A 72,089-nucleotide genomic window follows, 5' to 3' on the forward strand; every position below is an offset into this window, starting at 1 on the left:
ATTTCCAATTTCTGGTGAGTTCCGTTGATTGATGCCCATTCAGAAAAGGTATTTTGTATAGTTATTGGACGCCTATATGATGCTCGATGAAATTCATGAATGTGATGGTTGTGGACTGCGATTCAAATCTAACTGTATTTAGGGAAAACTGCGTTACTTATTTACTTTTAAACATCTTGGAATCTTGATAGTAATTGTCTTAAGGAATTAGTTTTCTTTATGTTTATCATTAGGGTTTTGCGAGTTCATAATATGGTTTAGAAATTTTCACTGGACCTGTGGATTTTTTATTTAATCGTAATTTTGTATGATTAGATTATGCTTACTTTTATATGCTTTACTTACCGTGCGGATTGAATCTCGTCACCTTCGTAACAAAGCTTGGTTCAGTTAGTTCAATTTCAACGACACAGTTCGACATTATACCATGGATCCACGTTACACTGGAGAAATATTGAAGTAAGTCTATTTATATTTGTTTTGAATTTTATAAAATATAGAAATCTGTTTTGAGTTACATTTATTTTTTTGTTTTTATGTGTGCAGGCATTTGGAGAAGCAGAATGAGCTTCTTACTGAGGTCCACGGATCAATGTCTCATGAATTGCATGAACTTCAGGTTCTTTTTTAGTACTCTGTTCTTGAGTTTTGATAAGCCTTGTCATTTGATGGCTGCTAAACTGAAGCAGTCTTAATGCAAACAAATATAGATAGCTGTGGTTGAGCTTCTAATTTTTTAGACTGATTTTCCATCTTCATTTTTTGGTCTTTATGTGGAAAAATAATTATGTTAGAAGAGAATTTTTGAGGCTCCACTCCAATTACAAATTTAAAGAGACAATTACATTGCACCATAATTTTATGCAATCAAAGGCTGCACTAAAATTTCATGTTTAATGATTTGCAGGTTGAGGAAGAGATGTTGATGCGTAAATTTTATGAGCTTATGACTGCACAGGGTCTAAATAAAAAGGTATGTTTATCTCCTGAAATGTGTCACTATGAAGGATTTGTTGTGTGTGTATCTGATTATTGTTTCCAGTTTTACTGGAAGAGCTTCTTATTGCTATATGCAACTGTGGCACTTGAAATAGAGATAGGAAGTGTGTCTTTTATTTTATTTTAATTTGCAGTTTTTTGTTATTTATATATGTGGCAGGCAGTTTTTTTCCCCTCTTAATTCGTCATTAGGGATAATGAGTAAAATTACTGTACCGACTACTTAGAGTAGAAATAATGGAAGGGCTTAATGGCTAAAAATAGCACATGAAAATAATTTATACAGTGATTCTGAGCACTAAAACTTTTAACTGATATTAATAGAAGCGTCTCTATTGAGTTTTTGATGGTGGACAAAGGTTGCGTTTTGGTTTTATGAACTCAATTTTTTATCGCTGGGCTTGTATTCAGTTGGATTAGGATCATATCTTGCCAATCCAAAAGAAAAAAGAAGTAACAGAGAGAAGTTGATTTTTTTTTGCATATAATTGACTTTGGAAGGTTAAATTGTTTCTGCAGTTTATAATCTAAGGTTTTTTGCAATTTGATTTAAGTCTTGGTGGTTTCTTTTTTGTTTATTTCTATTTGTCTAATATAGTTTTTTTCCCTGTTTTTTGACTCAGAAAGAAGCCACTGTTAATGTTTCAGATGATGGTGAAGAGGGAAACTCCACTGCTTTAGTTTGTTTAACTAGCAATGATCAACAGTGAGGATGTCAAGTTTGTTCAGTTTTAATCTATTGTTTCAAATTTTGTTAATATGAGTTTTTTCTGCTTCAATTTGGGCTTCAGCAGTGAAAGAGTTTCAGGATTCTTTATTCGCTTATAAGCACATATTAATTGTATAGGAGCTTTAGTTTCATTTTTCAACAGAGAGAAAATGTTTGTTACAAGGAATGGCTTGTTAAATTGAGGATGTAAATATGCATTTTTGAGTATCCCTGTGGTCAGCTCTCCATTGGGTTTTGCTTCTCTCGGTGATCTTCTAGTCTACTTTTGTCACTCATCTCATATTTAATTTTACTATAAAATCTGTAGTTAGAAGAAAAAAAATGCAGCCCTCGCCCAAGTGCTTATATGCTGATATATACTTTGGTAAAGAATTTTAATTTGTGTAGCCGTATGATAGAATGTGGGTATCAAGAGTAAGAGATCTCATGACCATCTAAAGAGGGTACTGCTTTTCCTTCGTTTGTGTGTATAGCCTCCTGAGTATGACCTCTTTTAAGCTTAATGTTTGAGAAAATCGGGCACTTTGTATGTGGTTGTCTGTGTTGCCCGGCTAACATGCTGGATTTTGAGAAAATCGGGAAAGGGAGGGCTGCAGATGGGCGCCAAAAAAGTGGCAAGAAACGTTGGCAGCGACTGCAGCCAAGAAGTTGAGAGAAAAAATCTCTCCGAGTGTGATTCAGCTGGAATCACATCCGGCCAGGTGCGATCTTGCTTAAATCGCACTTGGCCAAGTGCAATTCCGGTTTAATTGCACTGGGCCGGTTGTGATTTCAGCCAATTTGGGGGGGGAGGAAGAATTTTTGGGCGGTAGGGTGGGAAGAAAGTAAAAGGGTTTAGGGTTTAAGGTGTTTTTTTCTAAGTTTATATAAGAGATAAAATGATATAATTATCCTTTAACTGTTTTTTAATTTACTATTTTATCATTCAATTAAACAGACGTTGGGGGGGGGGGGGGGGGGGGGGTGTGGAGGGGGAGGGGAATGTGTTTTTTTTGTTATTATTTTCCGAATTATATGTGATATTATTTTCAATTGTTTTTTGATTTAATTTAATTTGAAGAAGAATGAACACGTGTTATGTTGGTAAATTTGTTCTTGTGATAAAGGTACTGCAAATTACAAATTTTCTTGTGATAAATGCACTGCAAAATTTGTAACTTGAGTTGTAACGAGAAGTTGCAAATATTGATTTGCAAATATATTATATATTACTTAAAAATATTAGCCGAAGTTACAGTACATGAATAAGTTTAATTAAACAAAAAATTAATTAATTAATTAATTATTTTATTTTATTTGTATTTAATATATTCACTAAGTATTAGATAGTTTATCAAAAGATTCAAAACTATAAACTTTCCTTCAACAAATGGGAATTAATTTGTTAATTAATTAATTATTTTATTGGATTTATTTATTATAATTAAATTGCACGTATTTAAAATCCCACATGTGTTCTTTAATCTCTATTTCCGCCTTTATGGTCGGATTTATTCATTATTATTAAACTCCGTCTCCATGGTCAGATTTACTTATTACTGCTAAATTCCGCCTCCATGGTCGATTTTATTTATTACTGCTAAATTTCGCCTTCATGATCAGATTTACTTATTACTGTTAAATTATGTCTCCATGGTCGGATTTATTTATTACTGTTAAATTTTATCTCTGTGATCGAATCTATTTATTATTGCTAAATACCGCCTTCATAGACGAATCTATTTATAATTGTCATTTTATTTATCGATTCTTTACAATTATCACATCTTATATTTCATTTGTTAGTTTTGGATGTCTGAATGCATCCCATGACATGCATCCAGAAGATGCGAAACTAATTACATTACTCTTATTAATGAATAGTTCTTGGAAATGTCGAACCTTGTGAAGCTCCAATATGAGGCATTAAAACTAGATGGAAAAAACTATGATGAATGGACCCTACACACTACTTTCCATCTGGAATCTATGAAACTGGGTGAAGTCATTAAGGAAGGAAACATGACGTCCCTACAGGACAAATCAAAGGCAACTATTTTCCTTCGGCATCATATCCAAGAAGGGCTACAGGCTAAGTATAAGGATATAAAAGATCCACTCCAATTGTGGACTAATTTGAAGGAGAGATTTGAACATAACAAATCAGTAATACTCCCAATTGCTCAATATGATTGGACTCATTTACGTCTACAGGACTATAAATCTGTCAATGAATATAATTTTGCTTTATTTGGGATTATCTCTAAATTAAGAACATGTGGAGAGAAAATAATTGAAGAAAATATTTTGGAAAAAACATTCTCCACTTTCCACCTCTGTTTTAAAAACCGGACTGGTTCGACCAGGATCCGACATCTTCTCCGGTCCGGTTCAAGTCTTAGGGGGTTTTTGTAATATTTCAAAATTATAAGGGTTAATTTATAATTTTATAGGGGTGTTTTGGAGATATGTCAAAAGTTTAGGGATTAATTGGTATTTTTTGGGGTATTTTTTAAATAAATACAAAATTTAGGGACTAATTTAAACTTTTTTAGGAAAATTTTTGTAATATATTAAAATTTAAGGGATTAATATGTAATTTTTTAAATAATAAAATTGTCGCTGACATTATCAGTCCAACTGGTTGGACCGATTGACCCGTGACCCAGGCTGCAAAACAGGTCACCCTCCGGTCCGAGTTTTAAAGCAATGATTTCCACCCCTCCAATATGCTCCGGCAGCAATAATATATGGAGTGTAACTTTAAGAAATATTCTGAATTAATTTCTTCTTTACTTGTGGTTGAACAAAATAATGAATTGTTGCTAAGAAACCACCAAACTCGCCCCACTGGCTCCCAACCATTCCCCGAAGTGAAAGCAACGACTAGCAGTAATAATCGTGGGCATGGGCGGGGTCCAAGTCGAGGTCATGGGCAAAAAAACTATCGACTTAAAGGTGGTCATAACAAGAAATTTCAGTCGCACCAACCGAAGTAGGCAAGATTGAATCAAAAAATGAAAGAAGCCTTTCACATAACAAGAATAATGAAAACAACTGCTATAGATGTGGAGAAAAGGGCCATTGGTCACGTACCTACCGTACGCCTAAGCACTTGGTGGAATTGTATCAAGCATCGATTAAGAACAAAAAGATAGAGACAAATCTAACTGATGCCCCTGAGTCAAATCATATTGATAATTCTGATCCGACTGGCCTTAATGTCTCAGATTTCTTTGGAGATGCCGATATGGAATATTAGAGTAGTTATGAAAATGCTTGTGATTTCCAGGATTTATGTAACTTTTGTCATGTTTTTGAACTATGTATTTTTTATGAATATTTTTGTCTTGTTTATACCCCCTAAGTTATAATGAAAACATCCTGACTAATGTAAAAAAAAAAAAAATTCTTTAAAGGATGAAATTCAAAAATGAAACATCGATATCCAGTAATGATAGAGACATTTGTATAGTAGACAGTGCAATGACGCACACCATCCTTCGGGATAGAAAATATTTTTCGAATTTGATATTTACTGAAGCTAAAGTAAATACCATATCAGGGTCTGTAAACATAATTGAGGGCTCTGAAAGAGCAACACTCTTGTTACCAAGCGGAACTAAATTAAGTATCCATGATACTTTATATTCTAGGAAATCTAGAAGAAATTTGCTTAGTTTCAAAGATATACGACTCAATGGATACCACATTGAAACTTAAAGTGAAAAGGATGGAGAGTTTCTATGCATCATTGCTAATGTTTCATGGCAGAAGCACGTACTGGAGAAACTCTCTGCTTTCTCATCCAGCTTATATTACACATTCCTTAAGAATGTTGAAGTCTATGCAGTTATGAACCAGAAGTTCACTGATCCTGAACTTTTTAAGATTTGGCACGACCGTCTTGGTCACCCAAGATCCAATATGATGTGTAGAATCATAGAAAACTATTATGGTCACCTATTAAAGAACTTGAAGATTCTATCACCTAAGCCATCCATCACTAAAGTTGGTCTAGAACCCCCATCATTTTTACAAAGAATTCATGGGGACATATGTGGACCTATTCATCCATCAAATGGACCTTTTCGCTACTTTATGGTACTGATTGACACATCGGCACGATGGTCACATGTTTGTCTACTATCAACCTGTAATGCTGCCTTTGCTAGATTGTTGGCACAAATTATCAGATTACAAGCATACTTTCCAGATTACCCAATTAAAGCAATACGTATGGACAATGCTGGTGAGTTTACTTCAAAGACATTTGATGACTATTGTACAGCAATAAGAATTGATGTTGAGCACCTAGTACCACATGTACATACCTAGAATGGTATGGCAGTGTTGGGTTCATGCATTTTGGACATGGAAATGGAGAGAAAATGATGATCAAGATGATGGATGCAAGGTAGAACACAAACATAACACATAAGCCCAAAAAATTTCAAGGTAAGGATGGAATATTACCTACTCCTTTGCCATTCAACACTTGAATCTTCTTTCTTGGAATCTTAGTTCTTCAAGTGAAGTTGAAGAACCTCAAAATGTGATCCACACAATTCAAGGAAGAGAGAACCGTGAGAGTGAGAGAGAAATGAGAGAGAGATTTTTCTTTTTTGATTCAATTCAATTAAAATGGCATAAAACTTAATTTATATACCATGGCCACAAAGTGTAATTTTAAATTATTTTGGGAAGGCCTCAAACAATTTAAAATTAACTTGAGAATAAACATTTATGTCAAGTCCTTGGTTTTATGGTTAATTTATAATTGGACCAAATTTTAATTCCATTAAATATTCTAACCCTTTAGAATAAAACCAATGCACTTTTGCCCCCATTATTGAATTCGATTCAATAATAATATTTAATAAATCTTTATTATCCTTGGTTAGTGCTAGCTATTCATGGATAATTATTTCTCACCAATACATTAATTCGAATGCAACTGCTTATGTCCGAACATCATTAATCTAATTAATGATATGTATTACTCTCTCTCCTTGAGCTTGGTTTTATGTGTGACCATTTTGGTTCACTGTGATCCAGTCGTGGGCTCAATATCAGATTTTGATATGCTTCGTTATAATTCTTTATAATCGAAACTCCCACTGATTATGGTAGACGTCTAGCAATGTTTCATAACCCCTAAACCACAATGAAGTGTAAACTCCAATGAACCTATTCTGATCGTACGTACTGTGTAGTCAAATCCCTCCGTTATCTAATCCCGATTAAGAATGGTTCATGGTATGTCAAAACCTTTACCTTAATCTTAAATAGAATTGACAATCGATACAATGGAACTCGTCAACATAAAACTACTTTTCATTTGACATTCATTATACGCTGACCAGAGATTTCCCTTTTCCAATGTTTATTGACATTCATCTGGGAACTCAAGATTGGACTATTTTGAGTTAACGGATCCCATCTTGACCATCACTTGTCCTCGCACATGAATAACATATGACCAAACTGGCTTATTACACAAGACATGACTAGTCTCGTGCTTATACACCATATGAACTATATGCATCCTATGTTGAATCCAACCGTGATGTCTCAGGTCTAAGGATCAATGGTATAATAGCACGATCCTACGATGAATCATTGACCATATCCATGTGATTCATAGTAATCGGTCGTATTCGAAAAACAGTTCACTAACCGTTTATCCATACTAATGCTTTAGTGACATACCTCTTATAATCACCCACACTAATACCATCACATGATATTCAATGGAGACATTCAGCATGCCTACTATGCAATGTTATTGCCCAATTAACATTACTTACGTAGAGAATTCTTTGATGATTTGATCTTCTGAAGATCCGTGTCATCCGGACATTTCACATGCAATATTAAATATAATATAATATAAATGAAGCAGAAAATCAACATGTGAAATAAGAACACTTTCTTTTATTCATAATACATTTACAAGATATAATGTCCTGAAATTGAAAACACGATTGGTTCCTAGGGCATACATTAACAGGCAAAGTCATTTATAAGCTTTTCCAATTAATTGCAAGAACTTTGCTACTACGTACGCAATTACTGACTTCTACCTAGGCTCATGCTGTTTTACATGCTGCAGCGTTAATTCGCCTAAGACCCACTACATATTATCAATACTCTCTAATACAACTTGTATTTGGACACCAGCCTAATATCCAATTTAAGAACTTTTGGGTATGCTATGCAAGTTCCAATTGCGCCCCCTCAACACACCAAAATGGGACCCCAACGTCGTTTGGGAATATATATTGGCTATGACTCACCATCTATCATCAGATATGTTGAGCCCTTGATGGGTGATGTGTTTATCGCACGTTTTGTGGATTACCATTTTGATGAGACAATATTTCCTCCTTTAGGGGGGAAAGGTAAAGCCTTCTGAAGTAAGGTTTGAAATTTCTTGGAAAGTAAATTCTATGTCTCATTTAGATCCTCGCACATCTTAATCTGAAATTAAAGTACAAAGAATAACACATTTGCAAAATATTGCCAACCAAATGCCTGATGCATTTACGGATGTAGCAAAAATAACGAGATCATACATTCCTATTGTCAATACACTAGCAAAGATTGATGTTACCAATGAACAATCCATACGGGCAACGATTAATTCATCTATTACACGCCAGAAGCGTGGTATGCCTGTTGGAGCCAAGGATACTGTTCCTAGAAAACGAAAGGCACAGAATCAAATAGGTACCAATATTGACTAAACTAACTCTAAAAGATTAACAGTCCCTGAACGAATAGAAACCCCTGAAGAGGAACAAACCCCTAAAGGAATGCAAGAACATAGAAATGAAGAAATTTATATAAACTATGCTCATAGTAAAGAAATGTGGGACGTGAAAGAACTATTGTCGATAACATATTTTCATACGAAGTAGCTACTGAAATTATGAATGATGAATTTGAGTCACGTTCTGTTGGTGAATGTTGACAAAGACATGATTAGCCAAAATAGGAAAAGGCAATTAAAGCAAAATTAACCTCCTTAGCAAAACGTAATGTATTTGGACCTGTAATCCAAACGCTTGAAAACATGAAACCCGTAGGATATAAGTGGGTATTCACAAGGAAACGAAATGGGAAAAATGAGATTGCTAGGTATAAGGCCAGACTAGTGGCTCAAGGTTTCCTGCAAAGAGTCGGAATTGACTTTGATGAGACGTATTCACTAGTGATGGACGCTATCACATTTCGATACTTGATCAGTTTATCAGTCTTAAAAGGACTCAATATGCATCTCATGGACGTTGTCATTGCGTATTTGTACGGTACATTGGATACTGATATCTATATGAAAATCCCTAAAGGATTCAAAGTGCCAGAAGCAAATAAAAGAAATATGTATTCAATAAAATTGCAAAGATTGTTATATGGGTTGAAATAATCAGGACGAATGTGATATAATCATCTCAGTGAATATCTTATTAAAGAAAGATACATCAATGATCTTATATGCTCGTGTGTCTTTATAAAAAAGTCAGAATCAGGATTTGCAATTGTGGCAGTATATGTCGATGACATGAACCTAATAGGGACTCCTGAAGAAGTCACAAAAGCTGCTAAGTACTTAAAAAAAGAATTTGAAATGAAGGATCTGGGGAAAACAAAGTATTGTCTCGGCTTGCAGATCGAGCATTGTTCAGATGGAATTTTGCTCCATCAATCAAATTATACTACAAAGATCCTTAAGCAATTTAATATGGATAAATCTCACCCCTTAAGTACCCCAATGGTAGTTCGGTCTCTTGATCCTAAAAATGATCCATTTTGTAGTAAAAAAGACGACGAAAAGATACTTGGTCCTGAAGTACCATATCTAAATGCAATAGACGCATTATTATATTTGGCACAATGTATGAGACCAGACATAGCATTTGCAATAAATCTGTTGACAAGATTTAATTCTGCACCGACTCGCCAACATTAGAATGGGATCAAACATGTCTTTCGTTACCTCAATGGAACAAAAGACTTTGGATTATTTTATCCAAGATAGTTTGATAATGATCCTAAATTAGTTGGCTATACAGATGTCGGGTACCTTTCTGATCCTCACAAAGCCCGCTCGCAAACGGGATATGTTTTCACTTATAATGGTACTGCAATATCATGGCGCTCAATAAAACAATCATTGGTTGTCACTTCCTTCAACCACTCCGAGATTCTTGCGCTTCACGAAGCCAACCGAGAATGCATATGGTTAAGATTTGGCATCCATCATATTGAAAGTACATGCAAATTGCCATGTACCTTAGATTCCCCCCCAATTATAAATGAAGACAATGCATCATGTATTGCTCAAGTCAGTGGAGGATATATCAAAGGAAAGAGAATCAAGCATATTTCATCGAAGTTCTTCTACACACACGAACTCCAGCAAAATTGAGAGATTAATGTCAAACAAATACGCTTCAGTGATAATCTTGCAGATTTATTCACTGAGGCCTTATCGACATCAACATTTGAAAAGTTAGTGTATAACATCGGTACGCGACGGCTCAATAACTTAGACATATGTGCACTATACTCTTTTTTCCTTGACCAGATTTTGTCCCACTAAGTTTTTCTGACAAGATTTTTAACAAGGCAGTATGAAGTATGTCCATCTTCATGTTAAAATTTCATTATAGAGTTGTATTTCTTTACTTAGGTTTTTTTCCCACTGGGTTTTCTTGAGTAAGGTTAAATACAGTCATTTGTAAATGGTGGATGTCCCAGGAAGAATATTATATCATTTACTTAGTGGAGGAAACCTTATGACGGTTAATGAAATAAAACACCCCCCACTCCCCCTTTTCATTTTTACTGATCTAGGATTTTATGAAAGAATCCTATATCACTCACATCTCTCAGTCCTCTCACTTTCATCCCTTCTACTTTACTTGTTTACTTTTATCTTTCCTGAATCATTACTAAATAACACCACTAAATTATAACAGTTCCTTCTCGTCTTATTTTTACATGTAATATATTGTTTTTAACTGACCAAGAAACCTCACTCCCGAAATCCTAATTATAAGTATTGAATGAAATGCCATTTTTATATTATTTGCTAGAATTTTTACCTAAATTAAGATGTTATTGTTTTGCGAAATATATATCTTCTCAATTTGGATAGCGGCTGAAGCACTGTCCTTTCATTTCAGGAATTATAGCCCTTACCTTATCAACGTCACCGATGGGAGGAAGACAAGTGAGACATGAACAGCCAATTCAGAAATCCTCCTTTTCTAAATAATAGAAAGCAATTCTGATATGTTCTTATATATACTGTACAGGGTTTCAGTTGGATCAATTTAAGAAGTTTTTCATACTATAAGCATAAAAATCTACTTCATGTATCTCAGGCTTAGACAGCCACAACCATAACATGTTCGGATGATCAAATCTCCATTTCTAAATTATTCAATAATGCTACTGATGACAGATTCATTGTTTCCTTCAGATAAGAAACTCTCCAAATTCAATGAGCTCCATCTCTATTGACCCATTAGTTCAGAGCAAGAATAAAATTCTGATGCTAAACCAGTCCTGGCATCTGTAAAGAAAATTTTGTTGCTGAGCTAGTTTCTCCTATGATGTTGAAGTTGGAAGACAATTTTCTCAGTCTTAAACTCAATGTGATCAGCTCAATATACATTTTCTTAGAGTTCTGTCATATAGAAATCATTTTCTTTCTATAGGATTTCTTAGTTAACCCTTCTGGTTCTAATCTTCTTGATGATCCTTTATCTGTAGTATAAATGATAAAGTATACATTGTTTTGGTTCGCAATTGACGATTTTCTGTATCTGTAGTATAAATGATAAAGTATACATTGTTTTGGTTCGCAATTGACGATTTTCTGTAGAATGATGAAAAGTTGTTTAAACATAATGTGAGTCGGCAATCTGATGTTAATTTCACTAATTAAGTCTCCTTCAAATACACACAATATTTTTCACCACCGAGCAACAGAGTCATATCAATTGTTGACAGATAACATGCAAATCCAAAAATCGAAAAGAAGATAAAGAAAAGCAAGATCTATTCAAACAAAGCAAAATAAGTGTCTATATTATATAGCATAGCGGTCAAAAGCACTTCCACTTTGTGCATAGAATACCCCATAAGTACATTAGTCATAAAGAAGCAAATCTCCAAAAGCTACAGATTCTTACATGCAATATTATACTAAACTATGGTAATCAGCCTAGATAAAGGGAAAAGCAGTCAAATTGGATATAGTATTAGACCCACTAATCCTATTCTGTACCAATACAATCCCAACATTCTCCATAACCACTTGCTTTACTGTCTTCAGCTGAGAACAAACCGACAGTGAAGATAACCTGAAAGCCCAAGTTCTCAAAGGATTACCACTAATTCTAGCACACAGTCACTAATATATTAATTCAACTCATAAGTAGATTGAACAATAATTGAAAGAGAACTCAATATTTCAACAAATATATCATTTACTAAAGAAAAGAAAGCTTACTTGGATCAGCATTGATAATCATAGCAGTCCCTCCAAAGCTACAAGTTCCTCCATTTCTCTTGGTCTTCTGCCAATAACTATTGAAAGCATAAGAAGCGTGAGCTACAACAGTATCAGGATAGAAACAGTTTCCATTAGGCATGATCTCCTCACAATCAGCACCACCATCACCACAAGCATAGTCCATGGCCTCCTGCAGAGTCTCAGCTGGCACACTAGGCTTAGCTACACACCATAAACTCTGTACCACCCCTGTAGGCTCAGGTGACGGGGCCACAGTGTTATCAATTGGATTACAAGGAGGCAAAGAGAACCCATAAGGCGGTGAGGCTGGAAAAGTCTCAGGTGGCGTTTCTGGCGCCTTATAGAAAGGCGTTGGTGGCGGAGAGTCTGAAGGAAAAGTCAATGGTGGTGGAGAATCTGAAGGAAAGGTCAAAGGAGGTGGAGAATCTGAAGGGAAATTAAATGGAGGTGGAGAATCTGAAGGGAAATTAAATGGAGGTGGAGCAGCGAAAGGGAAAGATAATGGTGGTGGAGAAGTAGAGTGTGATAGTGGGGGTTGTGGAGATTTGGTCACGTGGGCTGGAATGGAGTAGCCTATAGAGGAGTGAATTGGGGAGATTTCTGGTAATGGTGTTGGTCTTGCTGGGTATGGGTTTATAACCTTGGAGTCAGAATCTGAGAGCTTTCTGCTTCTTGGTTTTGCTTCTTTGGGAATGTAGACTAAAACATTGATATTGTTGGGTGTTAAAAGTCCAAGGTTTTTTATGGACTCCAAGTGAGAAGACACAAAGGTGTTATTTTTAGTTTTATCTGATAAAGGATATAACATTGGAGGAGGGTTTAAGGAGAAAGTGGAGTTTGCAGTGAGGAGAAACTTCAACAAAGGTCTCATAAATTTCTCAGCTAGATGGGGCTGCAAGCAGTTGGAAGAGAAGGCTGGAGAGACTTTGATTTCTCCCTCCAAACCCCACCTTGTCAGAGAGTGATAAATGTTCTTGAGAGATGGTAGAATAAGAGCCAAGTTGTCCTCTTGGTCCTTCTGGCAAACAACATTGTTACCCACAACAATGGTGGTGATTTTGGAGGCAGGGTAGTAAGCCAGAACATAAGTCCTGAGCCAACTCTCAGCCATTAAGACACTGCCAGAGATTTCATTCAGGTTATTAACACTCACAGAAACTGCTATAGGCAGACCAGAGTGAGACGAAGCTTGAACAGATCCTGGAGAACTAGTGTCATAGAGATTAAGAAGTTGAAAATTTTCTTGACCTGTAACTGCAATAATAAGAGAAAACATGAAAGAGCCTCTTTGTAAAACAAAAGAAGAAGAAACACAAGACATGTTCAGTGATAAAGAAAGTGTATGAAGCATTACCTGTAAGACCCAGTAAACAAAGAAGGAAGAGCTGAAAGAACGCCTTCACCTTCAACATTTCAGTAGTAGTGATCTTCGCATTACCTGTAAGACCTAGTAAACAAAGATGGAAAAGCTGAAAGAGCGACTTCATCTTCAACATTTCAGGCTTTGAGTAGCAGAGAGAAGATCTAATCTAAAATCTGGAAGAAAAATAACTTGTGAAGTTGCAACACACTACACTTACTACACACCTCTACTGTTAACACAGTTACACTACACACTTCTACTGTTAACAAATATAATTATAAAATATATATAAAAAAAAAAAAAAAAAAGTTTGTTGTGGCTGGGCATCTCCTGTCTCTGCAACTGTTGTCTGTTTATATATAGGAAAGCCATTACCTAATACTTGTAGTACAAAATGTTAAAAAGTGCATAAAAAGAGGGGTTTTGCAATGTGGGAACTAGTAAAATTATCATATAGAACATATTTAATAATACTATATATAGTATGTTAAATGGTAATAATTAGTGTAACATTCGGATTATAAATGGTAACTGTGTTTTGTATATGAATATCGGGAGACGTGGGGGAAGAACAAAAAGGCTGTGCATTGGTGTGGGAAATCTGAACTTTGAAGACCCCAACAAAGACAAGAGAAGAGAGAGAGTTGTCGTTCTCTTAAGTAATCGAGGCCCTTTTTGCTTTTCATGGATTAGACAGGACAAAGACAATCACGAGCAGTGTTTTAAGTGTAACGTTAGGATAAAAACTTAATTAAAACGACGTCGCTGTCTCTGCGGCTTCCTTTTGCTCTTTTGACTTTTTGGTGGTATCCTAGAAATTTGTGATTGAGACTGAAAGCACAGGGAAGGCAACGGTCCGATAGGGCCCATAAACGACAAAGAACAAAAAAGTATGAGATTTTTGGGGCCCACTAGTAGCAGATTTTTGGGAGATGATTGATCAGACGATAGATAGAGTCTCTTAGCAGGACAGGTGGCAGGAGTATGATTACCTTTGCCGTTACAAGATTTGATTTTCTGAATTCCTACTCTGTAGCCCCTGCCGCTGCCAGTACCGTGCCCCAATTCTGCTAAAGTAAGAACAGTGAATGTGGTGGTTGATTACGCTATTATCACTAATCACACCCATCCATTTTCTCTTTCTCCTATTAATAAAACTTGATTTCTTCAGGCCCAAATTTCCAGCCCAATTCTAAATGGGCTTGTCCTTCCGAAAGTTTTTGTATAAGAGTAGATCTATTTGTAGCCCACAAATGGATTAAAGAAACTTCATATTTTATTAAATTTTATAATAACATATTAAACTATTAAAATTTACTTTAATTCCTCATTCTTTACAAGTACTTTTGACACTCACTATTATTTCATAAACTCTAATTTTTTTTTATGAGAATGGATAACAAAGATAGGAATTGAAATATGAAATATAATAACCAGATTTATTTTATTTTTAGAGGATGTCATTAATTAATTATTTAAAATAAAAAGTTTATTTTAACTCTGTTCTTGTTTTTGATAAAGCTTAAATTCAAATTTATAGTTGGTTTGACATTCACTGTTCTTTTCATTATTTGTTAATTTTAAGTTTCATCATAACAATTGAAAAACTTTGTAGACCACTTTTTGTCTTTGGTAAATTTGACTCAAAATCAAGTTAATTTGGATGAAAAAGGTGAAAGTAATAATATTAAGAAGAAATGCGCATATGATGCAAAGGTGCTTGCTTTCGTTTGAGGTTCGGAATGTTGAAAACAAAACATGCCATTGTTATTTGGTAACCAAGGTTTACTTTAAACATAGGAAACCAAAACCAAACCAAAAGGATGAGAGAATAAAGAAAAGGGCATAATTGGCATTGGTTTTGGACATTATGAAAGAAAGCATAACAAGTTTTCGTGTTGTCCACTCTTATCATCAACTTAAAGAAACCACTTTGATCCTCCTCTGACTCATATCCTCACCTTTATTAATTGCTTATGCTTTGTGTTTACCACCACCCCATTAATTTTTTTATTATCATTTCATTCTACTCTGAAATCTTATATCAGCAAAAGAATTAAGAATCAAACAATTTCATTTAATCATTATCTACACCCATCTTGTGTATATCCATTTTTTACCCTTTTTTTTTTTTTTGGCTGGTACCAAATATACACTTAAATTTTTCTTCGTTTTTACTAGAACAAAATACATAGATATGATAAATAGTTGATATTTTATCAAAAGAAAATATATTATAATCAATCCAAGAGAATGACTTAGCAGTCAATGAGGTGTGTTTCATTTTTTGAGTATCTAAATTTAAACTTTTGAGTTATCTATCACAATAATATTATGATTTATTTTATACTTTGAGTTTGTAGGGTATTAATAGACTCCAGAGATTAGTTGAGGTATAACACAAACTGGTCTGAGCATCCCAATTATCTAAAAAAAAAAAACAGATAATAACCATATATTATTATTAATATAAAGATGTCATAAGATCTTTAAATGTTCACAAAAACTCATATAGGAAAGGATCCTAATTGAATATATATATATATATAATTTTAACAATTTGTATTTTTAACTTATGAATAAACAAATTACTATTTAAGCTAATAATAACCAGCAAGGGATATAAATTATTGATTTAAGAATTGATTTAGAAGCTTTCAATTGAGCTGTTTTTTAAATATTTTTATTGAGTATATTTAAGCCAAATAGTATTCAACAAATTAAATGATAGTAAGTTTTGTTTAAATTTAGTACTCACAAGGAAGGGGAGCTATATTTGTTTTCTAATTGGGAACACAGCGTGGAGAGGATAATTGACTTACCTTGTTCTTGAAATCTTTCAACGATCAAACAGACAGATGGATTTAATGTAAAACAAGTTCATAAAAGAGTTTTTTGCTCGAATATTATGGGTATGTCTCACATGGATTCGCCTTGTGTTGTGCGTGGGGGTGGGGGTGGGGTGGGGAATGTCAATTTGCAATTGTATGTTCAGACAATTTCATCAATGTTTCTCACTCAATTTATGGTACGATTTAAGCAATAAAATGAGAGAGCAATTTTTGGACTTGACTTGAGTGGCAAAAGTAGTTAAAAGACTTTAATACCATGTTTCTTAAAGTCTTCCATGCAATTTCAAGAAGAAAATCTGAGCCAGCCAGCTGTGGTTTTGTTCATTGTTTCCACTCAGAAATTAAATGGATACAAGGTTTATGTTGTTCGTTTCTTCACATTGACTAAACGTGCATAGTGAATTGGGAAAGAAGAGTTACATCTGGAGACATTTAAATCATACAAACAACCATTTTTTCATAATAAACACATATGAAGTTAAAATTCCTGAATTCAGAAACTAATCTAATATGGGAAAATACTATCCTCACTTACTTTTGTTAAAATAATATATAATATTTATATTATACGTATAATACCTATATTATGTTATATATTTATAAAAGTGAGTAAGAAAAATGGGTAAAAAAATGAATAAAACTAGCATTACTCGTCTAATATGTCCGCTTACAAAGAAAATACCAATATCTAACACTGGGACCCTCTTAATGTTGTCTTTCTTGGAGGTTGAGATAGGAAATCTCCTCAGGGTAATGTTTTATTTAATAAGATTAATAATTTAATAATCTCCTCATGATGACAGCTATAATCAGCCATGATCCATGATCCATAAAGCAGTTTTTAATGAATATAAACAGTGGTAGCCATCAACTGATATCATTTCTTTGTCAATCAACTCGATTTGAAGTATAAGCCAAGCCCAATAATCATACACATTTGTGTCGGCCAACAGGAACTTAACTTTCATCCTCTTTCCGATTCTATTTTAATAATCATTTTTTGTTGTTGATGTTTCTTTTCTCGAAGTTCTAGATTAATATAAAGAATAGAAAGACATTTCATTATACACTATAAAAGATTGACGATTGATACCTAATACATAACACCTTAACTAATTTAAGGATATATTATTAGTTATCTTTCCATTTTCTTTCTTTTTCCTTGTAATATATCACCTAAAACTTAAAATAAGTCATTATATTATATCTTTAAGAGTTAACCGACTTTTTTTTCACTCAAATAATAGTTTAATGATACTTTTTCACTAACAGGCTTTTAAAATACTATTTTACTACTTAAATTTATATTTCGACGGTAAATAAAGAGTAAACTCGATCCAAACTGTTGAAGCTTTTGAAGAAGGAAGGCCGGTGAGTCTTTTAGTGCTGAAATGTTATATTTTAGTAGTTAAGATTGATTAAAATTTAGTTTAGGAAAAGTGGCTATGTAAACCTTAATCGCTCGATTACCAGTAATTGGTAAGGTCAGCAGGAATAAGGTTTGAGAAGTTTTGGTAAATGATATCGAGGAAAAGAATGATAGTGGTATGGAGTATCGCTACAAATTTCAAAATTAGAAATAAAATATAAATTTAAATAATAAAATAATATTTTAAAAGTCTATAAATAGAAAAATATCATCCTAAAAAGTTGTTTACTCTATCTTTAAATACAACAACAAATATTTCTTCAACTAAAAATCATTTTTATTTCGTGTCCGTTGTGGCAGGTAAAGTATATTACTTCTCTTTATTGGTTTGTTTGGATTCCTTGTACCCTCATTAAGAAGTTTGTAGCCAAATTCACTTGTGGGTCAGCTTTGTAGGACCCAAATTGCCTTGGAATTTCTGTTTTTGGGATTAAGTAATATAAAATTTTTGAAATGGTAATACTAAACTGATTAGATGTATTTCTACATTCTTACGGTTTTGGGAGTCTTAATCGTTACCAAGTAAATAAATACAAAGTAGGGATCATATTGTAATTACAAACGGCTGGAGTCTCATTGAAAGTATATGGATGTCCATTAAAAGAGGAAAGGAATAAGAGAAAAGCAAAAAAGCAAATGCAAATGGGCGTGTGCATGTCCCCCCCTCAACACAAATCGATAGGGTCGGTGGATCAACCCACCAATAAAAGGGCTAAACGTTAACCTGGACCATATTTCCACTTTTTTCTACAATTACTTGTATGTCCTTGCCTTCCCGTACAATTTTTACGTTAAGTTTACACTACACTTTATTATTATTACTCTTATATTATAAGGTTGTGAATTGGGCTTATTATGGTGCATTATTACATGTTCCCATCAATCAATCAAACCTACCAGAAACAGCCAAACAACATCCATAATTTCTCCCTCTCAATCTAATTTTTCAGTTATAAAATTCTTGACGAACAAGCTACTTCAAAATTTTCTTTTATCACACCATATATTAGCTTAAAAATCTCGTAATATATATATATATATATATATATGATAAAATTGCTTGTGTTAATTTATGCATACTTCAATTAATTATCTAAAATTTTAGAATTATCGATCAGATAAAAATTTTAATAGTCACACTTATTAGTAACTTTAAAGACTATATTAAATCTTTTTATTGTTTTTTTCTCATCAAGTGGATTCAAATTTGAGAGATTATCTTAGATCATTCTTTATTCTTTTACTGTTAAATCATCCAATAATAATTAAAATATGATAATATTCGAAATAAAAAAAATAGTCATCAACATTGTTAAAAAATTTGGAAGTGCGGGCATGATTTATTATTATTGATATTTATATAAACCGCAATTGAGTTTCGCGTTAGATACAAGTAAGAGTAATGCTACATTTACACCATCCATTACATCATTTTCATTACACCATCACCATTTTATTAATAATTATTTTATTATAATATTAAAAATTCAAAATAATTAAAAATTTGTATGGATGTGAGATATGCCACATCATGGTGTAATGAAAATGGTGTAATGGGTGGTGTAAATGTAGCATTACTCTACAAGTAATTACGAAGTTTGGCATAATTCTTTTTTAATTTTCAGAAAAAAAAATACACAAAAATCTTATTTTGAAATGTAACAAGAAGTTAATATTAAAAGTACTAAAGTAGGCCTTGGCCGCAGGAATTTAACGGGAAGCAAGGGGAAATTAAAACGAATATATAAGTACCTTTTTCTCGGTTTTAGTGAAAGAAAAAAATAATATGATTAATAGACAAAAAGGGACATGAACGTTGCCCTTTTAATATCACCACTACTTGGTCATTATCGTCCATTGAGTGGAAAAGAACCACCAACGCAGATTCTTATTGTCTACGTGTCATTCTCACCGGCAACTGCACGACACCGTATAACAGTAAAAAAATAAAAATGAATTAAAAACAAATAAAAAAAAAAAATGCGGCTACTGCTGACTTCTTCTACTAGACTAGAGCATCCAGATCTTGCAGGAAAAAGAAGCTTCCCTTCACACACTCTCCCCTTCTCTCTCCTCTTTCATTTCCTTATTTTCTCGAACAAGATTTTGCAAATTGCATAGCCGAGAAAAAGGAAAAAACACCAAAGAGACATGAATTTGGTGAAACAAAAGAAGAAGATAACATCAACCCAGAAAAATTCACCATGAAAGCTCATCATTTGAGCCTCTTTTTGTTCCTATCATTGTCCATTTCTTGCCTATCACAAACTATAACAACTACCATTGTCAGAAGTTCAATTCAGAGAAGAATTCTTCATCAGCCATTGTTTCCAGCAGGTTCGGCACCACCACCTGGAGCTGAGTCACCCCCTCCACCAGCCCAAACAGCACCACCACCACCAGGTAGTTCAACTTTTCCAAACCCAGACCAGCCATTCTTCCCTGAGGTGCCAGCCGGGCAAAGTCAAGATCAGAATCAACCACCACCGGCAACAACTTCCTCGTCAACGAATGGAAGCATACCAATTCCAGCGGCAACACAACCAACAAAGCCAGCTAAAAAAGTGGCCATTGCTATTTCAGTTGGTATTGTCACATTGGGAATGTTATCAGCCCTTGCATTCTTTCTTTATCGCCACAGGTCTAAACATCCCGGTGAGTCTCAGAAACTCGTCGGACCCAATTCCCAGAGGGTCCAAGACGATGCAAGAGTGCCCCCATCAAGCTTTTTGTATATAGGAACCGTTGAGCCAAGTAGGACATCAGTTAGTGAAACTGCAAATGGGTCACCTTATCATAAACTGAATTCGATTAAGAGATCAGATCGGTATAGGCCAAGCCCCGAATTGCAACCACTTCCACAACTAACTAGGCCTCCTTCTCAGAATGAGAATTCACCAACTGCCATGTCGTCATCATCCGATGAAGAGAGTCGTGACACAGCCTTTTATACCCCACAGGGCTCTTCAATCAGCAATGAAGATTATTATACACCAGTTGTCAATTCAACTCGTCCGCTTCATCTTAATAACAATACTTCTGTTCCTCATTCCAAAAGAACTTCTCCTAAATCAAGGCTTGCGGTCGCTTCTCCAGAACTGAAGCAGGTTATTATCCCATCAATAAAGCAGCAACCACCTCCGCCACCGCCGCCTCCACCACCAACATTATCACATTTGCCAGAAAGATTGCCACGTCAGCCTACATCAATTCCATATTCTCCCAAAAGGCCAAAATTTTCAGCACCACCACCGCCACCAAATATGGAGCTTCTTAGATCATTAAACAGCAATTCATCCTCACAAACAACTAAAATTCCGGTTCCACCACCACCCCCACCGCCGCCATCAATGACAGCGCCAAGAAACGTGGGTTCTTTGGACAGAACTTTCTACTCAACACCAACCCCAGTATTGCCAAAACAGCAATCTTGGACTCCAAGTCATAAATCCAGTAGTGGTAGTGGAATGAGTAAAACTCCTGTGGAAGAGGTTAATAGAAGTGTCAGTACTGCTGAGAGGACTGAAGGGGATAGTACAGATGGAGCAAAACCAAAGTTAAAGGCTCTGCATTGGGACAAAGTACGGGCAACCTCAGATCGAGCTACAGTGTGGGACCAACTCAAATCAAGCTCGTTTCAGTGAGTGAATTTGTATTTGTTTTGTATTTTGTGGTAACATTGATGTACAATTTCTGATCTTGGGCCTATTCAATTTGTCTGTAGGTTGAATGAGGACATGATGGAAACTCTTTTTGGCTGCAATTCAGTCAATTCAGTTCCAAAAGAAGCTACGCGAAAATCAGTTTTGCCTCCTGTCGAACAGGAGAACAGGGTGTTGGACCCAAAGAAATCTCAGAATATAGCTATTCTGTTGAGGGCACTGAATGTTACACGAGATGAAGTCTCTGAAGCTCTTCTAGATGGTAAGCAATGTTCTTATTTTCAAAAATATTATCATCGATTAAGTTCTAGGGTTCGCATGCAATAGGTGGTGTCATAGAGATTCAGGCGAAATTAACTGCTAAATCTGTTATACTCTATTAGCTCCCCAGCTTGTCTTGACTTTTGATAGGTTGCTTCAGTTCAAACCAATATAATGACTAAATTGCTATGCAATGATAAAATTTAAATTGCTCAAAGAACTCTAGTACCGCATATTCTGGAGTACAATATAGTCATGGCATCTATAGCTCTAGTGTCCTAGAAAAAGGATGAACAAAGTTAGAATAACAGAAACGAGAGTTGAACAGCTTAATTTAGAAGTTGTCATCACTACAATTGATAATCATAAGAGGGTAGCAAAATTATGATGCTTGCATAATTTTGTTGCTTTTCATGGAGATAAAAAAGAAAAGAAAGGATTCTCAAGATTGTAAAAGCACCAAAAATCCTTAAATCACAAGAAGAGAAGCCAGAGGGTCAAACACCTTCAATTAAAACTTAAAACCATCAATAATATCAACGGTAAAATATTTGATTTCATATTCTTAGCTTGTCACTACTTTTATTTACAATGAAACCATAAGCAGAGTGAAGATTTCCAACTGCTACTTCCTTTCTCTTGACACTTGACATGATAAGGTGTCTCAAATTTTTGCAGCAAAACTGAAGGGTCTTTCATGTTTGGTCCATATTGAATATTTTCAGTAAGCCATCTCACTAAACGAGAAAAGGTCAACTGATACTCAAGCCCTTGAATCATTCTACTGACAAAATTTATAGTGATTCTTCTTTCAGCTTAAATAAAGCATGACCAGGTCATCAGTGTTTCTTTTTACTTTTTGGCACATGTAAATTGCCACTCCCTTTCTTTTCGCTGTCCAAATTTTAATCCATTCATACACCTAACCTCTTTTTCATAACTAGTACTCAAACAAATTATGCTTAAGATAAAATGCCCTATAGGCTGGCATGGCCCAGGCACTCTTGCAGAAGCTCGTCATCAGTCTGCCTGGGCCGTGCCCTCAGAGAAGTAGCATAAAATTAACAATATTTTGGAATTTTCACTTTAATTTATTTATTTTTTTAAAAGAAAAAGGTAAGCTAGACATGCTAACCCCTTGATACTAACTGATACCACTCAATGACCTCAAATTAATGGTTTATAGAGCAAGATTCTTGTTTTAAACTTTGTGCTCACATGCTAGTAGCCAAACAAGCCTAAATTTATAATTCTTCTGACTCATAGCGACCCAACCAAAAAGATACACAGAAAATTACCACAAAACTAGTAAATTGATATAAGCATGAGACAAAGCTAAAAGTTGATGCCAATTGAGTATCTAGCAGATTTGATTTGAGCAGTCAAATGCAAGTTAAAATGGTTTTATATGACACAATTGCATGACCATCCTTTATTTGAGAGACATATATTTGTCATACTTAAACCATTCATGGTTCTAGATTAAAGTTATTTTCACTTGGATTTTTTATCTTTAACATGATAAGAATAGGCTTTATGCTGTAAATGAGTGCATGGAAGCGAAATCAACATTCGCTCCCTGCCTCCTTTTGTCTACATATCATGCTAGTGACATATATAGAATTCCCTCCCTCTATTCCAGTTCCCATATTACTTATTCTAGTGCCTAATTGTATCACGTCAAGCATTCCGAAGTACACTTTGACAAATTATAATCAACAAAATTCACAACTTAAAAACAGTTGTGACAGTACTGCTAGCAGTCCAATAGATGCCATTTGTATTGAGTGTCTCAATTCTATTTCTAACATGCAGACACAGATGAAGGGAAGGTTCAAATGAAGTATCATTTGCATTTTATTTGATCTTTACAGTCTTCTTTGGGTTCAAAAGCTAAAAACAGGGCATTACCTATAATGTGAACCTACAGAGACTTGATCCAGAAAGAAAAAAAAAAAAAAAAAGAGTGGTTTGCTTATAGGTTGGGACTTTTCAATTAACATCACCAAATTTTTTTATTATTTCTATTATACAGTGTCGGGCTTTTCAAATTTCAGTGATGGAATGAAAGACAGTTTCTTTAAAATGATTATAATGATCCTTGACTTCCCATGACTGTCTAATTTTGATCTTTTGTCTTTGAGTTTGCCACATCACACCACTGTTTTTTTATTGTAACAGGTAACCCAGAGAGCTTAGGTGCTGAGCTCTTGGAAACACTGGTAAAGATGGCTCCAACCAAGGAGGAAGAAATAAAACTTCGAGAGTACAGTGGTGACATCTCAAAACTTGGAACAGCAGAACGATTTCTGAAGACAGTGCTTGACATCCCATTTGCTTTTAAAAGAGTTGAAGCAATGCTATACAGAGCCAACTTTGATACTGAAGTAAAATATCTTAGAAAGTCATATCAAACCCTAGAGGTATTTCAGATTAAAAATATTGACAGGGTTCAATTGTTGGTTTGACATTTTGTACTTGCCAGTTTTGGCTTCTGGAAACTTAATATTTGTATCTTTGTACATGTCAGGCAGCGAGTGAAGAATTGAAGAACAGCAGGTTATTTCTCAAACTCCTTGAAGCTGTTCTCAAGACAGGAAACCGGATGAATGTTGGCACCAATCGTGGAGATGCTAAAGCTTTTAAACTCGATACGCTCTTAAAACTTGTAGATATAAAGGGAACAGATGGGAAGACAACATTGCTTCACTTTGTGGTTCAGGAAATTATTAGATCAGAAGGTGCTGTTACCAATTCTGCAAATGAGAATGCTGAAAACAAAAATTCCAGTACAAGGGAGGATGACTTCAAGAAGCAAGGTTTGCAGGTTGTGGCTGGGTTGAGTAGAGACCTGGGCAATGTCAAAAAGGCAGCAGGGATGGACTCAGAGGTATTAAGTGGTTATGTCAAAAAGCTTGAAATGGGGCTTGAAAAGGTTCGATTGGTTTTGCAATATGAGAAGTCAGATATGCAGGGGAAATTCTTCAACTCAATGAAGATGTTTCTGAAAGAAGCAGAAGAGGAAATTTCTTGGATGAAGGCAGATGAAAGGAAGGCCTTGTTACATGTTAAGGAGGTTACTGAATATTTTCACGGGGACACAGCAAAGGAGGAAGCACACCCTTTCAGAATATTCATGATTGTAAGAGATTTCCTTTCTATTCTGGATCATGTTTGCAAGGAAGTAGGAAGAATGCAGGAAAGAACAATGGTGGGTTCAGCTAGATCCTTTCGAATATCTTCAACTGCTTCACTACCAGTGCTTAACCGGTATAATGTGAGACAATATAGCAGTTCGGATGAGGAAAGCTTATCTCCATGAAATTTATGTAAAAATGATGAATTTAGCTGAAAAAATCCACATCATTTTCAATATTAGCAGCATTTTGGTATATCAAATTTCTCATCACGAGCATGTCAAGCAGTAGGGATGGAGTAGTGAAGTACTTTGTAAGGTGTCTCTTATTATCAAGAACATCCCAGCACAAGCACAGATGTAGTCAGTTGAAAAGGTACAACTTCCTTCACAAAGGAGAGGTACATTTTGTATGAAGAATCACAAATGCCTGATTTGCACGGGCCATATTATCATAATAATAAGGAGAACAAATTGTCGGGAGAATTATACCAATCATAAGGCCATTGAGGGATTCATCATTTACAGCCACAGCATTTGGCATGGCCGGATGAAGGAGGTGTCAGGTATAGCTTTTTTAGGAAGGGAACCAAAAACAAAACTTTTTGTCCACTCCAATACATATTCTATATTGAAGGTAGGTTTCTTGATTTAGATCAGTTTCTGATACATTTCAATGAAGAAGAATGTTTTGATGTTACCTATTGAGCTGTGATCCACATTTATTTGATTGTTATCAATAATAATATCAGTCTTTTAGCATTTGTAAGTGTTTTGGTTTCAGATTTTTGGTGAGTGTATTAACGAATGTGATGTTCTTGCTTAGTGTGAAGTGTAAACCAACAAAAGAGATGAGACAGCATGGAACTAATTTGAATTAGTGATATGTAAGCATGTTCCTCAAGTCTTTCAATTTACGAAGATGAAAACAGAAAACAGAAGGTGACGAGCACCAAATGACTGCTGAAATGCCTCTAAGAATTGAAATGGTTACAAACTTTTATTATGTCATATGCTTGACGCAAAATAAAGAAAGACTGGAACAAACACCAATCAGTTAATGATGAAAAAGCCACAAGCTTGATGCAAATAAAGTTAAGAATGTAACAAATACCAAGCAGTTAATGATGGAGCAGATCGAATATGCTAAGTATGGTGAGAGAAAGAAGATGGAATTAACTTTCAAACCTGAGAGAGATAGCTGGGCCATTTCAGATACGTCACCGTTCTGCCAAAAGCGTTGGGTTAAAGGTCGGTGGAGTGCATTGAAGAAAAGCACGGTGTTTTATTAGCTAGAATAGAATATTTACATCTTTTAGAAGAACAAATCAAAGATATTTTCGTTAAAATGAGCAATTCAAATTACATTTTCTTTTAATGGACAAATTTTTTATAACTATGGTCTGTGATGGACTGCTAGACTGACGGGAAGCAATTGCGCAACGCGGATTCAGAACATAAGAGTACGGATGAATACGACTTCTTTTAACATTGTCTACAAAGCGTAGACATAAATAGTATCAAATATGAATATCCTTATCAGAATTCCCAATCAATCTAAATTCTCCATAATTGCCTTAGCAGGCCCCATTTTGTAGAGAATTTAAAGCTGCTATTTTATGGTTCCATCGAGTCGTGGAGCCCAAAAACTAAATAGAGCTAGAGCCTCATATTTTAGTATCTTCAAATTAGTCCTACATTTGATTCAAGAACAAGATAGCCACTTGAATCAAATCTTGACGTAACTTGAGGTGAATAGAAACTCCAAACTTCTGTGTGGTCAAATTTTACCAACTTGCAAATTTCTTTCTTTTTTTTTTTTTTTTTTTTTTTTTTTTTTTTTTGTGATTGAGGGTGTCTAAGTTAGTTTACGCGCACCTTATATTTTTATCAAAACCTTGAAATTGATGACCAGGTAAGTCCCTTAGTGGTCACTTATTAGGGCTTGCAAATTTCATTTGACTAAAATTTTATTCAATATTGATTCTCTACACTTCATTGATATAAATTAATAAATTTTGACTAAGTTTAGTGCTTTTGGAACAAATACTTCTACAAACAGGCAAATGCAATAAATTTACAATATTTGCGCTAATTACAGCAGAATAGCACTATCTTAAATGGCTAGAAAGTGCCCTTGAAAAAGAAGGAGCTCCTCCAATGGTCTTTGTCCTCAATAACTTTTCCACAAGTATTTTCCACTTGATCTCATCCTTCTTGCCTTGTTTCTTCATCCTATCCTTGAAATTGCTGTAATCAAAGTTTCCACAGTTAGTTGAAAGTCTCAAATTGCATTGTATTACATACTGTAGATTAAAGTGACCACAATAACTCACCTGCATAAAGGAACCCCGCACGCACTTGAATCAGCACAGAGACGAGAGTGTAATTCCAAGAGCTGCCACATTCTTTTGCAATGGATGCATTTTCCAGGGACTCTTAACTTGCAACCGGCGAAATGTCGAACGAGTAACTCCAGTCCCTTGCAGGCTGCATAATTACAAGGTGCCTGATCCTCGTTGAAATCTTTATCATATGGACCAATTGTCCGACAACCATCTCTACATATATGAACAAGAGCCTCCATTGCCTCATACAGTTGCAAATAGATCTTCCTGTCTTTCAATTTTCTGACCCTTTCCTTTTGCCTCTGAAAATATATTCAAAATTAGATCAAAAGGAAGAAAGAGGCTTCATATATCAAGAACAAAGGATAAAAAAAAATAATGTCTTACATTTTCTTCATCAATCATGGACTCCAGAAGCTCTTTTTCAAGCATAGGGTGGCTTTGCTTCATGATTTTCCATCCTTCAGTCTCAGAAACAGCCTTAAAATTTCTGAGGATCATACGGTGACAAATGAGGCCAAGTCTTGGGGCATCACATAGTAATGCCAGCTGAAATATGTCAACTACATTCTCTATGGTGAGCAAACCTTGCTCTAGTTGACATTCACACTCCCGCTTTAACCGAGGAACCGCAAACACATGAGACAGAACCAACAGATGTAAGACATAATCCTCCATGTCTACTTTCTCAAAACTACAAATTAATTACAAATAACAATTAGCACACAGTGGCATTACTTGCAGAATTCTAAGCAGTAAATTAAGCACAATTAAGGGCAAAACTTTTACCAGGAAGAGTACAAGAATCTTATAAAAACTTTAACCGCATTTGGTGGAACACCACGAATTGAGAGAGATCGCCGACGTCCGCGACATTTTGATTGCTTCAAGATCCCTCTCATAGTAGGAGAAGCAATGCCCTGTTACCAAAATCACAAAAATGGACAGTATGATTACTTAAGGTGTCAGATTTTACACAGATATGCCTTACTAACTAACAAATTATTAAATCTTTATATCTTTTTCTTTGTTCTTCATAGAAAAGCTTTTACTTTCATTAAACAAAAGGTAGATTTAAAAGACTTACAAGAATATTAGCATGGGCATAGATGATGCCATCATAATCTGTGTTAATAATAACATCTGCTTTGTAGCCTGAGTCAAAGAGATTCTCCCATAAATCTTTTGTTGCTGTGGAGACACAACTGTACCCTCTTAATGGAGATCCATTCATCAATAACCCCTTTTGATTATAACTGGTTGTTGGACCAGGTAATGGAGGCGGTACTGGAACAACTCCATTGGCAACTTGGGGAGATCCCACTTGAACATTCTCCATCATGTATGGTATATTTTCAAGCTACTTTTTCTGCAGAATTTAGAAAACAATCAAATAAAATTTTGGCTCGATATAGACTTCTTTATATAACATTAAAAAGAGATAATAAAGAAAAGACAAGGTTCAGCATGATCTATTTATGCTCAAATAATTTATGACACTTATATATGATATTCCTCTGTATCTAATCAGAGAAGATCTATGTGCCAGATATATTGCCCTCAAAGCATCATAAAGCTTAGGATAATTGGATTGTCAACGAAAACGAACTAATTACTTTAGTTGATGAATACAAAATAAATGGCCTCTTCGGGAGAACTGGCCGTTGTAGGCCTTATTTACCTGAGGATACAACCTAGAGAGCCTCAATTTTGCTCTTCTAGATTTCGATAAACAGAGAAACATAGAAGAGAGAAACAATCTGAAGCAAATGTTGAACAATGAAATGAACACTATTTATAGACCAAAGTTGCAGAGGTTTTGTTTTCAACTTTGTGAAATTAGCCCGTAAAAGTTTTCAAGTTGCAGAGGTTCTGATTTTAGTCTATAAATGAACACTATTTATAGACTAAAATTTCTATTATTTATGATGTGGTGCAATCAGATCAGACATCAAATTATGAACGCCCAATACAAAGATCCAGGAGATTAGAGACATAGAGCTAAAAAAGAATCACGAAAACAACAAAATCCAATAGTTGAAGATATCGAAAGCTTCCTTAAATTAAAATTAAAACCCGCCAAATTGCTAATCAGATGGTTACCGAATAAGTTTTAATAATGCAAGATGAGATAGCAACATATCACTTAATTAATAAAACCAAACATTTTATAAATTATTCCTAGTCATAAGAAAGTCTAAACAACTGGGTATTTGGCATGTAAAAGATCATCACCATTTCCTATAAAGTAGCACAAATCATGTTCAGATTCAAAAGAGAAAATGCTACATGCCTTTTTTCTTCTATTGTTCTTCCAGTAAAAGCAGATTCACGTAATGCAGTGGCCTTGGAAAATCGAATTCACTTCCCGTTTACCCTGCCAGTACAATTCGTTGGCTTCTCAAAGTTTATCAGAAAAAAATTTAAGCTAGAATATTGGTGTCTCTCGCTCTCTGGATGAAGAACACAGAAGAGAAACTATAAAAATTTGTTGAGTTTGTTGAGCTTTATAGATTGTCTACCTGTCAGTCTTCCGAAAAATCGGAAGATAGAGACGAGCTTGATCAATCTAAAGCTGACTCATGCACACATCATGGTGTTTTTTTTAATTTTTTCTGGTAATAATTTTAGTGTTATGGTTGAAACAATAATCATGCGCGCTACCGCTTTTTAATACAGACTTCAACTAATCGAACAATCTTAAAAGTCTGTCAGACGCTGTTCGCGAGAAATTTATTCGTAGATTTTTAATGGCTGTTAGCCTGTTACTAGTTACTACCAATTGGAATTCGTACTGCTGTTTGTTTTTTTTTTTTCTTTTTTGGTTCAAGTAAATCAGTGTCCAGCTCATTTATGTCTGGCGGTGGTTGCTTTTAGTTTTTGCCCTTTCAACTTGGACCGTCAATTTTATTTTTCCATTATGTCACGTTTATCTTTTTAGTTTGTCAAGTGATTAGGTTCGTTGAATTTAGGTTTGAAGAGTCAAATCAAATTTTTAATTCATCAATTTGATCACATTCACGTATGAAGGAACAAGTTGAGCCCAATCACACAAAAAATAATACGGAGTACAACAGAGCAGGTCATCATTTTATATCTTTGTCTAAAATAGTTGTATTACATATCCATTAATGAAGTTTCTAATTAGATAGAATAAAACAGAAAATAATTAGATGTCCTATTCAAGTAAGATATTTCATTAATACAGTTTACCAAATTTGATTTATCTTATCTAGTTTATGTTTCAAACATTTTAGTATTAAACGGGCTAATTGTTAATTTTGTGTTAGTTGTCACGTATGAGATGTCACAATCATTGGTCATTTACTCTTTTAAATAATTGGGTAATTAATTTAACTTTACAAAAGGTTTACTATTCTATTCTCGTGCACAACGAACAGATTTGCTTGCCAGGAAGGTTGGTTGGTTGTGAATTGTGATGTGATGTACACAGTACACATAAGAATGACAGCACGGATAATAATAATAATAATAATAATAATAATAATAATAATAATAAATTTTATAGTGGTTAGTGTATTATTTAAGAGATTCTGAATTTAAGTATCTCTTTTATTATTAATAATGGTAGTCATTAGAGTTCTTACTTGATTAATAATTTCAGAGTCTCAACAGATTAATTGAAGTATACGTAAACTGACCTGAACACCCTAATCATAAAAAGAAAAAAAAAAGTAAATAAATAATGCTGGAATCTCATTTGGATTTTCATACTTATTTATGAATCCAAGATGTGCATTTTTTATGTAGGAAGTTGCTAAGAAAGTAAACTTAAAATCCAAGGACAAAAACCACTCTTTCCAATGATTTATTTTGCTTTTTAATTGAAATTCTTATATTGGACTGTTATGTAAACTGACCCGAATACCCTAATCATAAAAGAAAAAAAAAAACAAATAAATAAAGCTAGAATCTCATTTGGATTTTCATACTTATTTATGAATCCAACATGTGCATTTTTTATGTAGGAAGTTGCGAAGAAAGTAAGCTTAAAATCCAAGGACAAAAACCACTCTTTCCAATGGTTTACTTTGCTTTTTAATTGAAATTCTTATATTGGACTGTTATGTTTCTACTTTGATTTGATTATTTTACTAATTTTATTGTATTATTTATAAGTTTTCTCTGGAAATTGAAAATACGGTTTTATTTGATTCTTAAATTATATAATACTTAAAAATTCCAAGTTAATGTTTATATGATATTTTATACTTTTCTTTAATTATTTTGATATTTTATACTTTTCTTTAATTATTTTATCTTTTATATTTTTAATTTTAGAGTTTAACATCATATAATCACATAAATACGTAATATACTTTACAAATTTACTTTAGAAATTTAATTTTTGTTGATTATTATCTCTCAAATTTTTTTTTTTTTTTTTATATCGATCTTTAATTCAGCTCTGGGAAATTAGGAATTAAATTTCATTTAATAATATTTTAATTAATTTGTTATTACAACTCTCTATGTTGTATCAATTTTATAACTTGAGTAATAATATTTCAGAAATAACGCTTTTTGGTGTGATCAACGATACTCCGTTCACCAGACATGCCATTAGGTAACAAGTTAAATATAGTTAGACAAAGCCCAGTCTTGAACGGGCTCATGGATCTTAGCAAACAAGAAGCAAAGCCCACTTGATTTTGAACTTCGGCTTTAAATTCTTCTCTGTTTTTGATGTTAGAGCCAAGGTTTTGAAACCCGACCCGATGTGTCACCCGGCCAAGGGATTGGGTCTTAGGTTGACTGGTCCGAAAGGTTAAGTCGGTGGTTTGACCAGTGATCTAAAAAGTTTGAAATCTTACAAACACCCCCTAAAAATTACGCATCAGTCCCTATAGGTTTGAAATCTATTAAATATATCCCTGCAACTGATAGGGGTGTTTAAAAGAATCAGTTGGAATCGGAACCGGTGAGTACCCTCGGTTTGATTTCGGTTCCTATGCAGAATCAATTGTCAATGGGTAGGTTCCGGTTCCAAATTTTTGGAACCGTTGCTGTGTGGTTTCGGTTCTGGTTCCTATAGTTAGGAACCGGAACCAGGAATCGAGACTAATATAAAATAAAATTAAAGATTAGGGGGGTTAATAAAAACTTTTTGTAGAAAAAGTAATGTGAATACATTTATATTTATATTTCATAACATTTAAAGTAAGTTGGTTTGACTTTTGAGAATCTACCTTTACAAAGTAATGGAGTTTGTAATTTATAATTTATAATTTGTAATTTTATTTTTGTTAACAAGTGCCAGGTGGGGGGTTATTTGTAAGTTTTTAAGGGTTTTTTTGCCACTTTTTAAAAAGTTTGGGGGGTCAGGAATTTTACAGGATACCCAGAACCAGAACCGGAACCATTGCTACAGGTTCTGGTTCTGGTTCTAAATTTTAAGAAACTGTCGGTTTCGGTTCCGGTTCCTTCAAAAAGTGCAGGGTACCCAGAACAGAACACCCTACTGCAACAGTTAGGGCCTTGATTTAAAGTTATGGGCAAATCAGAGTTAATTGTCCCTAAATTGAATAAATAGAAACTTGTGTCCATTTTTAATATTTCACAAAAAGGTTCTACCTAAATTGATAATATCCCTATATTGTATCATCAAACTTCACCTCAAAGAATGTGGTTGGTAATTACACAAATTAAATTGTATAAATTAACTTTTCTCATTGTTTGTTTCAAGAACTAAACTGCTGCAGTTTTCATAAAAAATTCATGTAGAACTCTTCTCTTGCTGAAAATTGATGTAGAACTATTCTCCAAAGAGAATATAGTATTATAATAATGTCACATGAATGATACTACAAACCAATACATTTAAATCATACGAAATTAACTACAAAGATAAATGAGAAGGAAACAAAATTCATACATGATAATTGATATAACATAAAGATGCAATTGACGTAGTTCATGGTTTTCTAATTTTTAATAACTTAAGTTAGATCAAGTTAAATAAAGTAGAGTGAAAGATGATAAATTACAAACATACCTAAAAAATCTTTATATTAGATTTTATTTCCAAAATAGCCTCTATTTGTTAAGAAAAAAAACCCAATTTTTGTCTTTCATTGGAAATTTAATTTTTTAAATTTAAAAAAAAAATGTCAATAAGTGAGAAAATCTTCAATTTACGTATTCCAAGCAATGTTCTGAAAACCGAACCAGACGGACCGGTTAGACCGATGACCAACGCCCTCTGTGATCTAGTTTATTATTTTCAGATGCTCACCAAATCCCTAATTTCACCGCCGACGAATGAGGGGATATCAAGTGCCGGAGGTAGAGGGGTTTTGTAGAGTGGAGGTCGGTGGTTCAAGGGGTGATGTCAAATTGAATTTTGGACACCAGAATCAACCGAGATTTGGTTAAAAAATAAACCCAATACACGAGTCATGACTCGTGAAAGAGGGGCTACCAAGTGCTAGGGTTAAAGGGGTTTTGGAGAGTGGAGGCTGGTGGTTCAGGTGGTGGTGTTGGATTGAATTTTGGCCACCTAAATCAACCGGATTGTGGTCGAAAAAAATCAAAACCTTAATTGTAATAGGGTTGTATTTGCAAGATTTCAAACCTATGGGAATGATTCATTTTTTTCAAGGGTGTTTTTACAAGATTTCAAAATTTCTGGATTACAAGTCAGACCTCCGGTTTAACCTGTTGGATCAGTCAACCAGATACCTGGCCCCTTGGACGGGTGGCACCCTAGGTCGAGTTTTAGAACATTGATTCCAAGTGCAGAGATTTATGCTCCTTCTGATGCTAATATTTAACAAAATAGTTAGTCTAAAGTAGAGGTGGGCAAGGCCTGGGCCCAAGCTATCCTAGGCTTGGGCCTTCAAGGATTGGTCTTGAGCCTATGACTTTTGTTAGGGCCCAGACCTAGGACTAGTCCTGGGCCCATATGACCGATCCCAGGATCGATCCTATGGACCTAGAAAATTTTAATTTAGCCCCCTAATTTTTTATATATTTTGCAGCTAAATAAATATTTATGTAAGGGGGTTTATGTCATTTATCAAGGGGAGATTTGTAAATTTTTAATTAATTAGTAAATAAATATAAATGAATGGTTATAATGGTTTTAATTCAAAGAGATAATTTAATTTTAGCTTTGCAATGTGAAAATTTAATTTGAACTCAAACAATTAAATAAATATAAATGGATGGTTATAAATTTATATGGTTTTAATTTAAAGAGATAATTTAATTTTAGCATAATGTTCGCTCTGTGCAAAATTAATTTAAACTTAAACAATTAAATAAATTTGTTTTTATTTAATTATTAATTTACATTGTCAAAATTTGTGTTTTTGAAGAGGTCAAGTAGTTGGGATCTTTAGGGTGGTACTGTAGTCTTCTGTCTCCATGAATCTAACCCCGTAAACATGTAATGACTTCAACCATCTCATTGGTTAAAGAGCATCTTCTGTCTTCAATAATGCGGCCACTAATTGAGAATGTTGACTCGGATGCAATTGTGGAAACTGGCATACATTAAACGTCATGTGCCATTTGGGCTACAATGGGGGAATCAACTTGCATTTTGGTTCCACCATTGAAGCGCATCCATCTCGCATTTCTCCTTCTTGGTTATGCAAGACATGTCCATTTGAAGATACCATTGTAACTCATTTGGTCCATGTCTGTACGCGCTAAAGCTGTTATATCTACCACCACCGGTACTAAGTTCCATATACGTCCAGATGCTCGATCCTTGTTGATGAATGTCTTCATCAGTTTCCTGCTAGTCGTCTTTGATGGACATTCCAATGTACCTATTATGATAGAAAGACAAAAGATTTTCCAATTTTCGGTTAAATTCTATCAAATAAGAATTGTAGTCATATTCTAAATGTTGGCCCATTTCAGTATACAATTAAATATGTTTAATCTAAACCGAGGATCTATAGTAAGACCTAATTCATATAAGAATTGAATATCTAACCAAAATTTTTGGTATTTTGCTTCCATATCTAAAACAATTGAACGTAAGTCTAGATTATCTCTATGTCTAACAAAAATTTTACAAATTTGAAGTAAAATATCTAATGCTACATTGGTAGTAGGATAATAAATACCAACTAATGTATTAGTGGAATCGTTAAAAACTTAAAGAAATGTATAAAAAGTACTGCAAACCGTCCAATTGGAATCGTTGACAGCTTCATCGGGATAGTTCTTCCGATTGACAAAATTTGTAATTTGTCTTGTGGTTGGCATAGCTTTTTGCAACATCAAGTACGCGAAGTTCCAACGGACAAGCATGTAACATAGCTTCTTTGGTTGAATCGGTGACTCCTCTTGGCGACAATATTTGACATACTCATTCCATCTTGTATTGCTATCGATGATGAATCTGATAGCTAAGCGCACCTTATCAATCCTCGCATGTATAGCTTCTAAACCAACTTTAACAATCAAATTGATGACGCGGAGAGCACATCTCTAGTGAAAAAATTTGCCTTCACCAAGCAGATCCAATTTCTTTTGAAATAAAGAAATTGTTGTGCTGTTAGCAGTTGCATTATCAAGTATCAGTGTTACAACTCTCTACAAAACTTCAATAATTGTAATATAAATAGTGTTAGCACTATGTTTAGCATATAATGGTTTTAATACCGATCAATTTTTGTTGTAAACCCTAATTATAATCTAGGTAATGTATTTTAACACTTAAAAAATCTGTTTTTAATCTAGCAGCCCATATGTCGGAAGTAAAAGCAATAGATATATTTTGAAAATTTTCAAATTCTTTTTTAAGTTCATTACTTATTTCATTATAAAATTTTATTATTTCCCTTCTACTTGTACCTCTACTAACAGACTGATATTGTGGACAAAAAGCCTTTCTAACCATATCAACAAAAAATACATTTTCAGATAAAGAAATGGGAGATTCCGTAGCAACTATGTATATTGCTACTTCCTCTCATGCAGTGAGTGAATTGTATTGCCATGTTGAAAGAGTTGAGGATTGTGGATTAAAATTAAGTTGAGTTTGTATTTGCTTACCAATTCTGCTTGAACCTATTATGTTAATTGGGGGTGCTTCTTCTCTAGGCGTCACCTCATTATAGAAGTCCCATTCTCAACACCAATCGTGGTCTGAAAAAAATTGCATACGCCACACGTCTCTTGCCCCAACCTATTTGACTTTGACTGTTTTGATTTAGTGAAAAATTGTCATACCCAAAAAATGGGCCTCTTCGTTGATCTTGTAGTGGTTTCGCAGCTTGCTTGTGTTAATTTGGTTGGATGAAGTCCTAGCCGTATCTAGATTTGGAATTGTTGTGTTTGTACATGGTGAAAATGGATTAAACCCTTCCATTTCTTGGGTGGATGGAGGAATTGGAACATAATACTCATTTGGGGATGATGATCCTCTGAATCCATAATTTAGGGAATCCATTATGATAAAATAATAAATAACTAAAATGGATGAGATTGAAGAATCAATAAATATAAATAATAAATTGAATAATAGATGAAATTGAAGAGAGTTTGAGAACTGGATAGAGAGTATGAGAGTTGAGAATTGTGAGGAAAATGAGTGGAATTAGGTATAGGTTAGGCATGGGGGAAGTCCAAAAAAACAAAGTTTTTTTGCACCTCCCTGTAACAACGGTCAATTCGACCATTACTGACTAGATCGGCAAAAAGAGATTTGTACCTGTGGGTCCACAAGTACCTGGGTAATTTTTGTGGGTATGAGTTAACATAATGAAGATCCATAGGAAAATTACCCGTACCCAGCCCGCTCGTTATTTTTAAGGGTGGGCCAGGTGATACTCGCGGGTGCCCGCGATTACCCACACATAATTTAAAAAAATCAACAGTGACTTGTTTGTTTTAGGTTCTACTTTTCTGCAAAGCTCTATAATTTATATTTAACAAAAACCATTAACATTAATAATACTAATATTAATCCTAGATCTAATCCAACTGCATCTTCGCATTTCTTCGCCGAAGGTAAATTTAGCTGCGGCGAATCTCCACCGCCTCCATTACCACCATCTTGATTAATAAAACAATGCAAAGAATGACCCATCTATTTCAAAGAGTGAACATAAAGAACATGCATTTTCGCCCAAAGAAAATGCTGTTGTATCGCTTCATCAAGAAACCCACAACGGTCCCGACACAGCGCCACCGCCGGCAGATCGTCGAGCTTCGAATTCGTACAACCCATTGAGCATTCTTATTTAAAAAAAAAAAAAAAAAGACTTTATAATCTCTATACCAAACAAACCCAAGAAGAAGAAAACATGAGCAACCCAGAAGAAAGAAAGAAAGAAATTAAGAGAAAAACGAAAAAAGAAGAAAACATTAGAACAGGATAGGGTTTGTTTCTCGAGAAAGGGGGGGGGGGGGGGGGGGGGGGGGAGTACAATACAAGGAGGGAATCTTGCCAAATCCGAGAGTGTCATCGTATTGTGTAGTCACTACAACAAAAATGGCTTATGGTAACTCTAAACAGTAGCACCTTAAAGTGTTATTGTAGACTATCTATGGTAACATTTGATGTTAAAATGTTACGATAACAATTTTTATATGTAACACTTTAACTTTTTGTAACACATTTTATATCAATGGTAACTCTTTTTTGTAAAATGTTATTAATATATTTTACAGTAGCATTTTTAAAGTGTTACAATAGACCTAATAATATAATAGCTTTTTTGTAATGTTACCATATAATCAAAATGCAATAACATTTTATAAGTGTTACCATAAACCCAATAATTTTCCGAGAAACAAAATATTATTCCTGCCAATATGAAATGAGGGAGGGAATCTTGCCAAATCCGAGAGTGTCGTCGTGTTGTGTAGTCACTACAACAAAAATGGCTTATGGTAACTCTAAACAGTAGCACCTTAAAGTGTTACTGTAGACTATCTATGGTAACATTTGATGTTAAAATGTTACGATAACAATTTTTTATATGTAACAATGCCACATTTTATAGTAATGGTAGCTTTTTTTTTAAAATGTTATTAATATAGGAACTACAATAGCATTTTTAAAGTGTTACAATAGACCTAATAATATAATAGCTTTTTTATAATGTTACCATATAATCAAAATGCAATAACATTTTATAAGTGTTACCATAAACCTAATAATTTTCCGAGAAACAAAATATTACTCCCGCCAACATGAAATGAGGTTGATTTTGTCTCATTTTTATTGTTTAGGGGTCAAATCATATTATTTGGGTTTATTTTGTCACTTTTCATTCATGTAGGGACCAAACAAAATTTTTTACTTAACAGGGAAAATAACACCTAATACCCACCAACCCGAAATTTCCCAAAATTTCCTAATACCCTTATTCACTCCTTTTCAACTCTTCCACCCTACTCTCTCAAACAAAAAACCCTAATGGCTTCACTTAATCATCTTCATTCGAAAAATCTATTGAAAATCGTTGGCTTCATCCAATCTTTAGCTTAAAATATCCAATACCATAACCTATTAAACCCTAAATTGTAGCCTCTAGCCTTTGAGAGGTAAATCAGTGAAGCACTCTTCCTAATTGGTGAAACAATCTTCCAAATCCATCAAGATCAATGGATTTTTTATTCACTTTGTTTTGTGTTTTGCTTTTTTGTTGGTTTTCGACCTTCACCGTTATGGTTATTACTTTTGTCGGGAAGTTTATGCGGTATCAATTGTTGGCCCTTTCCCAATTTTTGTTACCAATTTGTTGGAGTTAACAAGACTATAAGTTTTTCCTATTCCATTTTGATTTGTTCAAATTTTTTCTTATGAATGAGCTTTGGAGTGTATCGCATTTAATTTATGTGTCTTTGAGGTGTGTTCACAATGTGGCTATGAAATGTTTGAATGAGTTGATGAGAAATGTTTGTATTAGTTATTTGTTTAGTTTGATGGGTGGTGATGGGAGTATGGTTAATATTTTTGAAACAGAGTGATATTTTCAATATATTTTTCTTTGTTGAATTTTGTCAAATGGGTTCTGATTAATTTTGTAGTATATGTTAAGAGAATTTTGTTTGGTTTGATGGGTAAATTTAAGATTTTGGTAAATGTATTTGGAACACAATGAGTGTTTTAAGTTTTTGTTGTTTGTGGCATTTTATTGAATGGGTTGCGTTAAATTTTATAATTGGCATTGAGAAATGTTTGTATTGTGTGTTTGGTTTGATGAGTAATGATGAGATTGGTGAATGTTTTTCAATAGGTGGCTGACATCAAAAGGCTGAATGGGTCGGCTACAGATCTTCTAATGTTTGCTCTCTTTTGTTAAAGTATTAGATGTTGGATGCGTGCCTTTGCTTGGGATGATTTAAGTATTGAGCATTTTTCCTTGCATGTTCTGAGAATTTTTAAGTCATTAAATAGTATTAGTTGTGCAAGGAACTCAATAGTAATTGTTGTCAATAATGTGTTTGTCATTCTTTGAGTTTTTTCTGGCTAAATGCTTGTAAATTTTAGCAGTTCCTTTTTTACTTCTATCTTCCTATCCTAGCTTCCCATTTGGACGTGTGCTTATGTCTGTAAATTCTTTATTGGGTTTTTTGGTTTCTGATCATGTAATATTTTATGCATTTACTAGTCAAGGAGATAATTCTATGTCTCAAAAAATTGTAGACTACAGTTTGCAAACAATACTGCTCTATTTTGCTGAAGTATTAGATGTTGGATGCGTGCCTTTGCCAGGGATGATTTAAGTATTAAACATTTTTCCTTGTATGCTCTGAGAATTTTTAAGTCATGAAGTAGTATTAGTTGAGCAAGGAACTCAACAGTAATTGTTGTCAAAAATGGTTTTGTCATCTTTTGAGTTTTTTCTGGCTACATGCTTGTAAATTTTAGCAGTTCCTCTTTGACTCTTGTCTTCCTATCCTAGCTTCCTATTTGGATGTGTGCTTTATATTCTGTAAATTCTTTAATGGGTTCATTGGTTTTTGATCATGTAAGATTTTATGCATTCACTAGTCAAGGAGATAATTCTATTTCTCAAAAAATTGCAGACTGCAGTTTGCAAAAAGCAAAGTCTCAAACAATTTTCATTTGCTTATTTGAAAATGAATTTATTGTATTTGTCAAATTGTAATAGTGTTTCCGTTTGTGCAGATGGAAATTTTTCCTATATCAAGTGGGAATTAAAGATTATTGCAACAAGAAGGATTGGAGTTAATAAGCTACAACTGTTAAGTATTTGGAGAGTAAGCATTATTGTGTTGTTCAATGGAATTTGCATATTATGTTTGTTACGTTCAACTCATGTTTTGTTGTTTTCATAATGTTCTTGCCATGTTTACCTATAATTATTCATATATTGTTTGGCTTTTATTAATTTTTTAGATTAAGTAATATAAAAACTAAAGGATATTCTTGTAGAATTTAGTTAGCAGATAGTTTTTTTAGTTTTAGAATTCACCACGAACTTCATAAACATTATGAGCAACATACATAATTTGTGCCTAACAAAGGGATTTAAATTTGAATTTGATTCATTGGTCATATCAAGACAAACATTTCACCAGTGCTATAATGATGATGAATAAGGATTGGGTGCATCTAAACAGGTAAGAAAGAGATTAAAAAAACATACTTCCATATGTGTATGAAGTAATAATGATTTTCCTTAACAAGGTTTTAGATGTTTTAGGTTTTTTTTTTTTTTTTTTTGTTTCTTTTGATAGAGCTATGGATGCATACATGCAAGGTGCATTGGATTTTGTCAGGTTGGCTGAAAAGAATGCAGTCTATGAAGCAAAGATTTTATGCCCTTGTAAAGATTGTCACAACTTGACTCATCATGATAGAGACCTTGTTTATGAGCATGATTATATGAGGAATGGATCCTACATATACAATTTGGTTCCATCATGGTGAAAGAGAAGATATTAGAGAAACTATTACTTAAGTAAAGAGTTCATATGCTTTTAACTTAATTACTAGTGCATATATGAGAGCCAATCATTATGCATCAACGTCAGAAGAGAGAAGAGACAAGGATTTCACGCAATTGTTGGAAGATGCTGAAACTCCTTTATATCCCAATTGTACCAAGTATACAAAAGTGTCCGCCATTATAGCTTTATACAAACACAAAGTTACAAATGGTTGTACTAACAACAATTTTGATAGCCTTTTAGAGATGCTTGGAGACATGTTACAAGAGCATAATGTGATTCTCGAATCAGTCTACTCTGTGAGAAAATTTCTTAAGGAGTTTGATTTGGGGTATGACAAGATTCATGCTTATGCGAATGATTGTTGCTTGTTTAGGAAAGAAATAAAAAACTTGGAAAGTTGTCCAAAGTGTGGCTCTTTGAGATGGGAGGTAGATGAAAGAATGAAGAAAATTAGAAAGGGTGCCCGGGCTAAAGTTTTGAGATACTTTCCTATAATACCAAGGTTTAAAAGGTATTGAGGCAAAGATAAGTATTTATGGATTCCACAACTGTGCCTAAGAAAAAAAGAGGTCCAACTAAAATGAAGACCATTGCTTTGAATGATGATAATCAGATTGAGATCAAGTTCAATGACAAAGGTCAGCCTATTGATGAAGAATCTGTTAAGCTGTCTTCATTCTTGGGACCTCTTGAGAGAGAAATTGTACCTTTTACAATTCCTGATTAGAGAAAGTTTCCTTTTGACATGAGAGAGAGAGATTATGGAAATGTGTTTAGGTTATGTATGAATTTCCATGTTTATATATATATATATACTTGTTTTAACAATTTACTTATATCTCTTAGTCAAGATATAAGTTGGATCAGGAATGGTAGAAACACTATGTGTTCATGAGGATGGGTGCTCTTTGGAGAACTTCAAAGTCTAGGCTGGTGAGTAACATTAAGATGGCAAAAAATGAAGAGGAAAGAATGGCTCTCAAACCTGATAACATTAAGAGATTAGTGAATGGAAAAAGTTTGTGGACGGAAAATTAGGGTCAAAGTTTAAGGTAATTATAACACTACACACATATGGTCATTATATTATATATGCATATGCGTATTGTTGATGTAGTTACATATGGTCCTTTTAGGGTAAAAGTGAAGAAATGAAAAATAGGAGGACAAAACAAACTCTCTACACAGGTGGTCGAAGGGGTTATGCTCTCATGACTGAGGATATAGTAATGTCTCATTCTTTGTTATGTGATTGTAGTTTTAAGTAGAATAAGAGTATAAACATTTATCATTATTTTCATTTTTTAATAGAAAAGAAAACTAGGAAGTGGGTCGTGTCTAGAGTTGAGGTTTGGATTGAAGCTCACAAGAAAAAGAATGGTGAGCCAATTAACACTAAGACTACAGAAGCAATTGTAAGTAATTTGTTATATCTCTTTCTCACTCTCTCGCTCTCTTACTATATATATAGTAATTTGTTATATATATAGTATTATATAATTAGAAAAATCCTGATGTTGTGTTATTTGCATTTATAGGAAAAGTTACAACAAATGGGTAATGATTCAGTTTGCTAACTCTTAGAAACTTGAGAGAAGATGCTACAACAAAGGTATTGGGTCCTGACAAAGGTGGATATGTGAAGGGACTTAGAAAGGGTGTAACTCTTACACAGTTGTCCATAATAGCTCAAAGGGACAACCTTATAGCTCAAATGGCACAACAGCAAGCGAAGATGAAAATGGAAATGGACCATATGAAGGACTTGCTCAACCTAGCTTTGAATCAAAATCAGGCTAGTATCACTAAAACCTTTTCTTTAATTTCATAGTTATACTTTGTATTTTTTTTTCATATTCTCACATGAACTTTACAGGGTCAAAGACAAACAGCTGAAGAATCCGAAAATGTATCGATTAGATTATTTTTATATGAAGATGTTTACGTGTCAATAAATGTATATGTTTTCCCTTAGTCATTTCCTTTGAGGATGGAAATTGTTTCATTGTATCCATTTGGTGCTACAGATTGTGAAAACAATCCCCCACAAGATTAAATGCGAGTTGCTTGATTGGAGTGGGTCTACTAAAGTAGTAGCTGAAGGATGTTTTTCATCAGAAGATCCAAAAGCACTTGTTCATCATGTTCCTATTGGACCTAATGCTATGAGAGTTTAGATTGATATAGCCAAAGTACCTAATGCATTTTTGTGGAGGTCTACATCTGGAATGGTTTTTGTTGAAGATGTTGTGGGGAGTACAGTTGCTTGGCCTACTAACAAAGTTGTCCTACCTTTTAAAAAACAATTTTAGGTAACTTCTTTTCCACTATATCATCTCTTTTGTATTTCATCTATTGTAACATATATTATAATGATATAGTTTGGAGATAAGATTTGAAAATATGTAATTTTCATATATCTTTTAAACTTGCATGGTGCCATTTTTTAGAACTAGTGATTGTGAAGTTAAAGATTTAAACATATTCTTTTCCTCTCTGTTTTGCATTAAATAATTGGAGTGCTTTTGTCTTAATCTTTTCTTGAGTTTACAACATATATATATGTGTGTGTGTGTGTGTGTGTGTGTGTGTGTGTGTGTGTGTGTGTTGTCATCTTTGAGAATATACATGGGAATTGAAGATGTTTTTTGTATTAATGGTTTTGTAGGTTGTGAAAATGCAAGAGTATTTTTTTGGTAAAGTTGGGAATAGAAGATGGTATGCATGATGGTTTTTGTTGTTAGAATGTTTTGAATGATTGGAAAATTAACTATAAAGTATCAACTATTGTTTATAGTTAATTTTCCAATCATCTAGGTATTATGATGTAAAAATGATTGGTGCATATTTGTTAGGCATATATGAAGCTTTTTGTATATGAAGTTTTATATGTTACAAAATATGATATGATATATGAAGCATATTAGATTTTATGGATGTAAAAGATGTTGGGTGCCTAATTATTACTTTATTAGGCATATATGCAAATTTTTGTATATGGAGGTTCAACATTAATGAAATGTTCTTTGAAAAATTAGTGAATCATTATTTATAATTTGTATTATTAAAATAACAACCGTAACAATTTTTATATATGTCATATATGCTATAACAGATACATTGATAGCACTTTCAAAATGTTATGGAAAATAATTTTGTAACATTTACAAAATGCAATGAATGATACTTTGGTAGCACTTGTAACATGTTATTAAAAACTCTTCTATAGTATTTTAACAATGTTAAGAAAAACCAATCTATAACATTGTAAAAATGTTATAGATTTGTTATCTATGACATTTTGATAATGTTACAGAAAACTAAACTGTAATAGGTTAAGAATATTCCAGAAAACTTATTTATATTATTTTAAGAATATTACAGAAAACTAATCTATAACAGGTTAAGAATGTTATAGAAAATTTATTCATAGCATTTATGTAGTATAACCAAAAATCATTCGTAACTATGAATAAATGTTATTGTTAAGTCTTAACAACAACATTTATTGCAGTTACTGAAATTATTAGTAACATGCAAAAAGTGTTACCAATATCTACTTTTTAGTAAATAGGTTGTCACAACATCCTTATAAATGCTACCATTTACCTACAGTAACACTTTTTGCATGTTACCATAGGTCATTTTTCTTGTAGTGAGTAGATAAGTGAATAGTGTTTTGTGTATTTTTGTTGTGCAAATCAGTGTAAATAAAAGGAAGCTAAATCTCATATCTAAGATAATCCTCAACCACCATCACCACCACAGATTAAAAAAACAAAGAAAACCCTCCTCCATGGACACAAAGGATAAGAAAAGAACAGAGGAACCTATTTCACAAACCAACAATCACAATCACCTGTTTAAAAAATTAAAAAAAATATATATATAAATATATATATATATATATGGGAAAAATGAGTGACTCATGGGTCCACCCGTACCCACGGGGCCGGGTATGGGTGTTACATTTTCTTACCCATTTGTATTTTTTACCCATACCCGTATTTACCCAGCCCGTACCCGCCCAACTTGCCTGTTTGGTAGGTCTATTGATCAGTCAGGGCTGTAATCGAGCCGAGTCGAGCTGATTTTTGGGCTGATCGAGCTCGGCTTGATTACTAAAGGATCGAGCTTGAGTTTGAGCTTGAACCTATCGAGCCTTTGAAATGTTGTTTGAGCTCGAGCTCGTTTTGTGTGGGTGATACTCGAGCTAGCTCGGTCAAAGCTCATTTGACCATCTCCAATTCCAGACCTGCATTATTATTTTTGCCCATCTTCCCATTTTATTACACAATTTGGCAAACACAACGACTGTAAATGACTACATACTCAAGAAATAGTTACTATTGTGAATCATTCTTATATTTAGCATGCTAGTTTTGTAGGACATATTAAATTAAGTGAACTAAATTTCTTAGTTTAATTCACTTGACTTAATTAATGTTTGAGCAAAATAAAATGTGATTTTGAGGTTGTAACTAATAACTATACATGTTAGCAGTAACTATACATCAAATTGCAGCCCAAAACATCAAAATATAGCTGGCTGTAGATGGGTTGTCTACTAACGAAACCACGATTTTCCCACTTCTGCAAACAAATTCAATTTAGTAAGTTTCTCTTTACATAAAGATTCTAATTAATTGGGAGAAAATTTAAATAACCTTAAATATGTTTTATTTTCAAATTTGATTAAGAAGAAGATACAATCCAAGCATTAAACAAGATAAAGATGTTGTCTTAATCTGAGTTATTATCTTATCAATGAATCATTAACATCCATATGGCTATAAAACTAAAAGTAAAATTAGATGAATAAAAGATCTTGCATGCTTCCATGTGGTTTATGTAACTCTCACATTTTAATTTATGCATAATCATTAAACCTAACGGAGAAAAATCAAACACCACTTAAAACCAAACAAAAATGAATCAGGACAGACCTGCGCATGCCTACTGCCATAGCCAAACAATGTACTGAATCCCAGGAACTTACAAGATAGGAAGCTTAATCTCCAACGGTTTCTACTCTGCCTAAAATGTATGTTAGAATAAAGTTATTGTAATTATTGAATTGAACCAAAACTATATTCAATAGAAGCTACTTTGTAGCATTTCCACCATGTCGAGAGACAACAAAGATCAATAAGTGTCAACTACCCTACTTCCGACACTGAAAGCAGACTCAGAAGCAACTGTAGTGATAAGGATGACCAATATCTCATGAGCCATCGTAGACAAAATAGGGTACTTCATTGAATTTGCCTTCCACCACTGTAAAGCATCAAATACATAAAGATCCTCCACACACTTATGGCATCCCTCGCCCAAATAAAAATCTAACTCATATTTACTAGGCTCAAAAGTCTCAACCACATCCAAAAAAATTGTAAAATCATCCCAACCCTCTGCCTTGTCTGCCATTGCCCCTTCACCAACAACTTAAAGTCCATCCCCTACTGACGTAGAAGTGCGGACAACAATCGATGCTTTACTAGCATCAACATACTCCCTATAGACCTCATACAATGCATCCCAAACAATTACAGTATTTGCTCGTGCTTCATGGTCAGGATACATCTTAGGGAATGACCACTGAATCACTTTCATTTTCAACCTAGGATCCAATACAGCAGCCACAACCATCAATAGATTACATTCCCCCCACTATTTATCAAACTTCTCTTTTATTTATCAAACTTCTCTTTCATTTTCCTAACCATGTTTCTAATAAAATCATCTTCATCTTCACTCTTTTTATCCAACATAATTTTGATTAGACATACCTGCTTTAGAAAAAAATTAGCTGTTAGATAATCACTCCCTGAAATGAGATTGGTCGTACCACTAAAACTTTTAAAATATCACAAACTTTCTCCCAATCATCCTTTTTGAGACAATAATGATAACTTGAATCTCTTTCTTTCAATCTTGGAAAAACATGTCTGAAATTAATTGTCGTTGCCAACATTTCATACGTTGAATTCCATCATGTTTTACAATGAAGAATAAGCTTTTGAAACGGTAATCGTAGTTGTTGAACAATCTCTAAAAAAACCTTAAGCCTACTCTCCGAGGCATTGATAAATGACACGCTATCATGGATGTCTGTTGTTGATTTTTGCAAGTGTACGAAATCGTGCAAGAAATAAAGTGTAAAATTACGGATATCGAACCCAAGGGAATTACTATTATCAATTACCAATTAAACTATCCTATTACTATTTGATCAATCCAAATTTTATGAAAGAAAAATCTAAATTAAATAAAATTAACAATTGAAATTTAAAAGAAAACTGAACATAGAACAATTAAAATAAATCTTTGGGTAAAAACAAGATGACTAGACCTAGGGTGTAGACTTCACACCAACTCTTATTCATATATATCGATCTCTTATGCTAATTTTATTAAGCTCTTCCTACAGGTCAAACTCCCTAAATTTCCAATAACTTTCTCTCGAACAATTATCAAATTAACCCCTAATTACTAACCCGAATTATCTCTAATCAAATTTAAGCAATTGGGGATCATTACGCTGTATGGAGTTTACCAAAACCTCACAGGTCGCGGTAACCTATTTCTAGCATTTGTTCAACCTATGGTTTTACTGCCGTAGACTAACTAAGTATCATCTCTCGATCTAAACTTAGTCCATTAGTTCATTCAATTCTTAGGCCCTTAAGAATCAAAAGCATTAGGAATAATAGTAGAACTTAGGAAGAATTCTTAATAAACATTAACAATCAAAGATCAATACATAATTAAGAGATTGGGCTACATCTTAGCCCTAGAGAATAAAATTAGTTCATAATAAACATGAAAGAAACAATCATATTTATTAAAACATTCATCATGCGTTTACAAGAAAAGAACAAGGAAAAATTCTCTATACTGTGAATCAAAGCTCCAGAACTTCTGTTACTTCTCTTCTCTGCAGATTTTTCTCCCTTTCTTCTCACCAAAGAATCCACAAATAATGCTAAAAGACTTCTATTTATATCCCACAAGGGTTAGGGTTTAGTTTTTCCTTAATTCTATTTGATTTAGAACCCTTAACCCTATTCTCCTACCTAAAAACGTATAACAAGTTAGCAACTTCCGTGACTGTGCCACGACACTGTGCTGTGGCACAGTAGCTACTGGAAAAAGTGTGCTGCGGCACAGTAGTTGCTGCCCTTCTTCCCGCATCATTCCACCACTTTTCAAAGATGGTGATTTTTGAACTTGATAACGATGAAATTTGGAAAAGTGGTAAACATATGAAATGTAGCCATTTAAATCATATTTCCAACGGTCCAAGAATTATCTTAATCCGAATTATAAAGCTCAAGATATTCTCAAAATACCGAGACATGCTCAAGCTGGAACATAAGCTAGAATCTTTTCTTTATTTCAACTTCCATAACTTCTTCAATTCAACTCCGATTCTTGATCCGTTTGTTTCCACTCGTCACTCATTCCGTTGCCAACATGATTCTTCATCCGAGCATAACATTTAAGCACTAGTAACCTGAAAAACACCCGTGATCCCGTAAAAGGCAATTATGAAAATATTAAGCAACTTTACCAAATTAAGCCTAATTTCCCACAATTAATCCCCAAAAACCACTCACTAAATGTGTATTTTCAAGCTCTTATCAATGTCATCAATGATATGCCTAATTTGATAAAGATCATCTTGAACAACCATGCTCAAGATCTGTGCATAACATCTTATATGAAACAATTTGCCCGCACAAATGAGCTCCCCCGTAACTTGGAAATTTTCCCTGAGGACTATAATTGCGATATCATTGCTTGCAGCATTGTCCATTGAGATCGTGTAGACCTTATTTTCAATTCTCCAATCCATCAAGCACTTGTAAATGGCATTATAAATGGCGACACCTCCAAGGGGAGCAGGAAAATGAACAAAGTTGAGGACCCGTTTGTTCAGCCTCCAATTATCATCTAACTAATGCCCAGTCAACACCATATACTCTATCTTCTGATTGTCTGAATTCCATAGATCTTTGGTCAAATTGATCTTTCTAACACTCTTCAACAACGTCTTCAACTTCTGCTTCTCACTTTCGTATACCTTTACACAATCATTTTTATAGGTATTGCACGAAATCGGACTCCATTCAGGAATCTCATACTTCATCATGTTGTTCAATCCGTCTTCCTCCACAATAGTAAATAGATGCTCATGCAAAAGCACTCAATGGGTAATAAATTCTCTCATCTTCATCATATCAAACTTGCCTCTTAGAGCAATCAGGATAGTAGATGCAGCCTTCGAACTGGCAGTGGGAAAATTAATTGGCCATTGCCTCATGAAAGCTATTCTCCTCGCACACTGTTTCAAATGTCTAGTAAATTAGGTAGTGCTTCTAGTAGCATTAATTTTCAATCTGACGTTACAGTGGATACACTCTTACCTTTTTTGTACCATTAGGGAGAACCACCTCTTTAAATTCTATCCAGACCACTAATGTCTTGGCTTTCTTTCTCCTATGAAGTGGATTGTCATTCTCTTCTACATTATTTGGGCTACTAACACTGTGCTCCGTATTTAATGTGGTCTCATTCAAGTTATGACGATCAACTGCTCTCATTGTAATTGTATCTTTCAATGTTGGGGTGCTTGATGAACTGTCTTCCATCCATACCTATAATTGAAAAATGAAAATTATTGTTAATATACTTGAAAAAAAATATAGTCAAAAATTAAAAAAAAAAAAAACATAGATCTTGTAAAATACTGAAATTTCGCCAATTAAAAAAACACATTGTATAGTTTATACTCCGAAATAATTTCATATTGATTCGATTACAGAAAATTAAATTAAGGAAACAACATTGTTGAATTTTCAAGTGAAATTCAATCCTATAGATGACTAAAATTTCGCAAATCTCATCAGAAATTAAGAAAATCTTACATTCATGTTGAATTCGTAGTTGGTTACAATAGAGAAACAAGCAAAATATTATTTTTCTTTGAAACTTCAGGTTGGCCATCAGCTTTCCCTGAAAACAAACAGAGCACTCTCCTCTTTTGATCACATAGTTCTCAACTCAAATTCTAGACAACCTAATTTTGTTTATAAAAGAAGACTATTTATCTTTGTCAAATCTTGTATCAGCATACGAAGCTCGAGATATATTAAGTCAATATCATGAAAATAAGTAACCACTTAAACTAATCCAAAAGATTCATTTCTTTTGTCCTATCGTTGAACTACTTATTCAGTGATCAAATGCAAGCTTAGCTTACCAATTCTAGAGATAACAAAAGTACTTTTGCAATTTTTTTGTCGGTGGCAAACAATTGAAACAAATTTCACAGCAGTAGAGCTAACAATGTTTCCCAATCATTTCAGAACATTGAGTGAAACTGAAGATCCATTATATTGCAAAATTTCCAAGAAATTCATATCTACTGATAATACTTATATTTTTAACCCCTAAATTTAGTATGTATTTATATTATAGAGGGTTTCGGATATTTGTCAGGGGGGTCTTAATAATTCGGTGAGGGGGGTTTTTGAAATTAATAGGGCCCGACTGGGCTCGATCCTCCTCCTTTGGGCTTGGTCCGATTCGGGACAGGTCCTATAGGTGCCGGTTTTTGGGAGGGCCCAGGCTTTTTGCCCAGCTCTAGCCTAAAGCATGTGAGATTGAAGCAGAAAAATAATAAAAGACACAAGCAAACCTATTCGATTTCCATTGTTCAATTGTCTTGTCATTTCAGTTGTTCTTAATTAACATCACCATAATATTATATTCTATTATCAATCAAGCTTCATTATGCCAGAAAACTTCAGCCGTCCAATTGCCAAATTTACATTTTTATTGGGTTTAGATTATGTATTTGGTTAAACTGAAGCTGACTGATACGTGATGCGGCCCATTATACTTTTATATCAACTTTAATGCATTACAAATCAAACCCTCCTCCTGCTTCAAACTCTAAGACAAATAACCTCAATTGATGATTTTTTTTTTTTTTTTTTTTGGTGAAATCAATTGATGATTTAATACATAGGTTTATTGTTTTTTAATAAGAAAAGGTTTCCATTTTTTATGTCTTGTATGGACCTTAAAGCTAGAATAATTGTACTGAAAGGATAAAATAATGCGAAGAATATTTCATTACCTTGATTTGACTTTTACCCTTAAGCCATTTAGAAAGCTACCTATTTGATGCTTTCAATTAACTCTATTATATGTTACACTAACATAAATAAATAAATAAAATTATTTGAATATCACATATACAATAAAAATATGAAAGTTTTAATTCAATAACAGAAATTGTTTTAAAAAATATACATTGCTCATTTCTCGAAACAGAAGACTTGTCCTTCCCTTCCACTATTGAAACAATGTTAGACATTTGCGAAATGAGGGGCAACGTTGTAATGGTGGATTTTTACCACGTGGCAGTTTTCCACAATAGGCGACAAGAAAGTCAGTTACATTCATTGTATAAATACACATATACTATATAGTTGTGTAATTGGGGGCATAACACCGACACTAACTGTCATGGGTTGTATCGATACTTGATTTTAATACCAACGACCCGCACGTTTAAAGTGTTAAGTAACTCTTAGAAATTACACATGAATAAATATGATAATCTAATACAATAATTGAATAATAAATGAAAGATGATTTTTAAAGTGGTTCAGATGCTTAAAATAAATCATACATCTACTACTCTTTCATATATGAGAGATTACAGGAGATTGCATATAGCAAACAGCGAATAGAGATACAATAACTGAATATTCAGATTGAATATTAAGTCAGTTTCTTTCCCTTAGGTTATCTTTGCTTTGAAAATAAAAATTACAATCAGAATGAGGGTTTTTGTATTAGAATCCCAAAAATGAAAGGGGGAGTCATCTATTTATAGTATAGGAATTCAAGGTAATGATTACAAATCTGCAAGTGGATAGATGTCGTATAAGTCATTCCTTGCGTCTCATTGACCCATAACTTGAAAAATATCCTCAAATTACCTGGGGTTTGGACAGGTGTGCGGCTCTTATTCATTCATAGGCAAGACTTGAATCTGCCAATGATTGGTGCTTACTAATATAAGCTTACGTCAACCCTGACTTTTTAGGCATAACAAGTTGGATCGAAAGTTAAGTCGTTAATTAACATAATTTATGTAATCCAATTGTCATAAATTACTTTATAACTTGATAGTTCTGTTATTCTATTGCATTTCCACTGTCGTCACAAAATTAAATGGCTATTTTTTGTGATATATATAAATTATGCCATAATTGATTTGACAATAGTACAATACCACATAAATAAGAGTAAGCAATTTTTTTTTTCCCACCCAAATAATGGTTTAATAACACTTTTCCATCCATAAACTTTTAAAATATTATTTTACTATCTAAAATTTATATTTCGTTTTCAATTCCGACATCGTTGCAACCGCACACTACTACCATTTTATTCCTTGATCATAACTCACAAAAACCCTTTAAATCATACTCCTGCCAACCCTGTCAATCGCCGACAATCTAGCAATTAGGGTTGACATAACCGTCCCTCTCAAATCAAATTTCGATCAATCACAACCACCAAAATCTAATATTTCACTACCAAAAGACTCAACGGTCTCTCTCTTTAAAAACCCCAATAGATTGGTATGAGTTTGCTCTCTATTATTTGGGTAATAAAGTTGAATTTTGAAAGTCTGCAGATAGATAAGTTTCATTAAACCATATTTGGGTGGGTAAAAATCGTTTAACTCCATTAATAACCTCAAAATTGCCAAGTGCCAAATTCCTTGAACTTGAACATTCTTTTAGCTTTTTCATTTGCATTGGGTTCCGAAAGCCCATTATACTTTTGACAAAAAACCTCAATGCACAAGTCAACCCTAAAATTGGTGTGTTTCATAACCTAGTGCTCTCCAAACACCCAAACAAGTAACCGCAGCTGAATAATGAGTTCAGGTTTATGATTGATTTCACCACCCCAAAAACACTAATTTTATTCCCAGATTTTGAGCAGAATGATAGTTTTAGCCAGTGGGCACAGCTGGGTTTCTAAGTAGTAATTCTTCTAGCATATTTCTCTCAGGATATTGGCGAAAACTTAGGTGATTGAATTCAAAAGGGAAACAAAACAACTAGAAATTGACAAATACTCATCAGAAGATTCAATAATAAAAAATCATGGAGATGGAACCATGATTTATCCCACCTAGTCTGAAATGGCAAGCAGTAGAACATTATGTACAGTCAAAGCTAATGGTTCTGACCATCTCGATATTTGTAGAATTCAGGGTCAGTCAAAGGTTCTAGTCTTAGCACCAACACCTAAGCAAAAAAAATACTCTCTGCAAACTGTCTACCATATACTATATTACTATAAATAAAACATTACTATATGCAATTCAATATTATTATTAAAGTGGGAATTTAAAGTTTAGATATGTTACAATTAAGAAAACGATTTAATGTATATTTTAGAAGGTGGGTTTAACTTTGGATAGAGGAGGAGCGTCTTCCTCTTCTTCATATTGATAAACAGAGAGTGGGATGAGTGGGGTGGAGTGGAGTGGTCCAGCCTTTTCACACGTGAAGACGCTCCTACCTGCAAATAATAATCACGTGTGTTATCAAACCATCATCAATACTTTTCTTGGCTTTGCCCAGCTTCAACCTTTTTCCTCTATGTGATGGGTCCTTATTTGAGAATTGAAGGGACATTTGGACCATTTGGTGATTATCATTCTTAACACCACTCTATGTTTTTTCCCACCAGATATTAAAATGGGTTCCGTTTCATGTTTAAATAACCTAAACAATCCTAAAGATATGAAAAGTGGGTTCTTTCATCATGTCATTCTATGCCCTATGACTTAGACTCTTTAATAACATATTACATATTTCTGCATGCATTCATAAAAAATCTTAAACATATTAGAATGCTACAAATTAAATATTACAACATACTCCCATTGGTCTTATTGTAACTTTAGCAATTCTTATTAAAATCAAAGGCAATAAAATAAATATGAGAAAAAAAGACAAATAGCAACAAAAAGATTTATTGTAATTTTGTAAACATGATGTGTCAGGACAACAGAATTCACTTTTATTTTAGTGTGAGGATAAATATTCCTGTCTACCTATGAAGAACTTAAAATGAGATGGCATTTCACTAATTGTATTCACACGACAGTTTTTGGGTCTTGCGTCCCCTTAATTTTTCAATTTCTATAATTCACTTACCCTATTAGACAAATGAACAAGGGTGGGATTCGGAGTACCTCATGCCCTCTAAAAACAATTCACTTAATATATTCTTTAAGTCATTAATTTAATAAACTTTTTAAGTAATGAAATTGTCTAATGAGTTAGAAACATTATAGGCTGGAGTCTCAATGGGTTATAAAGATGCATTCATTCTCCAAATCCTAGGTATGCTTTAGAGAATAAAAATGAGATGAGAACATAGACTATTTTAAAGTATCCTTAAAAAAAAAAATCAATAAAATAAGTCGTGTATATTATTTTATTTCATTATGTTTGGTTCATCATTCAAACATATATATAATCTACGTTAATGTACATGTCCAGATAAATTACTCTACCCAAACTGTCACTGCACTCACCAAATTTCACAATTTTTTTATTTTTTTTTTGGGTAACCAAGTTGTTTAGGCCAATTTGTTGGTTCTGCATATTTTTTTTTGGGATAATCGGCTAATCTTCGGGGTCTATTAAACACCCTACACGTCCGAAGGATCATGTAAATCACAATGTTATCATAAAAGGTGATCCCAAGATTTGAATCTAAGAACTTACATAAATGAACAAACCTCCTTAACTGTCAGATCAATTCCTTAAGATTATTGTCCTTGTATTTTTATGCAAAATAATGTGTATTCTTTTACACCTTCAAATTAATGTGTTTTCAACAAATTAAATTATACACAACGTGCCAAAAATTATTCATGTGGAGTACAATACCAATAAAATGCAATCTCAATTGCTAAAAATGTATAACGAACATATTGTTTGAATTGTAAATCTTGTAATAACGAAAGTATTTAATGTGGCATAAAAAAGTGAAATTTTGGCTGAGGCAACTAGTGTGTATGCTGTATACATAGGAATGGGATATTTTTAGAGAAGGGAAAAATAAGATCAAGAGGGATGGTTCTCATTATTGATGGGAAGAACACATTTTGGTGAAACACCATAAAATCGGGTGATAAAGCAAGCAGAGGCAGGGTCCAATATGAGCCAAGGGCATGGACATGACAAGTCAGAAAAATCAACTTTCCTGTACTGGAAAAACGCCAATCTTATTTCCTATTATGCCAAAACTTTCACTGCCAATCTTCTGATTTGCAAACTAGCAATTAATTAATTTTTTTTTTTTTTTTTTTTTTGTGTTTTTGTGATCAGAGTATTAGACCCACTTATGCGTTCTTAACTAATCTTTAAGGTCTTAAAGTTAACGATTGGGTAAACCTTCAGTCGTCACCCTTATTAATAACTGAGTTAAATTAAATTTATGCTATTTTAGATAATACTCTAAAAGTCTTTATTTAACCACTCGATCAACCCAAAGCCAAAGGTGGTTAGATTAGTAATCTCCTTCAATTCACTCACATAAAAGAGAAAATTGTTGCCACTAACATTATTAAATAATTTTCACCGCTAATTTTTTCTTCACATTATATATCAAATATTAATTCTTTAAATAATTCAGAAAAAATCATATATATATATATATATATATATGCGTGTGTGTACGCGCGCGCGCGCGGGGATTCTAACGAAGCACTTTAATAAACCAACCCTTTGATAAAATGGAGGGAAAAGTTTCCGTCCTACAGCTGCAGCTGTCGTGAGTTAAGGAATAGACCATAAAATATGCGTAATAAATAGAGATAATAGCGAGAATCTCCCAACATATGGAGAAATTTTTGGGGCTCATTTGTACATACTTGATTTTTACAGCGTATAACCGCTAAATAACGCCTCTCTATATCGTATACGATTGTTTTGGCGGCACTAAAACCGCTGCTTTCAACACCAAGTAACCCACTCCTTCACTCAACTTATTTCACTCCCTCCATATTTCCTGTCTCTTTTCTATCCTACAAATAGCCCCCAATGTCTTTTTTGCTCTTTGATTCTCATTTCAACTATGGCCGATTCTGATCTTTCTTCTTCTGCTTCTTCTCTTCTGTGTTTTGAAGACGGAGAACCCTGTGTCACTCAACAAACACAACATTTTGATATGACTGATATCTATAACTCAGGTTTTGTTTTGGAAGATGATGATGAAGAGTTTATACAACAGTTGGTTCAAAAAGAGCCCATTTTTGGACCCAAAAGTGGTGTCTTTTCTGATGATGCCTCATCCAAGGACCAAGCTTGGCTCAAAAGTGCTCGCTTGGATGCCATTCGATGGATGTTTAATGTTTGTTCGCTCTTCAAAGCTCTCTTTATTTTCTCATTTATTCTGGTTTTCCTCTGTTTTTGTCACTGGTTTGTGGTTTTTACAGAGGAGAGCAAGGTTTGGGTTCCAGTTCCACACAGCTTATCTTTCTGTGGATTACTTTGATCGGTTTCTTTCAAAACGATCCATTGATGTACGCATCTCTGAGTTTTTTTTTTTTTTTTTTTTTTTTTAATGGTTTAAGAAAGTAGTCTTTATTTTTTTTATGCTTGTTGATTTTGATTAGGAAGGGAAACGATGGGCTATACGATTATTAACTGTGGCATGTCTATCTCTGGCTGCAAAAATGGAGGAGTGTAAAGTGCCATCCTTATCAGAATTTGTTGTGGAAGATTTTGATTTTGAGAACAAGGCGATTCAGAGGATGGAGCTACTGGTATTGAGCACATTGGAGTGGAAAATGGGTTCAATTACTCCTTTCAAATTCCTTGGTTACTTCATTAGCAAATTTTCTGGTGAAGGTAGACCAAAAGAATTAGTCTGCAAGGCTGTTGAACTTATCGTCACTATAACAAGAGGTAATTATATTATTGATAACTAATGCAGATTTTGTGAATTTATTGTCTGTTTATTTATTAAGTTTGAATCTTTTGGCACAGAGATTAATTTGATGGATTATCGACCGTCCATGATCGCTGCTGCTGCAGTTTTAGTTGCATCTGATGCTCATATGACAAGACAAGCAGTGGAGCTCAAGATGAATGTTGTCTCTTCATGTGATTCTCTGGAAATTGTGAGCTTTCCTATCTCGATGAATCAATTTATTGGATTCTTATAGCCAGTTTATTAGAGAATTTATCAAAGTTTTGATAGTGAATGTTATCTACTTTATTGCACTTTCACAGGAGCATATACATACTTGCTACAGTATAATGCATGAGTTAGAGATGGGAAAGTTAAAAACACCAAGCCGGGATTTGTCATCACGGAGCACGATTGGTATTTTTGAGGTTTCTGCATTCACCTTTGGAGCTGGCACAAAAAGAAGACTTACATACACTGATCAAGCGCAGAATTCCTCATCCAAGAAAAACTGTCGGCAATAGTTAGTGGAATTTGATATTTTGGTTTATTGATTTGGACTGTAGGATCTCTTTCTCACTGGGAATCGATTCCTGCTATTAGATTTGATTATAGGTCTAATGAGTGTTATCTGCCATATGGTATATGATTTGGAGTTGATGACTGGGATTTCATTTTCCAATGCTAAAACAAAATTTTTCAGCTAGTGACAATCAAGAAGATAAAGAAAAGGGAAAGTAAATAAATAAAAAGGGGTAGCTTTAGCCTACAGTAAGGAAGGAGGTACAAAAACCATCAAGGAAGAAGAGCGGCCAAGAGTGCAAGAAGGCCACTAAAAACTGTGTCAATAGGAATTCTATATAGTGTTTAGCTTTGATGAACGCTACCACTATCTTACTCACTTTTCTTTCAGTTTGTTGTGTTTCTTTTCTTTCTCCCGCTTCTTTTGTTGTTGCAGAATATTTATCTGATGTTTACATCACTTGTAACCCTACATTTTGATGGGGGCTTGGGATGCTTCCTATCTCTTTCAAAAGGGTGAAAGCCATGAGGAATGAAGAATTGTTTTTGTTTGATTTGATACATCTGTGTTGCATTTGGGCCATTGCAAAAGTATGTAAAGGTGAATGTGATTAGATTTGCCTGGAATATAGGAGGTTCCTTTTAATTAGTGTGAAACTCCCTTTTCACTGTTCTCATTGCACTGTTTTTGGGGCCATAATGCTCCAAAAGATCCTTTTGTGAATCAAGGGTTTTTCTACTCAAACTGATTATAATGCAAGTTGAAAATCAACTCAAAATTTTGTTAAAATGCTTGATTAGATAGTCTACCAACCGAATCAAAGAGACTGGTTATACTGATTATACCAAGTAACAGCTTCATGTGAAATGAAATTTGTTCCTCAAAGATAAGACCAGATAGCTGGGCATTTTCCTCTGCTGTTCCCAGCAGTTACAAACATAATCTAAAATAAACCATTAGTAAACACTGTCATCAAATAAAGGGAAATCTTTGTCAAATCAACTACCTAATGAACCCTAGCCACTGTTTTCATAAATGCAAAAGAATGGTGAATACTGAAGATATTTGCTTGCTTTTCCATTGATGGAGTAGGCCACAAGGTAACCCAACGAAGTTAAGAGAGGTTTGTATCGAGGTGGAGTGGTGTAGGGGACATGAAATGTATAGCCAAATGGTGTCAGAAGGCTCCACCCTTCCACACGCCTTCATGGGGTTCTTAGGTTATCCAGTCTGGCATAGTACAACATTGTATTTCGGCTACAGTTAACTACCTTGGACCCTGGCGCTAGTATGGAGCCATGCTCCATTTTATTTTTCACCAGCCTTATCAAAGTGTTGTTTCATTAGTCCTCCTCAGTCATGTCTCATTTATGACAATCTCCCAATTAAGATTAAACTGTTCTTATGTTTATAATGAACAGTGAAAAGGAAATGGTGTTCGGAATAAAAAGAAAACAGAGTGTTTTTAACAGTAGACTGCAATAATGTTGTTGCTGTTCACAAATCAAAACCTTATCGTTCCAGCCCTGATTTTGATGATTAAGCTGCAAGGATTTACAGGATTATTACATTTTCGCTTCTAGATTATCTTCAAATGTGATGTTAAGATATGCATGCTTATCTTAATTTTTGATACCACATTCGAAAAAAAAAAAATTGTGTTTGCATGAAAAATGGGCAGGTGAAACTATGTCTATGAACCACCATTGGATGGTCTGATGGTAGAAAAGTAAAGCGGTCTAACATGAGTTTTTGAGTTCGAATCCCCTTAGACACTAATAGGGGTGATCACTGAAGAGATTTACCCGGTTCTTTACTTTAGGGCCAGAGAATTAGGAAAACCGTGATGGTTATACTGACCAATCTGTAAAATTGGGCAAAAACTTGGTTGAATTTTGGTGATGGTCAAGATAGTGACACCATGTATAATAATAATGATGATAATGTCTATGGCTCTTCCCCCAAACTATGCTTTCAGTAACAACCACATTTTTTCACATTCAGATGCCAAAATATATGATTCATCACATCAAATAATTTCAGTTGTTTGGTCGATTGGGAAAAGTGAATTGGACAATACCATCTCTAGAGCACTGTAGACCTGTAGAGAAGGCCCAAAAGTAAATTTCTATTTGCTAGGCAAACAAACATTACCTTAGACCAAGGTTGACATGATATGTACTTATTAAAGGAAATAAGTCCACCCCAGATGGATTTGCCATTTCGTATATTCTATGCAACTGTCAAAACTCATTACTACATATAGCTATACTCTTTATCAGGTTTGTTATTAGATTGTTCCACTACCTACCTATTTCAGGAAATGAAGAATAAAAGAAATGCTTTATTATTCTATATGAACTATGGCATGTACAACAGTATATTTATACAACTATCAAAGCAAGAATCACGAGAATCGTGCTAAGTAGGAACAAAATATAAAAGGATAACAACAAGAAAATCTTGCTTATATGATTTGTAGCAAATCAAAGTTCTGGTGCGAATATCTTGTCATTTGAAATCAAATACTGTTCAATATGCCCCCTCAAGATGGTGTGTGTATGTCATCTTGGATAGTAAAGAGGAAAATGATTGATAACCAAGGGCTTTTGTGCAAATGTCAGCCAACTGATTCTCAGTCCGAACGTGAAGAGTTTTGATTGAAATATTTTGTATCAGCACCCAAATGAAATGACAGTCTACCTCGATGTGTTTTGTACGTTCATGAAAAACCAGATTTGCTACGATATGAAGGGTAGCCTGATTATCACAAAATAAGAGTGCTGGTTAAGAATGCTCAATTGATAAATCCCTAAGTAGTTGTAGCAACCATACTAATTCAGATGCAGTAGAACTCATTGCTCAATATTCTGCTTCAGCAGAAGATCTAGAGACAGTCTTTTGCTTTTTTGATTTCCATGAAATAAGAGAATTCCCAAGAAAAATACATGTCCCTGTGACTGATCGCCTTGTGTCAATGCAACTTGCCCAATCTGAATCAGAAAACCCTTTTTAGCTGCACTTGTGATTGACGAGAATAAAATAGCCCTTGTGCTTGAGCAAGTCTGATGTACCAAATAACTCTTATAGCAGCATCCCAATGTGGTTTTCTAGGCTCAGCAAGAAATTGACTAAGAGTTTGAATTGCATATGACAAATCATGCCTTGTGATAGTTAGATACAACAATCGTCCAATTAATCTTCGATACTGCGTTGCATATATAAGTAATTCACCACCCAATCTTGACAATTTATTCTGTGTATCCATAGGAAATTCAGCATGTCTGGAAGCAAGAAGACTTGTATCCTCTAACAGTTCCAAAGCATATTTACGTTGACACAAAGTAATCCCCTTTTTGGCTCTTGAAATTTCCAAACCAAGAAAATATTTCAAAGGACCTAAGTCCTTTAATTTGAACTATGCATTCAAATATGTAGTGAAGTCTTGAATTCGATGAGAGTCATTTGAAACTAAGACAATGTCATCTACATAAACCAATAAAGCAATAAAGAAGTTACCATCTCTTTTGATAAACAATGAGTTGTCTACCATTGATTGTTGAAAGCCACTAGACAATTGTTATGCCTAGGAAATCAAGGGCTGACGTGGGAAATCACGTGATGAAGTGTGACATGCCCCCGTCAGAACGGTAAGCGCACGTCAGGCCTGCCAAACGCTATGGAGCTCCCACGTGTCCATTTCCCTGCTCCAAATCGTGTGAAATCAGCTTGGGAAGTGGGCAATGGGACGTAAAGCCGGATTATGTCCTGACATTCACACCAACCCAAGGATTTAATGATGATTACTTGCATTCATCTTGTTACAAAAGGAGGAAGACCCCTTCATTAAAGAAATTCGGCTATTTTCACACTGGGAACTAGCTCTCTCTCTCTCTCTTGTAAACTTTGTATTTATTTTTCCCAATCATTTGTAAGTCAGTCTGCCGTGCGACCTGACCCACAATACTAATACAAATCAGTGGACGTAGGATTTGCTACCTTAGCATCCGAACCACTTTAAAAAGCTCTCATTGCATTTATTTCACATTTTCGATCCATAATCACGTGTGTCTCTTGACCGATCAACGTTGCGCACGTGTCGATTAGTTGATGTTAAAATCATGCATCAACAGTTTGGTGCTAGAAGGAGGGCCTGATTTAGTGTTCATCTTTCATCAGGAGAATCTTCAACCTACTGGTCCTACAGCAACAAATGACCCGCCAATTTGAACCTGAGCAAGCCAACCAGTGCGTTGAGGGAGTTCCCCTAACCCAGGGGGATACCCCTTCCAGGATACTTCCAGTTTCAAAAAATGCTACGGTGGATATCCTGGCAGCTTCGCAGCTTGACCCCACCATCAGAAGCTACCTGGAGAGGTTTGACAATACTCTCCAGACGGTCAACCAGAGGCTGGACTGTTTGGACCAAGGCATATCATCTACAACAGCTGGGGCGGTGCAACCGCTAAAAACGCCTGCAGGTTGTGTGAAAGCGCGGCAAAGGGAAATAGCCCGTGCCCCAAGCAGGGTGCCGGCAAAGCTGAGACTCGGCGAAAAAGTGAATCCTGAGTTGTCCCATGCCATGTCGTAGGTGAACCCAAGCAAAAGTGCCAGGCGTGACGATTCCTATCACCACCAGCAGAACGATCCTGATCGCTATCATGCGGGTGGTCCCCACACCTCGCGGGGTAGTTCGTACCACCGCGAGGGTCGTGAAAATGCCCGGCACAATCCATCGCCTTCACACGCCTCTAGTCAGCGTGTGTCGAGAGTGGTCGGCAATGCCGGTCGAGGCGAAGAGGAGTCCGACCTCCAGACTTTCCTGAACCGTAATCGCGAAGGCCGGACTCGCATGGGTGAAAGCAATCCCCAATTGGCTCTGTTACCACAAATTGAGGAGCTACAGCGAGCTCTGGACAAGTTAAGGGAGCAACAAAACGAGCAGGCCCAGGTCGCCTCTGCATCCCTTTTCTCTCCCGAAGTGCTAGCTGCTCCACTCCCACCGGGGTTCAGAATGCCCGACATGTGGCCGTTTGATGGGTACCATGACACGCAGGATCATTTGTATGAGTTCAACGACCTGATGGAGCTCCACCAGGTATCAGATCTTGCAAAATGCCGCTGTTTGGCCGTGACGCTGACTTCTTATGCCAAGCGGTGGTTAAGGTCAATCCCAGCGGGATCGATTAGTTCGTGGCCTCAGATGAGCACGACGTTCCTGCGGTATTTCCAAGCAAATCGAAAGTTTTCGATGCCTTTGAGCTACCTCAGCAACATAAGGCAAGAAAGAGATGAATCCCTGCAATCTTACATTGACCATTTCCATAGGGAACTCAACAAGGTGGCTCATGCCCCCGAAGAGTCCATCCGAACACTTATAATAGCTACAGTTCGCCCACAAATTGACCTGTGGAAAGAACTGCAGGCTGAGGACGATGTTTCCCTCACCAGATTTTACAATCTTGCAGAAAAATATCTCCGAATAGAGAATTCATTGGCGGCACTCCGCCGTCGCGATCATGGCACTTCAAGCAGTATGTCTGGTCGGGGAGAAAATAGCAGAGCTAATCGCAAAGGAGACATTGATTATCAGCGAAAAGGGAAGAAACCCTGCTACGAACATAAAATGTCCTATGCTCTTGTTCCTCGTCGCGACCGGGACAGAGCTCAATACACCCTGCTGAATGTGTCCATATCCGTAATTCTTGATAAATCCGAGGAGGCCAGCCTGCTCGGTGAGCTGGAACCCATGAAAACCCCTGGTACGGCCAGAAACAGCAAAAAGTACTGTCGTTTCCATTGGGATAACGGGCATAACACTGATGAATGCCGAGCTCTAAAGCAGGCAATCGAAGAGCTCCTCAAGAAAGGGCACTTCAAGGAGTATATTGATGACTCTGCTCCAAAAGAGAACCAAGGGGAGCAAAAGAAAAAGCGTCGTGATCACAGCGGATACAGTAGTGTTAACATAATCTTCAGAGGCCCGCACCTCGTGGGAAACATGCGAGGTGCGCAGGAAAGGTACGCTCGCGAAGCATATCACGACCCGATCAAGGTAATGAACACTTCATAGCGACCGCAAAAGGCTCGAAAGGAGGAGCCGATCACCTTCTACGAAAAGGAAACAGCTCGCTTGCACCATCCTCACGAGGACACCCTGGTGATCACGCCCCTGATAGGGTGCCATAATGTCTGCAAAATGCTTGTGGACAATGGAAGCGCTGTGAACATCCTGTTCAAGACCGCTTTCAAAAGAATGAACCTAGACGAGGCCGACCTGAAGCCCGCTTTCAAAAGAATGAACCTAGACGAGGCTGACCTGAAGCCCGCCTTGATACCTCTTTACGGTTTTACAGGGGACCACCTGATCCCCAAAGGAACGATCCAGCTACCAGTCACGCTCGGCAACTACGACGAGGTGACTAGGGTTACCGAATTTTTGGTTGTAGATTGCCCATCGACCTTCAATGGAATCTTGGGACGACCTCTGTTGAGAAGCTTCAAGACAGTCACTTCCATATATCACCTCAAGATGAAGTTCCCCACTCCAACGGGGATAGGAGAAGTGAGCGAATCGCAAAGCGCATCTCGTGAATGCTACGTAAAAGCGGTGTAGATGGCAGGTGAGGGCATTTCGCGATGTGTGCCTCGCCAGGCTATGGTGATCAGTCGGATCGAGCCATAGCTTGGTCCAGCAGAGGATAACATAGACCCGCGAATCCAGGAAATCCCTCCCAGCGGCCCGGTTGAAGATCTGTCCGAGATTTCGGTTGATCCAAAAGAGCTGAGCCGAGTGTTAAGGATTGGAAGTTGTCTCAACCCTCAGCTCGCTTCCGAACTGATAAGCTTCTTAAGGGAAAACATTGACGTGTTTGCCTGGTCGCATGCAGATATGGTCGGGATCAGCCCGGACATTATTTGCCATGCATTAAACATCAACAGTGATGCCAAACCGGTTCGCCAGAAAAGAAAAGCAATAGATCCGAAGCGGTACGCTGCACTAAAATCAGAAGTGGAAAACCTACTCCGAAATGAGTCCATTCGAGAGGCACTCTACCCGACCTGGGTTGCCAAACCGGTCCTGGTAAAGAAGCCAAATGGCAAGTGACGGATCTGCGTTGACTTCAGTGACCTCAACAAGCCTTGCCCGAAAGACAGCTTCCCTCTGCCGAGAATCGACCAGCTCGTTGATGCCACCTCAGGGCACTAGCTGCTAAGCTTCATGGATGCATACTCGGGATACAATCAAATCCCGATGTATGGGCCAGACGAGGAGCATACGTCCTTCATTACGGACCAGGGGCTGTACTGTTACAAAGTCATGCCTTTCGGTCTCAAGAATGCCGGCGCAACCTACCAGTGGCTGGTTAACTGAATGTTCTCCGACCAGATCGGAAAGACAATGGAGGTCTATATGGATGACATGCTGGTCAAATCCCAGGTCGCCTCAGAACACATTGCACATCTCGCTGAGATGTTTGACATCCTTCGACTATACAGAATGAAGCTGAACCCTCTCAAGTATTCGTTCGGGGTATCGCCAGGAAAGTTCCTGGGGTATATGGTTAATCAGCGGGGGATAGAAATAAACCCCGAGAAAATCCAAGCTCTGCTCGATATGGAGAGCCCGACCAACAAAAAGCAGGTCATGAGTCTAAATGGGCGAATAGCGACACTTAGTCGCTTTATATCGAGGCTAATAGACTGCTGCTTACCATTTTTCAATGTTCTAAAGGCCAACAAGAAATTCGAGTAGACTCCTGAATGCGAACAGGCGTTCCAGAGTGTAAAAGAACACATCGGGAAGCCACCTCTCCTCTCTAAGCCTCTTCCACAGGAAATCCTACTCATCTACCTGTTCGTCTCTCAGTTCGCGGTCAGTGCAGCTCTAGTACGGGAAGAGGAAAAGGCGCAATGGCCAGTGTACTATGCGAGCAAGCGTTTGTCGGATGCCGAGATGCGGTATCCAGAAATGGAGCGACTAGCCTTTGCCCTGCTGATCGCATCCAGAAAGCTGCGACCTTACTTCCACGCCCACACGATCCACGTAATGACTAATTACCCCCTCAGGCAGGTCCTCCAGAAACCAGAAGCCTTGGGTAAACTGCTCAAATGGGCCATGGAATTAAGCCAGTTCGACTTGAAGTACAAGCCCAGGTCGACCATTAAAGGGCAAGCTGTTGCTGACTTCATCTCAGAATTTTCCTATCTCCCAAGCGAGCAACAGCCTAGCAAAGTCATGCAGGAAAGTATTCAGAACCTGTCGACCTGGAACCTCTACGTCGACGGGTCATCGAACAGGAAAAGAGCTGGTGCGGGTCTTCTCCTTGTAAGCCCCGAGGGGGCTCGAATTCATGGTATTCTCCAGTTTGGGTTTAAGGCGACAAACAATGAGGCTGAGTATGAAGCCCTGCTCGCCAGATAGGGGAATATCAAGCAAAGGAAGAAAACATGATCCGCTATCTGAAAGAAGCTAAGGCCACCCTTGGGTCGTTCAAACACTTTGAAATCACTCAGCTTCCCAGAGATAGCAATTCTATAGCGGACGCCCTAGCAAAGATAGCCTTGTCGTTGGATTCAGAGGCTCCGGATAACATTCCTATTCATTTCATCGATGCTCCAACTATCAGCTCAACCGAACGGGCCGTAAATGTGACTCAACTGGATTCCTAGATGACTCCCATTTTCCAGTACCTCAAGAATGGGACCTTGCCAAGCGACAAGGTCGAGGCAAGGGTCTTGCGAGCAAGATCTGCTCGTTACACACTCATTTGGGACCAACTGTACAGGAGAGGATTCAGTGCCCCTCTCCTCCGATGTGTAACCAGTGAAGAAGCAGACTACGTTATGAGGGAAATTCACGAAGGGATCTGCGGCAATCACATAGTTGCTCGATCTCTTGCGAACAAGGTTGTTCGTCAGGGATATTATTGGCCCCGGATCCAAGAAAATACGCACAATTTTGTCAAGAAATGTGACAAGTGCCAGCGGTTCATGAACATTCTGCGAGCCCCCTCTCATGAGCTGATAACGATGTCTAACCCCTGGCCATTTTTCATGTGGGGGATCGACCTTATCGGTTCCATACCAGTCAGAAAAGGAGGGGTCAAATATGCCGTGGTCACGGTAGATTATTTCACAAAATGGGTGGAAGCTGAACCGTTGGCCGCGATCACGACCAGAAAGCTGAAAGACTTCGTTTTCAAGAACATAGTGTGTCGCTACGGAATTTTCCACACCCTTATCTCGGATAATGGAAAGCAATTCGATAACGAGGAGTTCAAGCAGTTCTGCGACGAGCTGGGCATCCATAAAAAATTGGCCTCAGTCGTCAGACCGCAAGCAAAAAGCCAAGTTGAAGCTGTCAACAAGACCATCAAGCACACTCTAAAGGCCAAACTTGGGGCAGCCAAAGGAAATTGGGCTGACGATCTCCCCGAAGTCTTATGGGCGTACAGGATAACTCCAAGAACCTCCACCTCAGAAACCTCTTTTTCGCTAGCCTATGGCTGCGAAGCAATGATTCCTGTAGAGGTGGGAATTGGTTCTCTTCGGAGAGACTTATACGACGAGGTTGAAAACGAAGCACTTATGAGGGCAAGTCTGGATCTTGTTGAAGAGCATCGCAACAAGGCTTCGCTAAGGATAGCAGCCTACCAGCAACATACGAAAAGGTTCTTCGATTCAAAGGTCAAGCGAAGAGACTTCCAGGTCGGAGACCTTGTGCTAAAAGAAGTTCTCCTTGGAACCAAGGAGCCAAGTGCGGGGGTACTAGGACCTAACTGGGAAGGTCCGTACCGGGTCAACAAGGTGATCAGACTGGGGACTTACCATCTCAAAAGGTTGAACGGTTCCAAAGTACCCCGAGCTTGGAATGCCGAGCACCTCCGGCCATGCTATCAGTAATCCCGAACTCAGCTCTCAAATTAGTTTTTGATTTTGTTAGTTCCCTCTTTGATGTAAAGTATTATTTTGTTCGCTGGAAACAGTTCGCATTTATTCTGTTCGCTTGTAACAATTCGCATGTAATATTGCCTTATGTAAAACTTAATTGTAAACTGCACTTATGTATGATAAAGCGAACAGCAATTGAAAGCAAAATGTATTTTCATTTATTTACAACAAAAATTGTTAAGACCCTATTAATTCCAATGGAGTCGATCGCATTGCACTATGCCTGGTCGGGGGGATCCTTCGAAGTAAGGTCGGATCTTCGGGTGGCCGCTGCTACTTGATCGTCTTCCTCCGCCAAGATCCGCAAGGTCTCTTGCCACCCCTCTAGGAGGTCTGAAATATCCAGATCTGGATTCTTTGGTCGCAGGGTATAAATGAACCCGACTGCCCAGTCGGCGGCCTTATCCTCGATCTCCTCTGACTGGATCCGCATTTCTTTAGTCAGTGAAGCAATTTTTCCCCGACTCTCCTGGAGTTTGGCCTCGAGAGCTAGCCTTTCCTTTTTGGAGGCCTCCCTTTCTTGTTCTGCTCGCTAGGCCCGTGTTAAGGTCATCTGGAGCTCCTGGTCCTTCTCTCTGACCTCCTTAGAGAGCCTAGCGGTTGTCTTCTGAAGCTCTTTTACTTCCTTCGCATGTCGTTCAAGCTCCACCTTTTGGAAGTCAACTATCCGCATAGTGGCCTCCTTTTGGTTCAGGTACCTATTCGCCGCTTCAAATGCTTGCATTCTTTCTGCTTCGACGGTCTCCAGGCTCTGTTTGAGCTTCGCGATCTCCTCTTTCAAATCATTTGCCCCCTTCGCGGCCCCCAGCCGAGCCTTCTCCATGGACATCCTCATCGCAAGCAAAGCCTGCGAGCAAGAAGTGAATTAGAATGAAAACGGCGGACAAACTTTAAGAACAGTTCGTTTACCTTGCTTAGATGCTGGAACGACATGGTCATCAGGTCATCGCCCGTATCGGCGAATTCATCGTATGACTCCGATAGCCCACACTCATGCAGAGAATAGACTATCGGCTGCAGGTATTCGAGTAGGCTCCCCAACGAGTCCAGCACTGGTGTGCCCTTCGCCCTGTCGGTAGCAATCGTCTCGTCCGCGGGTTCCTTGCACGACCTCTTTCTTGAGTCCTGTCGCGACCTTAAGGGTTCTTCCTTAGATTCGGTCTCTGACTCGTCGACCTAAATCTGCTTCCTCTTCTTCGACCTCTGGGCCGGAGCCTTCCACCTCGGGCAAGCAGGTGGTGGCTGGGCGACCTGTTATGTCCTGGTCATCTCTTGCTCAGGACAGGGCTGGGAAGGTGCGGCTGTTCGTACCAGTTGTGCCGTCATGGGGCGAGCAGCTTCGGCCGCCCTTTCTCTCCTCGATCGACGGAAGATGAACGGTGCTCGCCGGGGCTGCTCGGACTCTTTCGGATGCATGGTCGCTGCATGCAAGTACATTAGTAACTAAACAAAAATTATTCTACGACCTGAGGGGAATCAGTGTAACTTACCTTCCTCTGGGGACTCCAAAGACGCGTCGTTACTGAAAAAATCGTACTTTCGTAAGTTCGCGGTTGTCGCGAGCTTCCTCGCGTCTCGACTTTCCTCAAGAAAGACCCCGAAAGACACGAGCCTGTCCGGGTCGACGAGCAGGTCTTGGCTGGTCATCTTGTTAACTGCAAAAGAATGCAGGTCGTTATAATAAAGGAAACGAACAGCCAATGCACCTAGCGAAGAAGAACCTACTTGGTTTCTAAAAGCGGCAGTAGCCGTCGTAGCAGAAAAAGAAGAACTTTATCTCGTAGGCCCTTGCATTGCTGGGATAGCTATGTATCCCTTCGGCGATGGTAGGTCGCCGGGACAAGTAATAGGAGTCCTTGTCCTTACTCTTTTTAAGATAATAGGCGACGCCGAGCTCCACCGCCATTAGCTCGCCCAAGCCACTCTCGCGGCACGCGATGTACATCGTGACAGCGATGACATACGTGTTTGGCGTCAACTGCATTGGTGTGATCCCGAAGTAATCCAAGACCGATCTAATGAAAGGATGGAAAGGAATCATCCCTCCACCCTTGAAGATCTCTTCGGAGATCGCAGCTAGGCCATCGGAAGGATGCCGTGATGACCGGGTGTCGTCGAGGAACACCTCTGCGCAGACATCGAACTGTCTTTTTATCCTCTCAAACTCGTCTCGGGTGAGAACCGAGAAGACATCAAGGGATGCGTCTGCGGGAACGTCCCACGAAGACGAATCGGCTCCTTCCTCGGGTCTGGATGTTGAAGGTTCCATTCCACAGTCTGTAACACCGACAGACAGGTTATTTTAGCCATCGCACGTTGCCCTGCACAGCGGCATGGGACAAATTCCTTAAACCCTAACAGTAACTCGAGCCACCATCCACGGCTCGAAGCCGACGCCAGCGTCGCATCTTTGGTGAAACACCAAGAGACCCAATGCCATTGGCCCCCCCCCCCCCCCCCCCCCCCCCCCCCCCAAAAAAAAAGGGAGAGAAGCAAAAGACCTTACCTTCTAGGGCGCGTGACCGAGGACGGATCTTATTTCGGATATCAGAGAGACGCCAATCGGAAAAGAAGAACTTCCGGTTTGCAAAGATTTTTCGCTCGAGGCAGAAGGGATTTTGGTGGCATCATCTGAAAAATTTAGGCTTTTATATGGACTACGAACCAATGGTTATCATCCCTCGGAATCGAAACGATAGCCTTCTCTCTCTCCCCGCATTAAATGCGCCCAACGTTGCATTTAATGTTGTGAGGAGGGTTGTCGTTTCGAGTGTGCCGTGCAATTAATGCTCTATCAAAACAACGTCGGGTCAGCACACAATGCATTTAATGCGCCTGCCAAGACGCTTTAACATGTGCAGAGCGCCTGACAGCGCAGAAGCAGGCTCATTGAATCTCCAAGGCACGGTAAGAAACGCCCTATGAATCCAGGTCGCTAGGATGATGATTGTTAGGTCGTTTGGGCAAAAATTATGCGGGGTCGTGTTCACAAAAGGCCCTGTCCCGAGCTTCTTCCATTCAGGTCGAAATTACCAGAACCTCCAATCACGGCATGACTTAGTTTCCAAGGTTCGATCCTCAAACCTTAAAAACTAGGGGACTTCTGCTATGCCTAGGAAATCAAGGGCTGACGTGGGAAATCACGTGATGAAGTGTGACCTGCTCCCGTCAGAACGGTAAGTGCACGTCAGGCATGCCAAACGCTATGGAGCTCCCACGTGTCCATTTCCCTGCTCCAAATCATGTGAAATCAGCTTGGGAAATGGGCAATGGGACGTAAAGCCGGATTATGTCCTAACATTCACACCAATCCAAGGATTTAATGATGATTACTTGCATTCATCTTGTTACAAAAGGAGGAAGACCCCTTCATTAAGGGGATTCGACTATTTTCACACTGGGAACTAGCTCTCTCTCTCTCTCTCTCTCTCTCTCTCTTGTAAACTTTGTATTTATTTTTCCCAATCATTTGTAAGTCAATCTGCCGTGCGACCTGACCCACAATACTAATACAAATCAGTGGACGTAGGATTTGCTACCTTAGCATCCGAACCACTTTAAAAAGCTCTTATTGCATTTATTTCACATTTTCGATCCATAATCACGTGTGTCTCTTGACCGATCAACGTTGTGCACGTGTCGATTAGTTGGTGTTAAAATCACGCATCAACAACAATAAAGTGTTTGAAAATTTGGCAAATCATTGTCTTGAAGCTTGCTTTAATCCATAGAGCGACTTGTTTAATTTTGATTTTTAACACTTGTGATGGTTTCATAGCATGAAAACCAGGAGGCATAGCCATATAAACTTCTTCATCCAACTCACCATACAAAAAAGCATTATTAACGTCAAGTTGATGAAGATACCAATCATGAATTGCTGTTAAAGCAAGTATAGTACGCATTGTTGTCATTTTCACAACCGGTGAAAAAGTTTCAAAATAGTCAATTCCTTCACACTGGGTATATCCCTTAGCTACCAAACGTGTTTTGTATCTTTCTATACTTCCATCAGCATTGTGTTTAACTTTGTACACCCATTTACACCCAATGGGTATTTTACTAGATGGCAAATCGGTAAGTGTCCTAGTATTGTTCTCCTCAAGAGCTCTAATTTCTAAATCCATAGCATTCTGCCACTGAGGTAAACTACAGGCTTTATGATAGTTTTTAGGTTCATGGTGTTTAGATATAGTTAAAGAGAAACATTTATGTATAGGAGACGAGCGATGGTAAGATAAAACAGAGGCAAGAGGATACAAAGCACCTGATGGTATTGATCGATCCTTGAATTGGACAAAGTGACAATGGAATCTTTCAAATATCCCGGCTGTTGCCTAGTTCTTGTTGACTTTCTAGGA

The 72,089-nt window shown here is 36.2% G+C and overlaps 4 protein-coding genes across 5 annotated transcripts; 2 read left to right on the forward strand and 2 right to left on the reverse strand.

Annotated features, from left to right (window-relative positions):
- Positions 1-11,794: 11,794 nt before the first annotated feature.
- LOC116128394 (glucan endo-1,3-beta-glucosidase 13-like) lies at positions 11,795-13,861 on the reverse strand. 2 transcript variants are annotated; one of them, XM_031414103.1, is made up of 4 exons: positions 13,612-13,861; positions 12,714-13,511; positions 12,234-12,683; positions 11,795-12,084 (listed from the first exon to the last, which is right to left on the reverse strand). In XM_031414103.1, the coding sequence occupies exons 1-4, from the start codon at positions 13,751-13,753 to the stop codon at positions 12,053-12,055; spliced, it is 1,422 nt and encodes a 473-aa protein (XP_031269963.1). In that variant the 5' UTR covers positions 13,754-13,861; the 3' UTR covers positions 11,795-12,052. The 2 variants fall into 2 exon arrangements, with proteins under 2 accessions (XP_031269963.1, XP_031269962.1); XM_031414102.1 differs by having other exon boundaries at positions 12,234-13,511.
- A 6,151-nt stretch (positions 13,862-20,012) lies between these two features.
- LOC116128374 (formin-like protein 6) lies at positions 20,013-25,257 on the forward strand. The gene is made up of 4 exons (XM_031414082.1): positions 20,013-21,541; positions 21,626-21,825; positions 24,006-24,247; positions 24,355-25,257. Exons 1-4 carry the CDS (start codon positions 20,106-20,108, stop codon positions 25,144-25,146), a joined length of 2,670 nt encoding a protein of 889 aa, XP_031269942.1. The 5' UTR covers positions 20,013-20,105; the 3' UTR covers positions 25,147-25,257.
- A 1,701-nt stretch (positions 25,258-26,958) lies between these two features.
- LOC116128386 (BTB/POZ and TAZ domain-containing protein 4) lies at positions 26,959-29,871 on the reverse strand. Its single transcript, XM_031414095.1, has 6 exons — positions 29,602-29,871; positions 28,396-28,677; positions 28,098-28,228; positions 27,696-28,002; positions 27,297-27,610; positions 26,959-27,210 (listed from the first exon to the last, which is right to left on the reverse strand). The coding sequence occupies exons 2-6, from the start codon at positions 28,648-28,650 to the stop codon at positions 27,072-27,074; spliced, it is 1,146 nt and encodes a 381-aa protein (XP_031269955.1). The 5' UTR covers positions 28,651-28,677; positions 29,602-29,871; the 3' UTR covers positions 26,959-27,071.
- A 26,476-nt stretch (positions 29,872-56,347) lies between these two features.
- On the forward strand, positions 56,348-58,305 carry LOC116128415 (cyclin-D5-1-like). Its single transcript, XM_031414141.1, has 5 exons — positions 56,348-56,690; positions 56,776-56,862; positions 56,956-57,247; positions 57,329-57,462; positions 57,575-58,305. The coding sequence occupies exons 1-5, from the start codon at positions 56,415-56,417 to the stop codon at positions 57,773-57,775; spliced, it is 990 nt and encodes a 329-aa protein (XP_031270001.1). The 5' UTR covers positions 56,348-56,414; the 3' UTR covers positions 57,776-58,305.
- Positions 58,306-72,089: the final 13,784 nt, after the last annotated feature.

The sequence above is a fragment of the Pistacia vera genome, unplaced genomic scaffold (assembly GCF_008641045.1).
Source record: "Pistacia vera cultivar Batoury unplaced genomic scaffold, PisVer_v2 Contig2, whole genome shotgun sequence".
Classification (NCBI taxonomy): domain Eukaryota; kingdom Viridiplantae; phylum Streptophyta; class Magnoliopsida; order Sapindales; family Anacardiaceae; genus Pistacia; species Pistacia vera.

What these genes read in the sequence shown, in the direction of transcription:
- LOC116128415 (XM_031414141.1), top strand. Translation starts at nt 56,415, where the DNA reads ATGGCCGATTCTGATCTTTCTTCTTCTGCTTCTTCTCTTCTGTGTTTT. An exon ending in TTTCAAAACGATCCATTGAT is followed by an intron (nt 56,863 to 56,955) that starts GTACGCATCTCT and finishes GATTTTGATTAG; the next exon opens with GAAGGGAAACGATGGGCTAT. An exon ending in TATCGTCACTATAACAAGAG is followed by an intron (nt 57,248 to 57,328) that starts GTAATTATATTA and finishes CTTTTGGCACAG; the next exon opens with AGATTAATTTGATGGATTAT.
- LOC116128394 (XM_031414102.1), bottom strand. Translation starts at nt 13,753, where the DNA reads ATGTTGAAGATGAAGTCGCTCTTTCAGCTTTTCCATCTTTGTTTACTA. An exon ending in TTGTTTACTGGGTCTTACAG is followed by an intron (nt 13,512 to 13,611) that starts GTAATGCTTCAT and finishes TTATTATTGCAG; the next exon opens with TTACAGGTCAAGAAAATTTT. An exon ending in GATTATCAATGCTGATCCAA is followed by an intron (nt 12,085 to 12,233) that starts GTAAGCTTTCTT and finishes TTGGGCTTTCAG; the next exon opens with GTTATCTTCACTGTCGGTTT.
- LOC116128386 (XM_031414095.1), bottom strand. Translation starts at nt 28,650, where the DNA reads ATGATGGAGAATGTTCAAGTGGGATCTCCCCAAGTTGCCAATGGAGTT. An exon ending in ATGCCCATGCTAATATTCTT is followed by an intron (nt 28,229 to 28,395) that starts GTAAGTCTTTTA and finishes TTTTGGTAACAG; the next exon opens with GGCATTGCTTCTCCTACTAT. An exon ending in CCATGATTGATGAAGAAAAT is followed by an intron (nt 27,611 to 27,695) that starts GTAAGACATTAT and finishes ATATATTTTCAG; the next exon opens with AGGCAAAAGGAAAGGGTCAG.
- LOC116128374 (XM_031414082.1), top strand. Translation starts at nt 20,106, where the DNA reads ATGAAAGCTCATCATTTGAGCCTCTTTTTGTTCCTATCATTGTCCATT. An exon ending in CTCAAATCAAGCTCGTTTCA is followed by an intron (nt 21,542 to 21,625) that starts GTGAGTGAATTT and finishes ATTTGTCTGTAG; the next exon opens with GTTGAATGAGGACATGATGG. An exon ending in AGTCATATCAAACCCTAGAG is followed by an intron (nt 24,248 to 24,354) that starts GTATTTCAGATT and finishes TGTACATGTCAG; the next exon opens with GCAGCGAGTGAAGAATTGAA.